Genomic DNA, 72089 nt, shown 5'->3' on the forward strand with positions numbered 1-72089 from the left:
ATCTTCGCTTGTTTTACACGTTCGTATATCTCTTTAGTTTCTTTGCGATATTTTGCTTCTATTGCTGCCTCTTCTTCTACTCTTTTCCTTCTAAGTATCTCTTCTTCCATTGCGGAAAGTGACTTGGTGGTTTGCTCCTTCCTTCTAAGTTTTTCTAATATCATGGGAATTGAGTTGGTGGTGGATGATGATTGATTCCCTATCGGAGTGGATAATTTTTCTTCATATAAAAATTCTCTGAAATCGGTAGTTGGTGATTGATTTGCCATCAGAGAAATGTGTTGAAGTTCACCTATTTTTTTTTATTGAGGTATCAACTGCAATAGGTGTATCCACTTTAAATAGATGAATACACAACGGCTCTTTTCCACTTTATCATACCGGCATTGTCAGTAACTTAGATCCCACGCCGGTAATGGTCTTTACTGGTTTATGGTTTAAAAAAATAGTCGTTATGCATTGAATGTTCAATGCCGACAGTGAACTAAGATGTTCCGTTATGCCGGTAGGGAGTACCGGCGCAGTAATTTGTATAAATTAAAAGCCGGAACATGGTTTATTGCACACAGAAGTTTGACACTTAATACCGGCATTGAATAATATACAGTTTCTATGCCGGAGATATAACAGTATTGAATTATACGATGTAAGCCGGAACTATAATTTATTTCAAATGTAATCCTTGTTGCGGGAAGCACGAATGCACTTAGCACGTGCATCAAGCCTTTAAACCAATTGGTGACCCAAGTGGACGAGTTATAGTCTCATGAGGGTTTACATAGAGATGTATCCACAAAACCTTACAAAAAACTACCCTAAAAACCTAACCAAATACCACTAAACCTATCAATCTTCTTACGAAGAATCCGTCTCTGATTCACCCAGCTGGTGGTACTCCGTGACTTTGCTTACAATGTGGTTCACGTTGGCATCAAACATGAATGCTTCTCCCTTTTCATGTAAGTAACGCGTTTTCACGGCTTCATGCTACAAAAACAACACAAAAACTTAGTTTGTTACATAAAATTTGAAAAATAGTGGTTTGTGTCGAATTAATCATAAAGATACTTACAAGTTGTTGAGGGGACAATCTATTGCGGGTAGCGTGCTCGATCCGGTGTTTCATTTTTAGATACTCAACCACCGCATTTAAGATGATGTCGTGTCGTTGCTCGATTTGTTGAGCAGTTCTCCCTTTCGGGTTACCGTAATCGTGAATAAATTTGTTAAAAATTTTCAACCACATGGAATCCTGCTTGCTGTTATTTATAGTTGAAGGACGAGTTTCAATGTACCATGCTTGGGTGATTGCTAAATCTTCCTCGGAGTCGAACGATGCCATTTGTTGTATGTGGGATTAGCTACTATATATACTAAGCTATTTATAGATGATTATTCTAGGGTTTAGGGTTACTAAGTTAGGAGGCTCAAGCAGATATTTAAGAACACACGAGTTTTGGGATTTTGGGTCCAAGTATTAGCTCTCCTTATATAGAGAAAAACCTCAACGACTAGTATTTTTGAAATCACCCAAACACCGGCATACAAATAAATGTGACATAGAATGCCAGCACCCAGTTCCGGTAGGTTTTACCGTTAGATGTCCATGCCGGTACAAAGGAATTTCTTCACAGTGAAATATGCAACTATTACCGGAATGGTTTAACAACAAGGTTCAACGCCGGTACTTGATGCCGGCATTAAATATATAATTGTGACCATGCCGGTATTTGTGAATTAAAAAAAAGACGGCTATTTTTTTGAAAAATAAGACTGTTGGAGATTCATTTCTATATAATACCCCCATTCCTTTGGAAAAATCTACACAAAGCACCCACCAAATAACAAAAAACCTTCACTCAAGAAAGCAAGCACCAAAAAATAGATCAATCAAGCACGATTAAAGTTCACAAGCGATGGGAGATTCATCATCAAGCTCTATTTGCAAAGTAAGTATATTGAACATAACTAACAATATATGGACAGTTAAAATCTTCACTACTATGACGCATAACTAATACAATGTTCTCTTACAGAATCATGATTGTCGGTGTCAAATTTGCAAGTCACCTTCTCATCTAGCCATGGACTGTCATTTTATTTATTCAAAGTGTAGAAGCTGTGATGGGACACGCCGGTTTTGGATTGCAAAAACTGATGATGCTGAAAATGGAAGAATGTTTCTAAGGTGTTTGAATTACCCAAACAATGATTTGACAAAGCTGTTGAACTAGCAGAATCAAGAGAAAACCACAAGGGCCAATGCAAGCCTATTGATGGGTGTGATGAGTTTTATATGAAGGGAAAGGAATATGTTGAAAGGGAAGATGAACCAATGAAGATTGTCCTTGACACCCCCATTCCAGACGATGTCTTCGAAGATATTTGCGAAAGGCTCAAAGGATCCGCAATTGTTGAAAAAGGATGGAAACGGATTATGAGATCATCTTTAACCAAAGTTACTCCATTACCATGTTTTAATTTAAAGTTTGAAATATAATGTAATAGTTTATCTAGGAATGAAATAAATAGACCTATTTATAACAAATACCGGCATACTATATTTATCAAAATCCAATGCCGGAATTATGCAAAACTATGCAAGAGTAAGAAAATCAGGTTTCCGGCGTAGATCCAATACTTTTTCTGATGCCGGAACTACCTGTAATCTACACAGAAACTTGTTCATTTTTATCCATTGTGTCCGGAATGGTTTTGGAGTAAACAGTTCCATGCCGGTATACATGTCGGCATTGAAATTAAATTGCTTTGAATGCCGGAACCAAACAACTTACAGAGATCTAAACATGTTTAACATAAACCAAACAACTGAATCGTGCTTAAATGTTCTTCATCGAAGTATCATAAACCAAATGTAAACCAAACAAATAAAGAGTTCAACTATAGAGTTCAACAAAGTTAGAAAATTTTCAAAACATAACAACCACCATCCAAATAACGAAACACAACTATAAAGTCATCACTTGGTCTTTTGCTTCTTGGAAATGGGCACCTTCCTTGTTTCCCCAAACAAAGTTCTTTCACTTGGTTCTTCAATTTTATCAAGTTTTTCCACGACTTCCTTCATTTCTTCAAGGGATAGCACCTCTCATTCCTCGTACTTGCAACCTAACATCTTCTTCAACTTGCCAAGCTGACGCCGCTAGTTTCATACATACAACACATAATTAGTATATATATGCCAATATAAAATTATGTGTACATTAAACGAGTAAGCAATTAACAATACTTACTAGAAATCCGACGGTGTTATTAAGTTGGGTCATCGTAGGTGGTGCCTCTATAGGAGTTGGAACGGGAGGGTTTTTCTGGGGTGGAACTTCGAAGTCTTTCGGGCGCACCACAAAAGGATGTGACCATTCCAAGTAATTATCAATGTAGGTTGGGTCGGCTTCACCACCGTTGTTTACAAGCTCCCAATTAGTAGCATCTACCGAACGACATGGTTCCCTCCAATGTGTTGGTTCTGGAGTTGGATCATACTCTACCCTCAACCTTGTGGAACTTTTCATGGACACATAAAGGTCAAGATGATACCTTTCTGTAGAGGATGTCATGTAGCAGGGTAATTGCTTGTATCCAAGTTGCCGCATCACACGCCGAGGATCAGCCATAACGTATCCCTTTGGGTGGAACAAAGGCCCGTTGTAAAATGCAACGTTATGAGACCTCAAATATTGACGGTTTTTTATAGCCTCCTTGTAAGGGTCGAACACAACATCTTTGGTAGTCATCGCGTCCAGATCCAATCTCATATCTGTCAGTCGATGATCGTTACCGGGCTTCGGATGGCTGTTGAACTGGTATTTCTTGGCTCTAGGCTCCTCGGGGTCATCAACGGGAATAATCTTCAAGAAGGGGTTGTCCTTGAAAAATGTTGGGAAATGTTCATAAGCCCACACCTATACCAATATGAAATGATACATATAAAAATCAGTAAATTTTGTGAAAAGGGTACATTGAACAATACAAATAAGAACATAAGTTTAAAAACAAAATTACCTGGAGTAGAGTGAAATTCCCGAAAAATTGGTTTGTAACCGCCAAAGAGGCCCTTCTCATATCCGTCATCAAATGTGCCATTACCACGGTGCCCCAAGAATAGCTAAAGACATCTTCCAACGGATCCAAGTATTGAAGGTAGTTTGCACTAACCCTGTTGCCACTAGTGTCAGGGAATACCCTAGTGCCCAAGATGAATAACAGGTACGCAACAGCTGTATAACGAATCTGTGCGGGTCCCATCCATCCTTCAAACTTCTTTCCTTTGAGCTTTGAAACTTCTCCTTAAGAAGGGTCAGCTTGAGGGTCTTTGTCCTACTAAGCTTAGATACATAAAAGCTTTCCACAGAAGTTTTGTAGTCCCAACCAAACAACTTTTTAGTAAGCTCGTGCAACTTCGTCCATTCTAGCTCAAAAGAATGATTATATCCTTCTGCAATTGATTTGCCGGTAACACTCAAGCCTAGGATGTTCTGAGCATCATCAGGGATCAAGGTCATCTCACCAAACGGGAAGTGCATGGTATCTGATTCACCATGATACCTTTCGACGAAGCAATTGTCTGTCACAATATCTGGTTTCACATAATTTTCAACCAAAGGATATAGACCAGAATCCTTAACTATTGCTTGAACATCTTCATGCCCCTTAGACAAATCCCAATGAGCCGCGGCTTGGTTTCGGCAAACACGCACAACCTTCGCGTAATCCTACAATTAAGAGATAATATGATTAAGAGATTATGCATAAATAAAAAACAATACATATGCACGAGATAGAAATTATTACATATGTTTGATATATAGTACGAGCCCACGAGTGCTTGTAGCCAAATAGATACCCCGGATCATAAGAAGCTGCGCCCCAAATTCTACCACGATCAAGGTCGGGCATCATGTCATAAACATGAGGAAGGTGCTAACCCTTAACTTTTACTTTTCCTTTGCCTTTACATTTCCCCTTGCCTTGTATGGGTTGTTGACTTGGACCACCTTGTTCCACTACTCCTTGGCTTTGGATTGCTAATTGAGTTGGTTCAATCTCATTATCTTCCTCCTCACTTTCCTCTTGCTCCTCTTGCTCATCTTTCTCATCTTCCTCCTCAACAACTCCGGTTTTACTACGATCATGACCACTCTCCCAAATTTCCCCTCTTGTATTAGCACCCAAACGCTTTTTGTTTTTCCCTCGAGGAGGCAGAGATTGAGGAGTATCAAGACCATCCTTCCTTCTTTTCTTAGTGACAACATCTTTATATTTTCCTTTGTTAGCCTCCTTTGCTTTAGCTTCCTTTGCTTTAGATCTATTTCAAAATAAGCACGAAATAAATATAAGAAAACTAACTTTAATTTCTAATACTGTCATAGATAAACCACATTACGGCATAGAATCATAAATACCAGCATACTGAAAAAAAGTATCGAACATGCCGGGATACAATACCGACATAGTATATCAAAACGATTACATGCCGGGAGCAGCTTCCGTCATTGATAAGTAAGTTTCTAGGATGTCGGCTTACTAGAGGAAATTCCTGGATAAGAAAACTCAAGTACCGGCAGCTACGTAAAATAAAAATAAATGCCGGAACGGAGTACCGGCATTGAAATAAAATTTTCCAGGATGCCGGTAGTAGTTCTAAAGTTTCTGGATACAAAAACTCTAGTACCTGCGTGGAATCTAACATACAATGTACGCCGGAACAACTAACAAAATCATAGGTTTTTCTGTTGATTAGAAGCTTGCTACCGGCGTACTCGTAAAAGTTTAAGTAAATGTCGGTACTAGGTTCAGAAATGGTGTTCATCCTAAATTCAATGCTGAAACTAAGTTCCGGTGCGGTCTTCAACCTAAATTGAATGCCGGAATGGGATACCGGTGTGGTCTTCATCCTAGATTGACTGCCGGTACTAGTTTCCGGTGTGGTCTTCATGCTAAAATGAGTGCCGGAATTTCTGAAACTCAACTGTTTCACTTAGGGTTTCACGATTTCGACCTAAACCCATTGCTACAAATCGATTGAAACACTAGTTAAACAGTTTTAAATGACTTACCTTCTCACAGAAGCCATATTTCTGAGTAGTTGATCGTCCGATAACTCTTGTTCTTCGTTTTCTTGCTCTTGAGCAATCAAAGCAAGCCTTTTCTTTAATTTCTGTTGAGCAATCGATTTTGATTTCGATTGGGCATCTGATTTGTTTCGTGGAGGAATTCTTATGGGTTGGTTTTAATCGACGAAGAAATTTTTGATTCAATGATTAATCGTAGAGTATATGAAGAATGATGAAGAAGAGGAGAGGAAGATGAAAGAAAAAAATATTCAAAACCTAACCCTAAGGATAGAGTATGCCGGCACAAATCAAATGGAGGATAACTGATTTTGGTTTTTTGGTTTTGATTTTAAGTTTTTAATTTAATGGGGAGGGTATAACAGTCTTTTCATAATGTTTTTTAATTAATCTAAGGGTGTTTTAGTATTTTCGCCCCAAAAAACACCCCTTAGAAGACACCTTTGGTTGGGGGAAGTAATTCATACCCCCAATTAGTTTCCATATCCCCCAATTGCGCGTTCATTAAGAAGTAACTTTTTAACTTAATTAAGTTGAAAAATCAGAAGTTAGATTGGGAATGAAATCTTAAAATGACTTCTGGAAACAAAAAAATAACCTTTCTTCGAAGCGAATATTCTTAATTCTGACTTCTGAAAACTACTTGTGTTTCTAGATACTGCTTTCGGCTGTGAAACATGCTATATATGTAACTACACTGAATGTAGTTTCGTGGAAATCAATTTTATAAGGCATTCGTTGGTAAAGTATCGGTGACGGGTTACTCATTTTATTGGCTAATTGAAATAACTCAAGTTTACTTGCACTATATTTTTCTGAAACACAATTATATCGGAAATTTTATGTGGTTATGATTTGGTTCTTTAAATTATAATCATCGAATTGAAATAAAAATGAATTAGATGAAAGGTCTTTCTTTCTCAACCTTCATTTTATATGTTTTTATTTTTTACCGGTGGAGACTTGGTCAATGATTTAAGCCAAACAATTAATCTTTAATTTTGGGAGAAATCTCTTTAGCGAGTCCAAATTTATGTACCCCTCTAAAACCGGGGTGGACATTCCTGCTTTCCTGATTGGTTGAAAAAATGTTTTAAAACCACCCTCTTTCCATGTAGTGGTTTTCAAATTTTCCTTCTATTTTTTTTTGTTGGGAATTAAAAAATAAACAGTTCCACGACTTCTCTGGTACATCAACTTTCACCGAAGAAAAAAGACAAAAGCTTGTCTTTTCCTAAATGTTTCTTCGCCCCAACAATTAAAATTCCATCTGCTTCAAAAACAAAAAAAAAAAAAAAAACATTCATAAAACTCAATATACAAATACATGTATTAATTGATTTCTCAAAAACCGATCGAAATCTGATAACAAATGGGAAGTAATCTGATTGTTCTGATTGTAAATCTTAGGGTTTCATCTATTTTTGAAGTTTTTGGATTTGGGTTGATTCAATTTTATCTCTGATGAAAAATTCAGTAGTTAGATGTTCAAACCAAAATCTCAACGAATCCACCAAAACATCAGTTATTTGTATGGGTTATGATTAGGGTCCCAATAATCCTTGTTTCGCTCTTTAATTTTTATTGATTTTAAGAATGAAGTAGTGTACCACGATCATACTAGGACTTGGAAATCTTGTCTGACTATCCAATACTGAGGAGATATAAGCTTGAATTATAGTTTGCATATAGATCAGAGGTTGTGAGCTAGAAAAGAGTTTATATTTTAATGATTTCAGAAGTTTAATTTTGGACCTATTTCAGAAAACATCGTCTATTGTTCCTTTTAGTTTGGTGGCTGAATGTAGTATGGATTATCAAATAAGTTTGATTTGTTACGCAGAACGCGAAAAAATGGCAGCACAGAAAAAAAAGATGCTACTGAGAAGATGTAGTCTTTATTTGTATTTCTTTTTTTTTTGACGTAATTTCAAGAAAGGGAAAAGGAAAAAGAGGTGGTTTTGAAGATTTTTTCAGCCAATCAAGAAAGCAGGAATGTGCACCCCGGTTTTAGAGGGGTGCACAAATTTGGACTCTCTCTTTAGCTATCACTAAATAATTTAATTTTTTCTTTAGTTAAATATCATTTGAATCAAAATTAAAAACAAAAATTAAATTAGCATCAAACACTAAACAAAAAATGAAAATAACGAAGAATTTCAATTTATATTTTTTAGCAATATATCAAGAATACATGGCACAATTTGAATAATTTTGTTTATGTAAGTGACGGTCCGGATTTATCCTTTGCAAAGATAAATCTATGGATGTGGTTGATCTATGTATCTAGTTTTTGTATTTTTATCCGCGGAAACTGTTAGGTGCATCAAAGGTCTGGTCCGAGGTGTTTTGTATTTCTTCTCTGAGAAAAGCTATTCAGATCTTCTAGCCTTCTAGGCAATTTTTTTCTGTCTCCTTACCCTAAGTGAAGCAGTCGTGGAGGAGTGATGGGGTTTACATTAATCAAATCTTCTAAGTTGCTGGAGGTAACAATATCTTTAGATATTCATGTTTTTATTTTGTTTATTGGATTTATTTACGGTTTTCTTTCTTTTCTGAGCTCTCTTCGTTTTCTTCAAAATAGAAAGAAGCCATTTTTCGTCCTTCATTTGTAATGATTTTCATTTGATGATCAAAATCTCTTCTGCTTCAATTCAAATCACATTCTTATCGACTTTGGTCTTATCTCACAACAATCATTGTTTGGTCAAGGAATTTGAATGATCTCTCAGAAATCACTGGATAAAATAATACAAAATGGAGAGGTTTGAATCTCCAAATTTGGTTTGATTTTTGTTTGTTGTTTGTCATTGAGAATAGAACCAACTTGGTGTTGATGAGGTTGTTTTCTGTTACATATTTACAATCCTTGGTGAACTCAATCGTTTGCTGATGTCGGCCGTTATTGAATGCAACTTCTCTCAAATCTCCTCCTCCATATCCCGTAGAATTTTTCCGCGTCAACTTATCTCTTAGATGATATTCTTGAAATTTATCCAGCGAAACATGGGTAAAAACGTAGCTTCTAAACTGTGATTTGATGATTCTGATGGACTCTCATATAAGGCTTGCATTCTCAATCCAGATTCTGGCACTTTACTAAGCAAAACAAATTTTAATTTTTGTTTCCTGATTTATTGATTCCTTCAAATCTTTCAATCAAATTTCACCATTCAGGACACTGAATCTCTCCAATGGGTTTTGAATTCACAGTTCATGATGAATTGGTTTATTTACTCATAGTTGCATATCCGGGTTTTGATGTTTTGGTGTTTTCATGAATTTTGGATGATAACAATCTGAATTGTAGCATGAATCAGGTACGTAAAAGCCTATATAATTCACCTAATAAGATATTTTCAAGAGTCAGTTGGGTTTAGGATCTTGAATGACAAGACATAAAAAGAAACAGTTCAAACCTTTTTCCCAACAGAAGTCCTGGATTCATAGCGTTTTTTTTTGCTGACACACAACCCATGGAACCCCTATAGTCAAAAAGATATCTATTACATGCTCTGTGACTGCTAAATTTATGTAGGCCGTGTGGTTGTGTTGTTGTTTTCTCGAAACACCATCCTAAGCACAGTAAGATATCTAGGCCATGCTACGCTTGGGTAGGAGAACTTAGAATAAACGCCTCTTTGTTGTTGGTGAAGAATAAAAGAACACAGAAAGTTTTAGAGATAAGAGATAAAGGAGGTTTCTTCCCGTTATATTTGTGTTTTTAATGATCAACGTCGATGGTTTTTGATCAAAACCTAAATGCTTCTAATATTTTGTTAGATTTCCTTGCATCCCTACACAAACTTGATGGCAATTTGATTTTTGGCTATAAGCTTTCATTTTTGTAGGTTGGATTGCATATCAGCATTTATTTACCTACTCAAATCATCTAAATGAATCTTTTCTATTGGTAATCAATCATAAGTCTTTTAGAATTTCTCAACAATTACCTCTCCTTCCGTTATCTGCAAATATTAATTCACTTCTCATGATTTATGAATGGGTTCTCAGTTTGTATTTTGTAGTGATTGGTTTTCTTTTCTTTCTTCTCGCTTTTCAGTATGTGATCTTTTATTTTTTAATGAACTATAATCATTTTTCTAAAGGGAGGGAATGGACAAAGGGTTGAACCAAATTAAGCTTTCTTTACTTGAGGCACATCGATCTACGAATCGGGTTCATTCGAAGAAGGATGGGAATCAACCAATTCTCTATATTTAGGTACTCATTTTACCTTGATTTTTGGTTATGTCCTTCTTTTCACCTGTTTTCGTTAGTCTTAGGCTTTATAAATGTATCCATCACTGTGAACTTCATATGCGTCATTTACCCCAACTCAAGTTGACTTTGAGTATAACCACTACACTAAATTCCCGGATTAGTTCAGGAATTCGTAATGGCTTTTGGCCCATTACAAAATCCCCCTTACAAATGGCCTTTACGAAATATTTGTAACAGACTTTCCCCGTTACTAATGTTTCAAAATTTCGTAACAGATATCAGCCGTTGCTAAATGTTTTTATAGGCGTGCCAGCCATACGCTTCGTCACACCTGGGTCGTAACACCTGGAATTAGTGCGTGTGCCATTCACATGCGTGATTTTGAGGATATACCCTAGTGAAATCCAGATTCCAGATCGAGTTTTCATTTTTCATTTCTCATTTTTTCTCTTCTGCTCCTGCCTCTCTTCTCTTTCTCTCCTCTTCTCAAAGCCTCCCCTGAAGAGATTGGGGTTTCAGTCATCTGATAAATCCATCAAAGAGATTAGAGATTATAGTTTGACAACAGTTTCGATCGTAAGTTTTTCACTAATCGTCTGTTCTTTTAATTAGGGTTTTGTATTTTATGGTTTTCTTCATCTGATAAATCGAATACGATTTTTATTTATTTTTTAATTTCGTTTTAGGGTTTTATCTATTGAAGAACTGAAGAACTTCGAAGGTATTTGTTTCATCATCTGTTAAATCAAATTTTAGGGTCCAAAAGATATATGGTTTAAATATACTAACTGACCTAATCTGATTTTCTGATTTCATTTTAGGGTTTGAAAGATATCAGTGGTAAAGTGTGTCATATCTGTGAAGAGGGTGGTGATAATAGTAATTTTGTGGTAAGTAAATTCATTTTTTAGGGCTTTTATTTTCACTTTTAATCCAGGGTTTCATTTACTTGTACAATCTAATGATAATTTTTGTTTTGTATTGATTGAAACTACGAATTTGATTGTTAGTTGTTGAATTTGGGTATTCTGTTCTGTTGTTGTTGCAGGTGATAAAGCAGCAGGAACAGCTGAAGATGTAGATCTTGCAGTTGATGTTGCAAGCAAGACTTTATCTAGGAATAAAAGGAAAGATTGGCCAAAGGCTACTGGAGCTTTTCGTGCTAAGTGTTTGAGAGCAATTGCAGCTAAGGTATTTGAGATTAATTCCCTTATTATTCATGTCGATTTTCCATTACTTATGGGGTTTAATAAGTTGAGACTTAGAAAGATGATATCATCTTAGTTATTAGAGTCCACCTAATCTTGTGAAGACAAAAAGAAAAATCTGATGCCCCCAGTCCCAGGTTGGAATCCAGTTATTACTATTAGATTAGTTTTTGAGTGATTGATAGTATAGATTTTGACGGTAAGCGCGTATCGGGAGCAGGTTATTTAGTACAAATTGTTTTAGTTGCTGCAGCAATAGTTTACAGGTGTTTGTGTTGAAAATCTTAACGTCTTTTGGGTGTGCTGAAATTTTTGTTTCACCTCTCTTTTCAGGTACTTGAAAGAAAATCTGAGTTGGCTAGGCTAGAAGCCCTTTATTATGGCAAACCATTGGATGAAGCAGCATGGGACATGGTATGATAACAACACACCTTTTCGAAAGAATTCTAGAGGTTTAATCTATTATGGATATTTGCCTCACCTTTTTTTTTTCAATCCAGGATGATGTTGCTGGATGTTTTGAGTATCATGCAGATCTTGCTGAAGGCTTAGATGCAAAGATAAAGGTTCATGTTAACGTCCCAATGGAGACATTTAAGAGTCATGTTCGCAAAGAACCCATTGGAGTTCTTGGTATGATTAATCCATGGTAATATATGTTTCTTCCTGAATTTTTGTAAAACCATGGTTATCTTGTTGTATTACAAATGTATTTGTGTACATACCCATCGTATCAATCCAATCTATAAGATAAGAGTATCATGTCTGTGAAACTTGTTTTGACGTCAATGCTGGATTATTCTTTATTGAAGGAATTACCCTCTTCTGATGGCTATCTGGAAGGTGGCTCCATCCCTGACTGCTGGGTGTGCAGCTATACTAAAGCCCTCCAAGTTAACATCCATGTAATACTTCTCTTTCCTTCTTATTTATTTTTATGCTTCTTTTCCGTTTTTGTCTGTGTGGATGTTCGTGAAATTTTTTACTTGTCCTGACTAGCTCATCGCATCTTTATTTTTCAGAACTTGTTCAGAGTTGGGTGATATCTGTAGAGAAGTTGGTCTACCTCCTTGTGTACTAAACATTGTAACTGGATTAGGTCCAGAATCTGGTGCTCTTTTAGCAGCTCATCCTTATGTCGACAAGGCACATATATATCTCTTAGTCGTGCAACTTTAAACTGTTTAAATTCTTGAGTAATTCTTCTTTACAACTTTCGCCATTTGTACTGTCTAATTCGTCTGATTTTTTACCAGATTTCATTTACCGGAAGTACTGCAACAGGAAGCAGAATGATGACAGCTGCATCTCAGCTCGTCAAGGTATCGAAATATACTCGTTTTTTCTTTTTTTTTTTCTCAAATTTTCCATGTTCCTGTCCGTCTTATTCCATAGTAAGGACCCTGATTTAGAGACATTGGAGATAAGATAAAACGTAAGCTCCATATGTCAACAGAGAAACTCATCAGTTATTAGTATTTCATTCTTTTGTTATCATTCCTCCCTCTCACTGATGTATTTGATTGATCTACAGCCTGTCACTTTGGAACTCGGTGGTAAAAGTCCTATAGTTATATTTGAGGATACAAACCTTGACAAAGGTAAATATCTAATTTACAACTTTATTTTGCTTGAATAGTATCTGAATATCTGCACAATAGTTACCGACACATAAAATTGTATGGAATAGCTTGTGGTGTCTTGAGTTATGTCATAACACTTGAAGTTGAATCATAAGACTGCAGTGTTCCCTTTTGTGTGGATATTAATGTTTCTGTTGCTTGTGTTTTTATTCTAAAACAGCTGCCGAGTGGACTATGTTTGGTTGTTTCTGGACAAATGGTCAAATGTGCAGTGCAATATCTCGACTTATTGTACACGTAAGTAGCAATACTGAAACCTTTTCCTATGCTCTGCAAGGCTACTTTCATGCCATGTTGCCTTCCTCCCCCCCCTATTTGGCTTTTTATATTGATCCTGAAATAAGAAAGAAATATTTATTTTACATTTCAGGAAAATATTGCAGAGAAATTTCTTCAGAGACTCGTTAGCTGGGTTAAAAAAGTCAAGGTCTCAGATCCTATGGAAGAAGGTTGCATGCTTGGCCCTGTTGTTAGTGGAGGACAGGTACCAACATTGTCTAACTAGGACTATTTCTCGCAAGGATTTATTTTCTTCAGGCTTGTTCTTCAGGGATTTATTTTCTAATCACAAGGTTCTGTTCCCATACCATCCTAAGTCTTTAATTTTTTTTAACTCTTAAGCTGTTGAGGTGTTAGGCAATTAAAGAGTATGGCTAGAAGTAACTTGTTATGTTTTCTTTGTTTTCACAGGCATCAGTAGAACTTCAAGGCATTAAAGGAATGTGGTCTTTAAGAGTATCTACTGACGATCCTTATATTACCTTTTTGGTTAGCATCAACTTGTGTACCTTCTAGATTACCTGGTAAGTACTTCACTTGTATACTTGATAGATTTCATGTTTCTTACAAATGTACTCAGTTCTCGTAATATAGTCAAATCCATGATGTTATTGAAACCTTGCTCCACGCCTTGGTGAAAGAGAGCAGTCCAACACCTATGTGTAGTATTCAAGATCTGACATTAGTATTTTGTTGTTGGTATAATATTTGGCAGTAAACCCATCATGTGTATTGTGTAACTTAACTAGGATTTAGTCGAAAAGTCTTTAGAAGCAGGTAGGTAGTCAGATTAAATATATTTATTTTTGTGTATAATGGAAGATGCTTGCCACATTTATTTTTGAAAAGTATAACTTAACTGAATTCATTGATGCAGTAGCCCTTGCCATATTTTTATGCTGATGTTTTAGGAAGATCTAAACCAGTTTGAATGTCTCTCTGAATTCTCTCTGTCTCAGATGTCTTACTGTTGTTTTCATATCTCCTCAGCTATGCGATGGCAGATCTCTTTGGAGGGGGTTTCCGTTAGTGTTTATGCAGCAACTTGAGCTGGTGGAAGGACAAGAGGGCTTATACCCCTGAAATCATACACAAGCAAGAGGTTCTACCATTAAATGGCAGCCATTATGTCCCTTAGCAGCTGCAAGTTTTTAGTAAGTTTCTGTTAGTCTGTTATTAATTATTCTGCTAGTCTGTTATTAATTATTAATTTTCTTTCCAGCAAATTCAGTTCTTAATCACCTTTTGTTGGATCTAGCTACTAGAAAGTGATGTGTTCTTCTTTGATTGCAGGGGGGAAGAGTAAAAGAAATTGGATATTCTTTCAAATGATGTATTTGTTAAGGCTCTCGTAAGCAGTGGAAGAACAGTAAGTCTTCGAGAACTATTGAGTTAGATTTGACTATGGTGTTCAATGGATTTGCAATTGGCTAAGTAGTTTATTCAATCATCCTTATCGACAGTCTATTATAGTAAAGGGAAGAGGACGGAGAAGCAACTTTTGTGGATCCAGCGTTGCGTGGAAGGTGACTGTTGATCCTCTCTCATATTGTGCATTCTATGTTAAGTGTTGCATGACCTGCAAGTTGTGGATACTTTCACTTGCAGCAATAACTTCATAACTGCTCCAGTTTATGTGAAAGTTTGAATGCATGATTTGGTTTTGATTAGCATCGGTGAAACAATGTGCTCTTGCATTGACTAAATCATGCAATATTTTGTTGCTGTTTGCTAACTTTTTTGTGATTGTTGGTCTACAAGGATGATGGTTCCTTGGTGTCGATATTTTCACTTACGGGGAGTAATTCTCAAGATGGACATTTATCTGTTGGCCGAAATGGTGTCAAACAACTACGAACGGTAATACATATACACATGTGCTTGGGGAAAATTTATTGTCGCCATTTGTTGGATTCTTCTCTACTAATGCGATCTTATTTGTGGGCTTATTTGTAGGTCATGCATCCAAATATCTTATCATTTCTTCACATCACAAAGGCCGAGATTTTTGATGGTGCTACTCCAAAGCATACTACCTACATTGTTACAGAGCCTGCCATGGCATTCTCTGAGATGATCAAGGAACTAGGCCTTGAAGGTACTCAGAGGTATACCAGGATTTTCTTGCTTCTTCTATAACTCTAGAGTTTTTTTTCCAATTTTCTGGGTATTTAAACTAGCTGCTCGGGGATAGTTCGAGGGGGATACATGTTTCATGTAGTTTAGCATTTCTCCCAGTCAGCATATCTCCTTTCCTCTGTACCGTAGAGTGATGGTTATCTTTGTAGTTTAGAATTTCTCCAACCTGAACTTGAGGAGTTGGAAGGAGCTGAGTTGGAGGAACAACTTCTACAACCTGTAGTCCAAACTCAGGTTCAAATCAAGGTAAACCTTTCAGCGGTTTCATGTAGTTTAGCATTTCTCCTGGTCATCATATTCTCCTTTCCTCTGTAAATTCTTTTTGGATGTTTCAACTGATTCAATGTGGATTACAATTTTCACAGGAGATGCATGGAAGGCATTGCTTGATGCAGCTGGAGTGATTAAATATTAACCAACTGATGAAAACTTAAGGGATTGAATGGTTGGCTCCGTTGGTGTTACTGCAGCAACTTGAGTTGGTGGAAGGACAAGAGGGCTTATACGGTTATACCCCTGAAATCACACTCAAGCAAGAGGTTCTACCATTAAATGGCAGCCATTATGTCCCTTAGCAGCCGCAAGTTTTGAGTAAGTTTCTATGTAGTTTCTGCTTATAGTGATTTAAGTGAGAATGAACTGAACTCAGGAACTTAGTAGGTTTCTATGACTTCCCTCATAATTTGATACTTAACAGATTTATTTTGGTACTTGAAAATAATTTGTATTCTTTTTTGAATTGATTGATTGAATGTTGATATGAATTGATTGATTGAAGGAAGTATTAAATGTGGATTATGGACGGAATGAATGATGTATGCAGGATATTTGGAATTCCCGGTCTATTTCCGGCAGAACTGAACTGCCGGTCATATTGACCTGGTCAAAATTGGTGAGCATTGACCAATTTTGACTAGGTCAATGTTGACTGGCAGTAATTTTTTGCTGTTACGAAAAAATTCGTAAGGGCTTAAGCTGTTTCAAACTACCATGTAGTAACGGCTCCTGCATGTTACTAATGTGCCACGTAGTAAGGGCTGAAGGATGTTACGACCACGTTGTTACAAAACAATTTGTAAAGGCCCTAGTTGTTACCACGTTTCAAATTCATAAAGGCCGTCAGCTGTTACTAGAGCCGTTACAACCAAAATTCGTAATGGCCCTACCGCCGTTACAAAATTTTGTGACACCCACTTTTGCAACAGACAGGAGCCGTTACAACCCGTTTTAGTAACGGCTCATGTCTGTTACTGATCCGAGAATTTGGTGTAGTGAACTGATGCAGTATTAAGGACCCATGAATGGAAGAATTTGAGGTCTCTCTTTCCAGAATTTTGGCGTCATGGTATGAGAATGGAATGGTTCTGCCTTGGATGATGGAGCTAAATTATCTGAATGGTTGTCCAATTATACAGGCAAACCATTTTGTTTAGTTCGTTTTAACACAGGTATAAAAAAAGTTCTCTCTTTAGATTATATCATTGAGCACACGCAATATATGGAATCTTAGTATGCCAACATCAGGTGGCGAAGATGTTGACAGATGAGTTGGCTGCAAAGATAAAACAGTAATTTTGTTTGTTATCATTGAAATTTAAGTTTTTGACATGAAAAAGAAAAAAAATACTATTTTAATTTGACGACATATTATTATTGAAGTTTTGTGAAATGCATAACCACACTACTACTACATTGGAATGAAACATGGACAACGTTGGACTTCTATTCTTACTTCGTTGCAGGAACATATCTCACTTGCATCCAATGGCTCTTTTCTAATTTATTTTTCCATGGTGTTAGAGCATTGCTCGGTCGAACTCGCATGCGTTGCTATCTCAAGCATGTTTGTCAATGTTAGTGATCAAAACTATAAATCTTGATTTCTAGTCTACTATAGCTAAGTCTAGGACTAGGATAGAAAGTGTAGTTGAGCTCAAGGACTTCATGTCAATTCATCATACAAGAAGAAGAACTACTCAAGGAACCGGTGGAACTTCTCGAAAAAAAGGTATGTGAAGACTTGAACTTATCTGTCACTCAAAAGTCTATCTACTCTATCTTCTACTTCTTGAGACAAAAAATCGTACGCTATATATAGACTTAGATTATACACATTTGGTATTTGGAGCCGAGTATACCTCGCCTATCTATATCTCGAAATATGTGTTGGTAAGCGTTTCGCTTCGACCATGTTTATCTTTACCTAGTGACGAAATTCATGATATGTTTCAATCACTTTGAAAATTGCTTTGACGAGAAATGGTGTAACAACTACATAACATCCTCTAAAAATGTTTCAATGGTTGGAATGAGAGTTTAGATTACATAACCAATGATGGACATAAGTATTGTTGTGTAAACACATATGTGCATAAGTCCTATCCCTTGAGCCAAAGTTTGCGAACTTTGTTGATCAAGAGAAACCGGAAGAATGGCTTGTTGCCAAGTCCGCGAACTCAGTCCGCGAACTGCCGAACTTCTCATCCCGATAAAATTCTGATGGAGTTGACAAACTTGTTGCGTGAGTACCAGTCCGCAAACCCAGTCCGCGAACCGGCGGAAAGTCTTTGCCGAGATTTTCTACTGGAGTTTGTAAACTCTGCCCGTTTCTTAAGTCCGTGAACTTAGTATGCGAACTTAAGAAGGTTATATATCTGAAGATGGTTTTTGAACTTAAACTTATAAAGACTAAGGAATGCAGTTTGCAAACCGTGTCTATAGAAGTTTATGAACCGATTCAAGTGAATCAAATCATCTTTGCTTCAATTGTGTCTTGTGTAGTACATAAGATTTCCTTTCAATTGAACAACTCTCTAACTAGTTCATTTGAAGTTATTTGAACTAGTTATGGTGAAGAAGAATATGGTTGGTATGAAATGCTCATATGGCTAACCTTTTGGTTAACTATTGTTGAACCAACAACGTACACGTTTGGGTACGGTTAACAAACCTAGAAGCGTGCAGTTCATTTGTGTAAAGCAAGCTAAGTTTTCGATCTAACGGTTGAGAAATATTAGCTTGAATCTAAATCAGGTTTTCATCTAATGGTGGGTATTGTTTTCTTTGTGACCAAGGCGAAACCCTGATTTGAAAGACTATATAAAGGAGACATCTAGTACTGTGCAAAACTAATCCCCACACTTCACGTGTGATACTAGTTTGCGTGCTAGATTCGATTCTCCTTTAACCTTTGGTTTTCTTCTTCTAAAACCAGGTTAAAGACTTCATTGGGATTGTGAAGCCAGACCGATACTACTTTTATCGTAGTTGTGTGATCTGATCTTGCATCTTCTATCGTACGAGTACAATCAGATTGATTGGCTTGAGATTAATATCTCTGATAGGCAAGATATAAAAAGTAGTCACAAAAATCTTCGTCTCATTGTTTGTGATTCCGCAACATCTTGGTTCGCTACCATACGATTAAGATTGTTGTGAGGTGATTGATTTATCTAGGATGTTCTTCGGGAATATAAGACCGGATTATCAATTGGTTCCTATTCACCTTGATTATTATCAAAAGACGGAACAAAAACTTTAGGGTTTTTCTGTGGGAGACAGATTGATCCTTTGATAGACTTGTTTGTGTGAGACAGATTTGTTTATTGTCAAAGCCTGCGATTTTGGGTCGTAGCAACTCTTAGTTGTGGGTAAGATCAGCTAAGGGAATCAAGTGCGCAGTATCCTGCTGGGATCAAAGGCGTAGGGAGTACAACTGTACCTTGGATCAGTGGGAGACTTATTGGGGTTCAACTACAGTCCAGTCCGAAGTTATTTTGGAGTAGTCTAGTGTCTGTGGCGGCTTAATACAGTGTGTGTTCAATCTGGACTAGGTCCCAGGGTTTTTCTCCATTTGCGGTTTCCTCATTAACAAAATTTCTGGTGTCTTTGTTATTTCAGTTTCCGCATTTTATTGTTTTATCTTTATAATTGAAATAATACAGGTTGTGCGTTAGATCATCAATTAGAGTAACCCAACCTTTGGTTATTGATTGTCATTGATTGATCCTTGGATATTGGTCTTTGGTATCATCCAAGTTATTCCTTGTGTTTGATTAAAGACTCGCTGATTTCTATTAGCTCAAGTAAATCAAAACAAGAGAGAGATATTAACTCCTTGAGATACTTTTACCTAGATTGAGTCTGACTGTCTAGTTGATTCTCTAGAAAGTATTTCGTAGTTAGTCCATACAAATTGCTAAGAAAAATATTGGGTGGTGTTGTTAGACCCCCGCTTTTTCAATTGGTATCAGAGCAGGCAAACACGTACAAGACCTCAAAAGTATGTGTTTGTAGCGATCTGAATCTATGGACAAGAGTACTATCTCTGATAAACGCTTTACCAGAAATAAAAGTTCTATCTCGTCTAACTCTACTAAAGAGAAGGGTTCTACAATATCGAATATACATGAACCTTCTGTACTAACGAGACAGACTAACACTGACATGTGTACTTCCAATTATCCTTCAAATGTGAGCCTCTCCATTAATGAACGGGATTCGGCTGAAGAGAGTGAGTTGATTCTAAATTTTGTCAGAATCCAAGCTGATATATTCAATCGGTTGAAGCACCAATGTCAATGTTCTACTTGGTGTAATAAGAGATTGCAAATCCAAAGGTAATACTGAAGTCCATTCTTCGTGTACGTCTCTTGAAGCTAGCCTTAGAAGAGATGCCTTGGAAATTGAACATCGCCTGAGTAATCTCTCTATTCAAGGATGCTCAAAGCAATCTAACATGCCAAGTACTTATGACACAACTAAATATGGTTCATGCTCAGAAGTAAAACCGAAAGTCCGTTCTAGTAAAACGGATGTGCCTGAAGTCACCATCAGTCAAGGACGTTGCACATCAAATGGAGGGAAGAAATCTTCTAACGATGATATTAAGACTGTATTATCTAATCATTCTGATGATCAGAAAGTATGTCTTGTCTGTGAGACAAAGAGTTCTGTTAAACGAAAGGGAACTTCTAGGTTGAAGAAAAACTCTTTGGTTCAACTTCAACACACCTTAGACTTAATTCTTAAAGGTGTAACTGACATTCGTATGACTAAACCAATCGGTTTTCATACCTACCTTGTGTATGTTACCAGGGAAGTCAGTTCAATGAGTTCCTCGAACACTCAAGAACAAAACATACGTCTTAATAAACATCGTCTAAAAGAAGATCGTGTCGTGGTCTTTGGAAACAACGCTGCTCCTGCTGAGAAAGGAAGTTCAGAAGAAAGAAGAAAAATTGATGAAATGAGAGATAATCTGAAAAAGATAATTGAAGGGTATAAAGAATTTGTCAACAGGTTGTCTTCCTCCTCAAACCAAAAATCTCATGGTAAGAACTCAAACTATGTCTCATATTTTGATGACAGTAAGTTTTATGATAATTTCTCACATAAAAAAGAGTCCCTCTCTAGATTCAGGAGGAAAAAGAGGCTTGACCATAAACACAAATCTCTTGATGAGCTTGTGGCTCATACTTGTGCTAATTACTCACAAGGGTTGAAGAGCTTACTCATAAAAACCTTGTTGAGTAAGATGTGTTAATTTTCAGGTATACTTTTGGCATTTGCATATGTTAAGTTGAGCTATCTTCTTATCGTCCATAGCTAAGCTTTTTAATTGCAAACTTACTATGCTTAAAGTATTGTTTGTGTCTAAAGTGTCTTCTCATTTTCGTTAGGAAGTCGTCTTTTGATTTATTTATTTTTGCTACAACTTTGCTCAAAATTGCTTTCCTGAGTGATGGAATTTTTCGAGGCTTTTGTTGCAAAAATCCCTGTTGGGATTTATTTTTGGGGGTCAGGTTGTACTCGAACGAATATCCGTGTTCTGAGACGAGTCAACTGTTTAAGGAAACTCTTGAATCCCTTCCCTAAGAGACCTTTAAATATAAACCTATTGAGTTGCAAAAGTCACGTACACATACTCTAGGTTGGTTTCTGGGTTGTCAAGAATGTCTTCTTCTTCATCTTGCTATGGTGGTTTTGCAAGAGGATTCATTGATAAAGGTGTTGTTAAGTCCAAGAAGAAAAGAACTCTTGTAGATGAAGATCATCCTAATGCTTCATGTTATTTTGCATATGTTCATGAGGATGCTGAAAAGGATGATATGATTTCTGCTGAAGTTGTTCATGACTTTCTTAAGTACTTTGGGGAAGAAAAAAAATAGCTCATTGCTACTCTGAAAAGTGTTGATGCGCTGAAAACTGAGTTGGAAAAGGTTACCCTTGACCTTGGTCTCATAAAATATCACATCAATGATTTTCGTAAAGAGAATCACCTCTCCGATGATGCAATGGATGCTGTCTATCACAAGCTCAAAGACCAGTTGTCTCATGAGGATTCTGAACCGTCCATATGATCTTAGTTCGTGTTCAGAATAGCACTGGAGTCTGTTTTCCTTTAGCTTGTTTTATTTTTTCCTAGCATGTCTTCTTTTTGGTTTAGTTGGAAGAATAACTAGTGCTTGAATAGCAATGATTGTGACTACACATAGCTATTATTTTTCATCTTCTTGTTCTTTTTTAGGTTTATTGGTTTAAATTCTAAAAATATTTGGAGGATGATGGTTTGCAGTATTTAATCTTTATGATGTGGTATATTGCAATTTGTTATGGGGTATTGGTGTTTACGTCCGTGAACTATGTTGTCCCATATTTTGTCAAAAGTAAAGTCGTTCATGATCGGTATTCATGTATTGATTTAAGGATGAATCGACTTTTGACATATACAAAAGTTAATCCTATATTGTCAATTCTTTGATGGAAGATAGGTTAAAATCTTTTGTGTTCAAGGATTATGTCTATTAAATATCTTTATGCAAATAGTGACGGAAGATAGAATGAATCCTTGTGTATTCCACAGTATTGATCTTCACTGATCCATATTTTATGTAATACCATGAGGCTCCGTAATGTGTCTTATGTTGAGCACGATACAACCAAGTTGATTAATTTTTGATTAGATTTGTTGGTCCGTAAGATACTTTATGTTGAGCATTCTTGAACTAAATTAATCATTTTGTTTGGTTATTTATTTATTTCTCCATAAGTCTTTTTATGTCGAGCAAAACAAATGACAATTAAATTGATTACTTTTGTAATTAGTTTGGTTGTGTATTCCAATTAGATTAATTATGGGTTCTCTTGTAATTAATCTAGTTGAGTATTTTCATACTCTGTAAGATTCCTCTTATGTTGAGTATATGAACGACTATCCTATTCATTTCTAATGGTTATGTTAGTCGTATGCTCCGTAAGTTCTCTTATGTCGAGCATAATCAATTAAGTTGATCACTTTTGTGTTTAATTTGATTGTGTATTCCGATTAAATTAATCATGGGTTTGCTTGTGATTAATTTGATTGAGTTTTTGGATATAGAAAATCATTCTCATGGTTTTTGGTGTCCAATCAAAATCCTTCTTTTCTTTTGAAATTAAGGTCGCTCTTGTTGTTCCCTTGGGAATGACATCTAATGGGGGAGAGTTCTTTTGAACTTGTGCTTAATGGTCCTATCTTGAGGGGTGTGCGGCTTTGGAATTTTAAAAGGGTTATCTTGTATCTTTAAACTCCTTGATGAATGCTATTAGCTTCGGCTACATGATTGCATCTAAATTAGATGGTATGTATTTTCTTTTAGTCATGAAATGTCTCTTACGGAAATTTCATTATGATCCCGTTCTTGTACCTTTGCAAATTTTATTGAAAAAAAGGGGGAGAATTAATATGTAGTTCACACTACAAATACATATGGTTTTCGGATCATTGTGTAAGGGGGAGTGGTTTCCATGTGACATGGAGCATTGACTAAGGGGGAGTGATACATATCACCATAGTATTATTGTTGAAGTTGTGATATAATTAGACTTTGACACTGTGTAATAATACTATGACACTGTATAACAATGATCGAGATCGATGCTTTCTCATTGTTATAGCTACGGATCTTCAACAACGGTGATGCTAAACTTACAACCTTTGGGATCATTGGAGTACTTGGAAGTTACGAAGATTTCGAGGAATGTTGAAGATTAGACATGTGGAATAGGAGCTACTAAAGTTCATTTATCTTTTTTGTATTTCATATGTATTGATAGTTTTGTCACTAAAATTGACAAAGGGGGAGATTGTTAGAGCATTGCTCGGTCGAACTCGCATGCGTTGCTATCTCAAGCATGTTTGTCAATGTTAGTGATCAAAACTATAAGTCTTGATTTCTAGTCTACTATGGCTAAGTATCGGACTAGGATATAAAGTGTAGTTGAGCTCAAGGACTTCATGGTGATTCATCATACAAGAAGAAGAACTACTCAAGGAACCGGTGGAACTTCTCGACGAAAAGGTATGTGAAGACTTGACCTTAACTGTCACTCAAAAGTCTATCTAATCTATCTCCTACTTCTTGAGACAAAAAGTCGTATGCTATATATAGACTTAGATAATACACATTTGGTATTTCGAGCCGAGTATACCTCGCCTATCTATATCTCGAAATATGTGTTGGCAAGCGTTTCGCTTCGACCATGTTTATCTTTACCTAGTGACGAAAGTCATGATATGTTTCAATCACAAAAATTGCTTTGACGAGAAATGGTGTAACAACTATATAACGTCCTCTAAGAATGTTTCAATGGTTGGAATGAGAGTTTAGATTACATAACCGAAGATGGAAATAAGTATTGTTGTGGAAACACGTATGTGCATAAATCCTATCCCTTGAACCAAAGTTTGCGAACTTTGTTGATCAAGAGAAACCGGAAGAATGGCTTGTTCCAAGTCCGCGAACTCAGTCCACGAACTGCCGAACTTCTCATCCCGAGAAATTCTGCTGGAGTTGACAAACTTGTTGCGTGAGTCCGTGAACCCAGTCCGCGAACCGGCGGAAAGTCTTTGCCGAGATTTTCTGCTGGAGTTTGTAAACTCTGCCCGTTGCTTAAGTCCGCGAACCTAGTGTGCGAACTTAAGAAGGTTATATATCTGAAGATGATTTCTGAACTTAAACTTATAAAGACTAAGGAATGCAGTTTGCAAACCGTGGCTATAGAAGTTCATGAACCGATTCAAGTGAATGAAATCATCTTTGCTTCAAATGTGTCTTGTGTAGTACATAAGATTTCGTTGCAATTGAACAAATCTCTAACTAGTTCATTTGAAGTCATTTGAACTAGTTACGATGAAGAATAATATGGTTCGTATGAAATGCTCATATGGCTAACCTTTTGGTTAACTATTGTTGAACCAACAATGTACACGTTTAGGTACGGTTAATGATGTGATTTGTAGATAGTGGTAAAAGTGGTTCGATTCTCAGACTTGTGAAGGATATTAATTAGACTTAAATCCTAATATTAAAATAGAAAACTCACTAAAAATTATAGCAAACTCAATCAAAGAGGATATCAATACTAAAAGAAACACTAAGGCTAAGATTCCACTATTTTCCAAGTTCAAAGTGATTAAACCAATACTTATATTTATGCAATTTTCTTGTTTAATTTGATTCTAAAATATTGCAACAAGTAGATTTTCAAAAGTAATAATTGTAAATACCAAGTATGAAGCATCAAAAGTCTTAAAACTGAGCATACTCCATCAAAATAGATCACAATCACTCAAATAAAAATCATATTCAATAATATTTCAAGGTAAATAATCAAATAATTATTGAAAATAAAAAGATAAAATAGAATATACCACTTTTTGTTGGAAAAATAGCTTCCTCTATCGCCTCAGCAATGGGGTTTAGCTCCTCATATGAATCATGATCTCAAAATATGTGTTTGTTGCCAAAAAGATGATTAAAAGAGTGAAAAATAATAACACAGACTGTTTGCAACAGTGTATTGGTGTTGCAAAACAGCTGTTACAATGGAACTGTTACAGAAAAACTGTTGCTTTGTCGCTGATTTAAGACTGCCATGAACAACTTAATGTCTTCATCTGTTAAACAACGACACTTTTCTGCGACTGTCTACCGAGGGTCAATGTTCTTCAGCTGTTCTTCTTCTTTAGCAGCAGTAGCAGCAGAAACAGAGTTTGGTAAAGCTATGATTTCTTCTTCTCTGGCTCTCCTTAAGTTCCCAAACTCTCGACACCCCTTCTATATGACCCAAGACATCTATTTATATCAAAAACACCGATTGAATCTCTCCCAAATCTTCCAAAATCTCTTTCCTTCTCTTCAAGGCCAAGTTGCGACAATTTCTTGTTTTAGGATTTCTACGCGTTTTTGAGCTTTCCTTTTTATTCCAAACTCTTCCTTATATAGATACAAATCTTTGGGAAGGTTTACAGGCAGCGTTTTAATCACTCTAAAATTCCCTAAAACAGGTCACACACGTGACTTTCCATATTTTCTTGTTGTGAGAAAAATCCGTCGTTTGAGCCCATTCTAATCGATTTAAACACCCATATCAGATTCCTAGACCCATAAGGAATCTATCCTATGAAAATCAGAGGTTTAATCGACCTCAAACTCCTCCAAATCACGATCACCAAAACTGTTCTTTAACTGCACTATTTTCCCGCCAATTTTCTGGTTTTTGAATGTTGAAGATGGTTGCCCCTTATCCAGAGTAGGGGTGCGATTAGCAGATGCCTGGAAATAGGATGCCCCTTAGTAATTAGGTTACCCCTTATCCAAAGTGAGAGTCCGAATAGAAAATTTCCTCCTGGTGCTTTCCGACAACTTTTCGAGCCAATTTTTTCCAAAAATGTTTATTAGCCAAAAATACCTACAAATAAATAAAACACCATAATACGTACAAAAATGAACCCTAACAATATATAGAATCGAGACAAATCGGACACAAAAATGTGTCTATCAAATACCCCCAAACCTATTATTTGCTAGTCCTCGAGCAAAAATAAAATAGAAATAAAATCCTAACTCACTGTCGCAGGCATCGTCGATTGCATTTAGCGTATGCAATAAGCCTTTAAACCCCTAGGTGTCCCTAATGGCGGAGTGTTGTCTCCAGAGGGCTTACCAGAGGTATACCCACAAAACCTTTTTACTCCAGACCCTAGATATCTACACAAAACCTTGGAAGGCACTAAAGAATCACCTTGGTCGGCATACTTATTGACTACAGGAGGAAGTACCCTGATGCGAAATTCCAATTGTTGTACACGAGTTTGCACTCAAGCATACTAAAATTTATATGAAGTGACAGAGCTCTACTCAGATAGTTGCACTATGGACATCAATATCCGGAGTCGAAACTAATCACATGGATAGATCATGAAGATGGATATAGAAAAACATAGATGGTTTTGATGTTTACTAAGTGAACGGCGTTTCCCATATTTTTCTGAAGGCCTCCGCCAAAATGAACCTATCTTAATGGATTAAGATACTAGTCTGACTAATATCAACACACTGGCATATACAAGGGAACCAGTGGTCGACTTTATTGAATTTATTACAGTTGGTCAGATGGTCTGGTCTTTTCTTCTTTTTTTTCCTTTTTTTTGGTATCTCAATCACTCTAATTCACCCTAGCATTGGTAACAACTTGAATCGTGAGCCCCACCTAATCACTTAGAGAAACATAGTTTAAAAACAAAACAAAACAAAAACAGAAGTGAAAAGGACTCAACGAGATATGGTGAAACTATCATGTTATTTTTAACACCTGAGCTCTGTGCTTTTATGAATAGACTCTTTAGATGTTGCCATCTAGTCAGATTGGTTCCTCAACTCCTACAACCAAAATGCTTCCATCCACTTAGATTGGTTAGTGCCATCCTTAATAGGGATAAATTTCTAGGCTCTGGAGTTTAATTATTGCAACGAAAAGGTAACAAAAAGTTCTACCCCAACCCCAAACTTAAATCTAACATTGTCCTCAATGTTTCTAAATCAAAGAACAGTACCAAAAATATAAGTAACATGAGGAAATAGTAAAGAAAGAAGTCGGAAAGATAGTACCTGGGTGAAGTGTAACCAAAAACCTACAAAAATATTATACAACATAAAAAATCGCCTCGATGGTCAATCAAGGTAAAAAGGGTCCTCCAGAGGGACCTCCTCAACATCACCTGTAGGAAAAGGCTCTAAAAAGGGCTTCAATCGCTGACCGTTAACCTTCGAAGAACTACTACCATCTGGTGTCTCAATCTCAACAACACCATGAGGAAAAACAGTACAGACCACAAAAGGACCGGTCCACCGAGAGCGCAACTTCCCGGGGAATAGATGCAAACGAGTGTCATACAGAAGAACTTTTTGACCTGGAGAAAATGACTTTCGTAAAATATTCCTATCATGTACAAGTTTCATTTTGTTCTTATACTCCTTAGCACTATCGTATGCATCTCTACGAATCTCGTCCAACTCATTGAGCTGGAGCTTTCTTTGATCTCCTGCCTTGTCAAGTGAAAAGTTTAAGTTCTTAATAGCCCAATAGGCTCGATGCTCTAACTCAACAGGCAGGTGACATGCCTTTCCAAACACTAAACGATAAGGTGAAATTCCATTGGGTGTCTTAAACGTAGTACGGTAAGTCCATAAGGCATCAGTAAGCCTCGACGACCAGTCTTTCCTATTTGGATTAACTGTTTTCTCTAGAATACGTTTAATTTCCCTATTGGAACCTCTACCTGACCACTAGTCTGAGGGTGATATGGGGTTGCTACTTTATGGGTAATACCTTAAAAGAGAAAACGGTATATTATAAAAGTGTGAACCTCCATCACTAATTATAGCCCGCGGCGTACCAAAACGTGTAAGTATATTCTCTTTCAAAAACTGGACTACGACCATGTGGTCATTCGTTCTACACGGAACCTCCTCAACCCACTTAGACACATAGTCTACAACGACAAGTATGTAAAGATAACCAAACGAATTAGGAAATGGACCTATAAAATAAATGCCCCACACATCAAAGACCTCAATCACTAAAATAGGGTTCAAAGGCATCATATTTCTGCGGGAAATGGTTCCTAACTTCTGGCAACGCTCACAAGAAACACAATGACTATGGGAATCTTTAAACAACGAAGGCCAGTAAAATCCACACTGCAAAATATTAGCAGCATTCTTCTTAGCACTAAAATGACCCCCACATGCATGTTCATGACAAAAGGAGATAATACTAGACTGGTCACTCTCAGATACACATCTCCTAATAATCTGGTCCGGACAATACCAAAAGAAATGCTTAACCTCGGCTAAAAACCTAGAACGATCTTTCTTACCCCAATGTTGAGGGGTTCGACCAGTAACAAGATAATTCACTATATTTGCATACCAAGGTGATTGGGAAACAGAGAACAATTGTTCATCAGGAAAGTTATCCCTTATAGGAAGGGAATCACTAGGGGAACTAACAACTAGCCTAGAAAAGTGATCTGCTACTACATTTTCTGCACCCTTTTTGTCTCTAATGTCTGGGGAAAATTCCTGTAACAATAGGATCCATCTAATCAAACTAGGTTTGGTATCCTTCTTAGATAAAAGGTATTTCAAAGAAGCATGATCTGTATAGATTATGATCTTATAACCTAATAGGTAAGACCTAAACTTATCCAAGGCAAACAAGATGGCTAAAAGTTCCTTCTCGGTAGTTGTGTAGCTCATTTGGGCATCATTCAGAGTTTTGCTAGCATAATAAATCACATGAAGTAATTTGTTTTCTCATTTTCCTAAAACGACGCCTATAGCATAATCTGAAGAATCACACATAATCTCAAAGGGTAGGTTCCAGTTAGGTGCCTGGACTATCGGGGCAGTAGTGAGTAAAGTTTTAAGCTTCTCAAAAGCCTCTAAACAAGCATCATCAAAGACAAACTTAACATCTTTTGCAAGCAAATTGCAAAGAGGTCTAGAAATCAAGCTAAAATCCTTAATGAATCGACGGTAAAAACCTGCATGCCCTAGGAATGACCTAATATCTTTTACGGTTTTTGGGACCTGTAAAGTCTTAATAAGGTCAACTTTGGCTTTGTCTATCTCTATACCCTTTGAAGAGACGATGTGCCCTAATACAATTCCTGATTTAACCATGAAATGGCATTTTTCCCAATTAAGCACTAATTTTTTTTCCTTACACCTAGTCAACACTAATGTCAAATTATGCAAGAACTCATCGAAAGATGAACCAAACACTGAAAAATCATCCATAAAGACCTCTAAGAACCGTTCTACCATATCAGAAAATATGCTCATCATACAACGCTGAAAAGTTGCAGGGGCATTACATAGCCCGAAAGGCATGCGTCTATACGCAAAGGTACCAAAGGGACATGTAAAGGTGGTTTTCTCATGGTCTTCTGGGGCAATAACGATCTGATTATAACCGGAGTAGCCATCTAAGAAGCAATAGTGACTATGTCCAGCTAATCGCTCTAGGATTTGGTCGATAAAAGGAAGGGGAAAGTGATCCTTCCTTGTGACCTTGTTCAATTTCCTATATTCAATACACACACGCCATCCCGTGGTCACTCGGGTTGGGATTAATTCATGTAGGAATTACCAATAGGTACCATTATAGTGTTCTTAGTTAGTGGTAGGTCCACCCATTAAAGCCCACTAATCAGAGGTCCATAATCAAAAGAAAACATGAAAATGGACCAATTTTTTTAAGCCCAGGTCCTGCACACGTGTGGAACATATGAGGACGTATTTTTAAATACCGAAAACACCCTTAAGTATATAAAGCAGTAACCAAATCCATATCTTCTTCATTCTCGATATATTCTTCTTCTTCTTCTTCTTCATTTTCTCATTTGTGGTTCAGTGAAAAGCTCCGGCTATGAAGATCTTCTGAGGTGTTGATCAATTCGTGAATTCAAAATAAGATTAATCGGTAGGTTCACTTCCTTACTGTTGGTATAGTTTAGGTTTTCATTTTTCCTTTCTTCTTCAAAAGCTAATTTTAATTTAGGTTTTTTTTCTTCTCGGATTAGAGAAATTTTTATGTTTATAGCAAAATCTAATGTTTAGGTATTAGATCTGATGTTGATTCAGTTATATTCAAAGTTTTGTCATTGTTTTTGGATTCTATCAGCGTTTTTTAATTGATTTTTGGGTTCGATCCATGAGTACGTATATGTAATACTGAAATATTTGTTTTGATTCTGAGGTATTTCGTAAGTTGATTTACCTATACTGATCTTTATTTTAAGTTTTTTATTGACTCTATCTTAATCTGAGATCCAAATCTCTTGATTTCATGGGAAAAAGAATTCAAAATTCAGATTTTAAGGTTCCGAAAAGAGAAATTAAATTCAGTTTTTTTGTGTTTATGATCTTCATGCTTGATTCGTTAATTTTTTACTTCAATTTTGGTAAAAATACTTTAGATCTAGATAGATAGTGATGTTTTATATTCATTTCATTATTAGATCTGATGTTTTAACTCGGTTTTGTTGGTCTTTGGTTTGTTTTTAGTTTGCTTTTGTGTATTAATCATCAGTACATATATGATGTACTGAAGGTTTTTGATGAAAATAGTCCAGATCTAGTTATAAAATCATGTTTTACGTTTGTTTCGTTTGTAGATCTAGAATTTTAGTTTCATTTTGTTGGCTTTTGGTTTGGTTTCAGTTTAGTTTTATGTATTAACCATCAGTACGTATATGACGTACTGATTTTTCTGTGTTTACTATGCTTCTATATGTTTGGTTTTAGTTTTTGCTTGTGTATTAAACATCAGTACGTATATGACGCAATGTTTTTATGAATCTTGATCGTAATTATTCGATTTTTTGGTTAGATTTTGATGGTTTTAGCTTATTTGAACTCTCAATTTGATTTTCTAGTTATTTTCTTTCTTTATTTTCTCAAAATCATACTAATCATACTTGTTAAGAGTACTAAGAAGCTCTGTGCTGTAAGTTTTGTTGATTTGAATTGGATTGTTTTAGGAATTGTCATGATCTTCGTTGTTGTTGCAGTTTTTGAATCGTTTTTTTGGAATTGCTATTATGTATTATAGAATGAAAATTGATAATAAATGTGCATATCTGGTGGTTCACTTGTTTCAGGTCATGCTAGATACAATAGGCCCTGAATTGCAAGTTCTTAATAAAAGTGAAAAATCGATTGCACTGAAGGCTGAATCATCGGTTGTTTTGACTCCGGATCAAGATAAAGAAGCAATTTCAGATGTATTGCCAATCAATTATGATGGATTAGCAAAGGTGTGCTGAAATTTTGGTTAAATCATAGTGTAATTTCAGTTTGGGCTTGGAAATTGTTGTCACATAATTCGAATATGTTTGCGTTCTGTTGATGTATATCGTAAAATTGGAAAACAATGATTAGGAAGAAGGATGACAGTGTAGATGTTCCCTTGAACCTTCCAATTGTTGTCTTTGCGATACCTGTGTGACTATGTTATCCTAAGCTATATGATTCTGTGCAGGCAGTAAAGAAAGGAGACACCATCTTTCTAGGTCAATACCTGTTCACAGGAAGTGAAACTACATCAGTTTGGCTTGAGGTAAGGCACTGAACTCTGACATTTGGAGGATTCATCAATTCTTTTTTACAGGCAGTTGATTTTTATTTCATGAATACGCAGTACGTATAAGGCGTACTGATAGAAACTTCTTTCGATTCTGTTTTATTCAGAGTTTTTGTCACTTTTTTTTGTTTGATCCATGAGTACGTATGCGCAATACTGAAATATGTGCTAATTTATTTATAATTGATTCTAACAGATATGTACTTTACCTGGAAGCGGTGCAGCAGATATGTACTCGAATTGTAAGCAGCGAATATATACTCGAATTTGTAAGCAGTGCGACAGATATGTACTCACATTTGTAAGCAGTGCGGCATATATGTACTCAAATTTGTTAGCATATATGTACTCGAATTTGTGAGCAGTGTGCCAGATATATACTCAAATTTGTAAGCAGTGTAGACACACACGTTTGGTAGTAGGGGGTATTATGGTCATTTCTATTTTTTTATTAATTTTGGACCTCCGGATAAAAAAAAATCTGGTTGGACCTTACTATAAATAACTATATGGGATTTGGACCAATCAACAAATTTTCCTTAATTCATTATTATCATTCTGGACTACAATGATACCTGATTTCTTGGGGACAACCTGAACAGGGCTTCAGTCGAACTTAAGCACCTCTTTTCGAACTACCTCTTTTATGTTAGGGTTCAGTCGACGTTGCATCTCCCTAGAAGGTTTGGAGTCTTCCTATAAATGAATCTGATGCATACACACAGTAGGACTTATACCCTTAATGTCTGCTATAGTCCACCCTAAAGCTTCCTTATTGTCTTGAAGTACATTTACTAGCCTAATTTCCTGATCACTATCCAAATTGGAAGCTACAATCACAGGTAAAGTCTCAGATGGGCCTAAAAACACATACTTTAGAGTATCGGGTAGTGGTTTAAGGTCCAACTTTGGGGGCTCTTCTAAAGAAGGAATTAGGGTAGTCTCAGAAACTGGTAACGGTTCGAACCTAGATTTCCATCTATCAGTGTCTAACACAGGGGTAGAATCTAATAGAGCATTCACCTGTTCAATAGTTCTATCGTCGTCAAAATCTAAACCAAACTGGGATAGACAACTTTCTAATGGATCTTCAGACAAGATGTTTGGTAATGACTCCTGAAGTAAGGCTTCTATCATGTTCACCTCCTCAACACATGTGTCATCTAGATCACGAGGTTGCTTACTGACATTAAAAATGTCCATCTCCATAGTCATATTACTAAAAGATAAACTCATCACACCATTTCGACAGTTAATGATCGCATTAGACGTAGCTAAAAATGGGCGACCTAAAATCACAGGTATCTGGTTCTCTGGGTCAGGGACAGGTTGGGTATCTAGGACCACGAAATCCACTAGATAAATAAACTTGTCGACCTCAATAAGAACATCCTCGATAAAACCTCGAGGGATTTAACAGACCTATCAGCTAACTGCAGTGTCATCTGAGTAGGTTTCATTTCACCAAGTCCTAGCTGTAAGTATACATGGAATGGCAGTAAGTTCACACTGGCTCTTAAGTCAAGTAAAGATTTTTCTACCCGGAAGTTACCTATTGTGCAAACAATGGTAGGAGAACCTGGGTCTTTGTACTTTGGAGTTGTGGTGTTCTGAATGATTGAACTTACGTGACTAGCTAAAAAGGCTTTCTTATGGACGCTAAGTTTGCGCTTTCGCATACACATATCCTTAAGGAACTTGGCATAAGCAGGAATTTGCCTAATTGCATCTAATAAGGGAAGGTTTATGGCAACTTGCTTAAAAACCTCCACTATGTCATTAAAGTTCGATTCCTTCTTTGTTGGTACTAATAGCTGAGGAAATAGGGCTCTAGGCCTAAAATCAGACCTTTCAGGAACCGAATTCACATCGTTAGAAACTTTATCAGTCTCTTCAGCTACTGGTCCTGAGAGGTGAGATCCTGAGGGGTGAACTACAGTATGTTCACTATCGGGCATGGTTACCTTATTGTCTACAACTCTACCACTTCTAAGGGTCCTAACAACATTCAATTAATTCGATGGTTTTGCACCTAATTCATGAACTCCTCTAGGGTTGGGTTGTGTTTGACTAGGAAACTTACCTTATTCTCTCAAAAAATCACTTACCAGACCAACCTGGGTTTTTAACTCGGAAATAGCCTGACTATTTTCTTGTTCTATCCTGTTACCAGCTTGTAGACTCTGTTCTACGGATAACTGGAATTTTGCAGTTTGCTGAGTTAACAAGGCGAGAGATTCCTCTAAACTTAGGATTTTCTTATCTGACTGATTCTGAAACTGAGCTAGTCTTGAAGGATTCTTAGTATAACCGAAACCTGGGGGAGCATTAGAATTACTAAACTGACCTTGACTTTGGCCCTTAGACCACGAAAGGTTCGGATGGTTTCTCCAACCAGGATTATATGTTTCTGAATATGGGTCAATCTTTTGACGGTTATAAAATCTAGTTTTATTATAAAGAGCATTGGCCTGCTCTTCAATATTCTGGCCTTCCCAAAAAGGCTCCACTCTACCACTAGTCTGGCCCACTTCTAAGGCTTCTAACCTTTTTGCCATAGCACCAATTTTGGCATCTGATTCATAGCCTCCTTCTACCCTATTAACGTTTCCTCTACTTAAAAGAATTGTTTTCTGGGGTGCCCTACTATTTTCCCATTGCTGGGTTATTTCGGCGATTTCATTACAAAATTCCATCGTCACATCAACAGTTTGGTTTTCAAATCCACCAGTGCATACAGACTCAACCATGGTCGTTGTGGAATAATCTAAACCCTCATAAAGGATCTGAACTAGCCTAACCTTTTCTAAACCATGATGAGGACACTGGGATAATAAATCATTGAACCTTTCCAAATACCTATATAAAGATTCTCCCTCTTGTTGTGAAAATGTGCATATTTGCGTCCTAATAGACGATGTTTTGTGCCTAGGGAAAAACTTATTGAAAAAGGCAGATGTAAGTTGTTCATATGTCTCAATCGACTCGGAGTCCAACCTATACAACCACGACTTGGCCTTATCTTTCAGGGAAAATGGGAATAACCTAAGTTTCAAAGCATCATCATCTAAGCCTCTAATTCTTAGGGTACTACAAATTTCCTCAAAATCCCTAACATGGTAATAAGGGTTTTCATTTTCTTTCCCTAAAAAGATTAGGAGCATCTGTAAGGTCCCAGGTTTCAGTTCATAGGGTGCCTCCGTTTCAGCTATCTTAATACACGAAGGACAGGTAGTCCTAGTTGGATTCAACAAAGATTTCAAAGTTGCCATTTCTGGCGCTATCGGAGCAACAGGGATTCTCTCCTCAGTCAAAGAACGTTCAAAAATAGACTCTTCAAAAGCCGGACTTTCTAGATTAAGGTAATCGAGACGCTTCGAACTACTAGGTCTCTCTTTAACAAATCTACCTAGTGCGTCTCTTTTACGTTCAGGAATACAATAGAATTTTCTAAATTGGAAGGGTAAGCAAATGCAGATCAAGGACGACTCAACCAAATCAAACCTATTGATTTCTAGCAAACAAAAAGCATGATGGCTCCACTTAGATTGTTTCTAGACCAGCTTCTAATCCTTCGAACGGGAATTCGTTACAATTTAAGCAAACCCCTCTGGAATCAATCCGAGTTAACGTAAGTTGAATAGAGGCGAGGGAAGCTCGGTGGATCTTTGATACCCAAGGCCTCACCGGTATTACAATGCGGCGCAGTCACGTATTCAACTTACAGAAACCGTCACGAACTTCGAAGTATGCTTAAAAGAGTAACCAATATTTTTCTAATGACTTTCCTGTTAAGCTCGTTACCTATCGGTCTCATTCTAGTCAAAATTTTAGGCTTAGGTTCGCGTAGGTTACGTGTTCCTAAAGCGGGCAAGAAGAGAACGGTGATGAAATCCGAAACCTTATCTTGTATGGCCAGGCCTTGCCCTTTACTAGAAAAATAAATGTCCGTATTCAGTCCTCAACATATATGCATACGAAGGAGTCCAGTAACTCGCTGACAGGGGATTCGCGAGTGTTTTTAGAATCTTACCTCCCGTTCCAGACGGAGGATGAATCGGTTGTAGTCGACTCGGACCACTGACTCCGATGTCTAGTGTACGAACCCAAGGTGCAGAGACAATATCGTAATTTTCCTCCTTCTCTGCAAACACTTTATATTTAAAGTACCCTTCCGTAGGGTAATAAAAAAAATAATGTCCCAAAGTCCAAAAGTAAAAAATAAATAAAGAAAAATTACAAAAATAATAAACACTAATACAATTTTTTTTTAAAAAAAAATAAATAAAATAAACAAACCCTAAACTAAAATTGTCTAAAAAAAATAAAAAAATACAATTGTCTTCTTTTCTGTTCTTTTTGCTTTAATCTTTATCTCCAAGTCTTTATGAAATCACCAAACTCCTTGGCTCAATTTTCCTTATGATCCAGAACCTGTAGACACAAGATAAATACCCAAAAACATAAAAAAAAAAAGACAAAAATAATAAAAACAAAAATAAAATAATAAGAAAATAAAATAAATCTAAAACCCTAAAAACAAGTCCCCGGCAGCGGCGCCAAAAATTGATGTGATTTGTAGATAGTGGTAAAAGTGGTTCGATTCTCAGACTTGTGAAGGATATTAATTAGACTTAAATCCTAATATTAAAATAAAAAAAACTCACTAAAAATTATAGGAAACTCAATCAAAGATGATATCAATACTAAAAGAAACACTGAGGCTAAGATTCCACTATTTTCCAAGTTCAAAGTGATTAAACCAATACTTATATTTATGCAATTTTCTTGTTTAATTTGATTCTAAAATATTGCAACAAGTAGATTTTCAAAAGTAATAATTGTAAAATACCAAGTATGAAGCATCAAAAGTCTTAAAACTAAGCATACTCCATCAAAATAGATCACAATCACTCAAATAAAAATCATATTCAATAATATTTCAAGGCAAATAATCATATCATTATTGCAAATAAAAAGATAAAATAGAATATACCACTTTTTGTTGGAAAAATAGCTTCCTCTATCGCCTCAGCAATGGGGTTTAGCTCCTCATATTAATCATGATCTCAAAATATGTGTTTGTTGCTCAAAAGATGATTAAAAGAGTGAAAAGTAATAACACAGACTGTTTGCAACAGTGTATTGGTGTTGCAAAACAACTGTTACAGAAAAACTGTTGCTTTGTCGCTGATTTAAGACTGCCCTGAACAACTTAATGTCTTCAGCTGTTAAACAGCGACACTTTTCTACGACTGTCTACCGAGGGTCATTGTTCTTCTTCTTCAACAGCAGCAGCAGCAGAAACAGAGTTTTGTAAAGCTCTGAATTCTTCTTCTCTGGCTCTCCTTAGGTTCCCAAACTCTCGACACCCCTTCTATATGACCCAAGACATCTATTTATATCAAAAATGCCGATTAAATCTCTCCCAAATCTTCCAAAATCTCTTTCCTTCTCTTCAAGGCCAAGTTGCGACAATTTCTTTTTTTAGGATTTCTACGCGTTTCTGAGCTTTCCTTTTTATTCTAAACTCTTCCTTAGATAGATACAAATCTTTGGGAAGGTTTACATCGTTTTAATCACTCTAAAATTCCCTAAAACAGGTCATACACGTGACTTTCCATATTTTCTTGTTGTGAAAAAAATCCGTCGTTTGAGCCCATTCTAATCGATTTAAACACCCATATCAGATTCCTAGACCCATAAGGAGTCTATCCTATGAAAATCAGAGGTTTAATCGACCTCAAACTCCTCCAAATCACGATCACCAAAACTGTTCTTTAACTGCACTATTTTCCCGCCAATTTTCTGGTTTTTGAATGTTGAAGATGGTTGCCCCTTATCCAGAGTAGGGGTGCGATTAGCAGATGCCTGGAAATAGGATTCCCCTTAGTAATTAGGTTACCCCTTATCCAAAGTGAGAGTCCGAATAGCAAATGTCCTCCGGGTGCTTTCCAACAACTTTTCGAGCCAATTTTTTCCAAAAATGTTTATTAGCCAAAAATACCTAAAAATAAATAAAACACCATAATAAGTACAAAAATGAACCCTAACAATATATAGAATCGAGACAAATCGGACACAAAAATGTGTCTATCAGTTAACAAACCTAGAAGCGTGCAGTTCATTTGTGTAAAACTAGCTAAGTTTTAGATCTAACGGTTGAGAAATATTAGCTTGAATCTAAATCACGTTTTCATCTAATGGTGGATATTGTTTGCTTTGTGACCAAGGCGAAACCATGATTTAAAAGACTATATAAAGGAGACATCTAGTATTGTGAAAAACTAAACCCCACACTTCACGTGTGATACTAGTTTGCGTGCTAGAGTCGATTCTCCTTTAACCTTTGGTTTTCTTCTTCTAAAACCAGTTTAATGACTTAAAGACTTCATTGGGATTGTGAAGCCAGACCGATACTACTTTTATCGTAGTTGTGTGATCTGATCTTGCATCTTCTATCGTACGAGTACAATCAGATTGATTGGCGAGATTAATATCTCCGATAGGCAAGATATAAAAAGTAGTCACAAACATCTTCGTCTCATTGTTTGTGATTCCGCAACATCTTGTTTCGCTACCATACGATTAAGATTGTTGTGAGGTGATTGATTTATCTAGGCTATTCTTCGGGAATATAATACCGGATTGTCAATTGGTTCCTCTTCACCTTGATTATTATCAAAAGACGGAACAAAAACTTTAGGGTTTTTCTGTGGGAGACAGATTGATCCTTTGATAGACTTTTTTGTGTGAGACAGATTTGTTTATTGTCAAATCCTGCGATTTTTGGTCGTAGCAACTCTTATTTATGGGTGAGATCATCTAAGGGAATCAAGTGTGACGTATCCTACTGGGATCAGAGGCGTCGGGAGTACAACTGTACCTTGGATCAGTGGGAGAGTTATTGAGGTTCAACTAAAGTCCATTCCGAAGTTATTTTGAAGTAGGCTAGTGTCTTTAGCAGCTTAATACAGTGTGTGTTCAATCTGGACTAGGTCCCAGGGTTTTTCTGCATTTGCGGTTTCCTCGTTAACAAAATTTCAGGTGTCTGTGTTATTTCAGTTTCCGCATTATGTTGTTTTATCTTTATAATTGAAATAATATAGGTTGTACGTTAGATCATCAATTAGAGTAATCCAACCTTTGGTTGTTGATTGTCATTGATTGATCCTTGGATATTGGTCTTTGGTACCACCCAAGTTATTCCTTGTGTTTGATTAAAGACTCGCTGATTTCTATTAGCTCGAGTAAATCAAAACAAGAGAGAGATATTAACTCCTTGAGATACTTTTACCTATATTGAGTCTGACTGTGTAGTTGATTCTCTAGAAAGTATTTCGGAGTTAGTCCATACAGATTGCTAAGCGAAATATTGGGTGATGTTGTTAGATCCCCGATTTTTTACATGGTAAGAAAGATATTTGGCTTCTTATAATGCTCCATATATTATAGGTTCTATTCATGAGTTTTGAATCCATTTCAAAATCACATTAAGAGTTCCCATCCATCTCTGTGTACATGGACAAGATCTTAGAGACAAGTTTTTTATGATTGGTGGTAAGGGATTCAATATAAAGTGATTAGTATGTTGCTTCAAAAGGTCATCTATTTGGTGAGTTTTTCTCCAAGAATTTCTATTATTTAGAGCAAGTCCCTTTGTATAGTTTAATTTGAGAAACTCAAGTAAAAGTTCACCATTTTATTGTATTTATTGTTCATCATAACCATTTTTTCATCCCGCACAATGTAACAACCAAATGTGAGGAAAGTCTCAACAACTCAACTTTTTGCTTTATTTCCTTTGAATATTTGTTGTTTGAAATAGTTTTGTTGGATTATTATGTAATTGTGATATCTGTAAGTACAGTTTGTGGGTAGGTGTAATAGGAATTTCACAGAATACTTCATTCGACCAGATGAAAAAAAAATCTATATTGAGCTGCCAGTTTTACTATCCGCAGTGTTTATTAGCAAATGTATTCAAGCTTGATAAAACCTATTTTTACTTTTCTTTTCATCTGGCTCAGTTGACATTCTTATTTACTTGGATTTTGGTACTAAATAAGTATATTTGTGTAGCACGACTGTGCCTGTGTCTTGGGGTTGTAGTACGATATAGAGACAAATGTGTCTAGGAAGCATTATTGGATGACTTATCAGGCTGACTAATGGGTCGTAGGGTTGCAGTAGATGGAAATGATTACGGTCGCCTTTGATGGATTATGCTGCTTTTTACTGAATTGCAGCAGAATTAGATAACTTGCTGCACAAAACACTAAATGAGAGTTGGTTTGGTTTTAAAATTTTAATGAATGTTGGTTGTCCATTAGTGGATTCAAGCTGTTGATGATTGTAAGGCTGCGAATTTGGATTAAACTAATTGCTTCCACACGAGAGCAGTGAGCTAAGCTCCATCATGATTTTTTTTTCTTTTTTTGAAGTAGCTTCTTAAAACATCCTCCTCACATGGAGGTACCAACGGATCCTTTTTTGGGCACTACAATTAAAAGTCACATGAGAGTGTTGTTTTTGTGTTATCCAAAATATCGTATGTCTAGAATTTTCCCTGTTATTTTTAGCGACTTTTATATTCGTGCCAGAGACATTCATGGTGATTTTCCACTACAAGCATGAAATGGACAAGGTGCATCGATTGCTTGCTACCAACAAACTGATCATGCCCTTGCCGTTACGGCACGGTTAAGTCCTAGTGTAACATATGTGAAAAGGAGAGGGTACCAAGTACACCACTAACTTTTTCATTTGGCAACTAGGATCCAAAAGTGCCATGGGTTAAGAAATCTTGTTGCAAGCGTCTCCTTAGTTATAGATTTTCAAGGTTCTAGGTAAATTTAAATTCAAGTTAAGATAATTTGAGATTGAAGAAAAAAAATTCTTAGTTTAGATGAAATTCTTACTAGGAATTCATGTAAGCATGTGCGAATACCGCCTTGGAATTACTCAGAATAATATGCACTAAAGTCCAAGGTTCTGGAACTGTGTACGTGAGAGCGCGCTCGGTTGAACCCGCCAAGAGTTGGTATGTCAAGGTTGGTTGTCATATTTTAGTATCAGAACTCATAAGTCGCTTTATTAGATTATTAGAGTCAACTCCGTTAGGTTAGACTAGGAAGTCTAGAAATGTTGAGACATACAAGTATTACTCTGAATACCTGAAAAATCCAAATACGTATCGACATCAACGAAGACATCATCTTTCCACTTGAGGTTAGTATTACATGACTTGACTTTTTTCCATTTATATATCGTTGCTTTCAAGTTATTTTGATTGAAAACATAATATGCGAAGTTATATACATAAAACTCTAGTATTAGAGACTTGATCATCTTATTATTATCAAAGTGTCAACGAAGAATATAACAATAGTTATGAATGCTTTATATTGGTATTATATTACGAAGTATAATGCATATCTTATAAAATTTGTACTTGCGACATCGATATTGAAAAAACGGGGGTACCAAAATACACCATCACTTTTTTCTTAGGCAATCTGTATGGACAAATTCAATACAACTCCAAGAGTTAAACTCAATCAAGGAATAATGTCCTAGAGTTATATCTCTATCTATTGCGATTAGAACGTTCACAGAATTGAATCTGTGAACCTAATCACAAAGAGATAACTTGGACGGTGCCAAAGACCAATGTCCAAGAATCAATCAAGTCGTATCCAAAAAACTAAGTCGGGCGATACCAAAGACCGATGTCATTATCTTGTTGACAAATAGATAAAAGAGAAGTTTATGAATAACCTTTTGCATCTCCGGTTGATATCTTCTTTTGGTTCCTTGATGATTTGATTCCTTCACAAAGGTGGACGTTGACAGCTTCCATTGTATCTTTTTTGGTGATACCTCTTGTTACAAGATCCATGAAACCAAGTTTTACTTAAGAGAACAAGAGTATGTAGTTAACCCTAATAAAGAAAATGATTTTCTCTACCACGCTCCGTAAACCAGTGGACATATCATAGACAATGCAGTCCGTGAGCCCAAATGATAATACACAAAATTTGACTGATTTTTGTAAGTATACATCTCGTGGTTACTCGTTCTCATGGATTTAATCATAGTTTATCACATAAGATTGGAACATCATCTTAGCTCGAATAAACAGAGGTTAGAGCACAAGATACCGTTTCGAAAATACTTAAGGGTCATTGATTGGTTATGGAACACAGTTATATATTCTGGATCTTGGGGTTAGCTCGACAAAAACACTCATACCAATAATTTTATAAGATTATTATGAGATGAGTCACACAATAATGATAAAATACAAACAATAGTCAAATCATACTTGAGCATCCTTGTCATCACACGGGTAATGTGATGAGTTTTTGAGCAACCTCAATTTCTCAAGCTAAAATATTGAGGCTGCACACATTACTATAACTAAGTAGTGATGGGGTGAGTAGAGCATTCACCGCCTGCGTCACTAGGTAACTTTTCAAGTCTCTTTGTGCATTCAGGAATCTTACCTTTTCTGGTTCTTTTACTCCGTTGTGTCCTCGGTTTTGAAGTTCTCGGGTTACTCTTCAAAAGTTGACTCATTTTATACATGTCATTCTGAAGCTTAACTATTCTTTAGTTATTCTTCTTGAATTTCCGATATTTTTCTTGAACATGTCCCTTGCATCCACAAAAAAAAAACAATGCACAGAGAGCTCAACTTTATAAGGTTCGGCTACCTGTTTGTCACGACCAATTGTTTTCTCTTTGAATGAGCCGGCAGAAATAAAACAGTTGTTGGTGATAGAGGTTTTGCTGGAGAACCCAATACCATTAGTGTTACCAAAGGACTTTTTCCCAAACAACATAGCTGAGATCTTGTCTGAACTACCCGAGAGCCTTTGTAGATCACACTTGAGAGTATCAATCTCATTTTCTTTGACAGACAAGGTTTCAATGAATTTCTCATTAAGTTTCTGTAACTCAAGATTTTTCACTTTAAGAGATGATTCGATTTTTTCCACAGTTTTCTTCAAACTTGGATTTTATCGATGAATTTCTTCACTTTTATTCAAGAATTCTAAAAACTCCTTTTCTGACTCAGAATCTGAGGCTGAATCAGAATCAACAGGTATTTATACACGTGGGGCAGGCTGAATCAGAATCTGAGCCTAGAAGAACAGTTGGATGAACTTTCTGATGAAGGTGATTCAGATATTGATAGAGATGTTGATGAGGAAGTCTCAGAGTATGTGAAGGTTTTGAATTCGTTGGAAAAGAATAAGATGACAACTTCCCATGTCACACCTCTTCTGACTCCTCTCTGTCGAGAAAACAAGTTGAGAAGATTTTACGCAGGTGTTTATTTTCGAATCGTTCTAACGAATCGATCCTCGAGGATTCTGAAGAAAACCTACGAATTAAGTCACTTGAGTGTGATAATCTTTATCAAAATTACTTTTCGTTGGAAGAGAAACTTGTAGAATCTGAAGCAAGGATTAACTCTCAACAAATTAGTTTTGATGACAGATTTCTCGCTCGAGAAAAACGCCTTGAGGCTGATTTAGCTGTTGCTCTTGATAAAATCAAGATGTTGGAAGATGACTTGAAAAAGTTCAACACTAGTTTAAGCAAATTAACCACTATGCTAGGAGCAAGTAAAAATCATCGTGATACACGAGGATTGGGCTATAAGGGAATAGATGCTCCATGTATTAGCAAAGAGGTAAAATTTGTCAAGGCTAGTGAATCTTCTCAACAAAAGGTTTCCACTGATGGAAAAAGTGACATACCCTCACCAGAAATTAAGGTTCAAAAGAGCAAAGTATATCAACCTCCAAAGTCATCACACACGGATCGAGGTAAGAACATTCCTTATGTTTACCACTATTGTGGAAATAAAGGTCACATGGAAAGGAGATGTCATTTCCGTATAAGGAATGAGAAACTTCATGATGTTCTTGTTTGAGCATCACAAGAGGTTGTGAAACCAAGATCATATGTTAAGACTAATCCCCTTAACGTTACAGGTCGTAACTGTCCAACCTTTAGGCAAGGGAATCAGTGCTGTGATAAACCTATATTTGCCTATAAACGTCATATGAATCCTTTTCACAATCGTAATGGTTATCAAAATGATAACTTCGTAAAGACGAAGACAAGATCCGATGCTCCCAAATGGATAAAAACTAACTTGTAAAAGAATAGTCAATCCAATTCTCTTTCGAGAAATGTAGAAGAGAGTAATGAGAAGAAGTTTCATATTGTTCCTAAACACACTCAAAAGTGGGTACCAAAGAAAGCCTATGATACTTTGAGTGTGAAAAAGAATGATCTCCCAGAAAATTCCATGACTGTGGAGAAGGAAGTATCCATGATGTTGGAACTTACAAAGTTCTTTGGAAAGATAGGTTTGGATGTGAAAGGTTCTAAAAGCGATTTCTTTCATGATAATCTAAAAATGAAACAGATTAAGCCAAAAACTATATATGGTGAAAATTCCATAGTTATGGAAAAGTCTGTTTCGGTCACTTGTGGTGAGAAAGACATTGTTCACCTCAACACAACTTTATTGTGTTGTAAGTGCATCCTCACCAAGGAATGCTTTGCTATGTATACGGTGAGGGAAGCATGAGAATTGGGAAGCACAAATTATGTTTGTTGTAGAACTCATTTGGATTCATCTAAAAAGGTATGCCTATAAACTTGAGCAAGATTTGTGCTTTTATTTATTTTCTTAGAGTACTTATAATGATCCATGTACCTTGCTTATCGTTCATTTCTACCTAACTTGATCTGCGTTTAAGGTTCTTAAATGTTTAGGTATGAAAATAGTAGTTCGGGATGTTTGGCCTTCATGGTACACATACCAGGTATGCATACCATCATTTAAAATCAAAATCCAGGGATTTTAGTACGCAAACCTGTTTGCATACTGCTCCAGGTTACGAAATTTCGTTTGCAAACCGGTATGCATACTGGCCTGTAGACGTCGTTTTTCGGTAAACTTGTTTTGGCCGTAACTTCTTTGTCCGAACTCGGAATTACCTCATTCTTTTTACATTCTATTCCTATTTGAATTATCTTCAAAATGGAAATGAGAATTCCTGAATTTGGATGAGTTAAAATTGGTATTTGTCCCAACTCTTGTTTTTGAGTGTTTTGCTCTGTTTCATTGCACTTGTTCCACTTCTCTTGGACTTGGGCACTTGGATTCTTGGAGTACTTCTCTTATAAACTCATTTGTAGTTTTTGGAATATGATTTTGCAGTATTACATTTATGGTTTCATATATTGCAATTTGTTATGGGATATGTGTGTTTACGTCCGTGAACTATGGTTGTCCCATATATGTCGAAAGTTAAGTCTTTCTTATGTCATTATGCAAATATTGATAAAAGATTGAATTAAATTTTGACAAACAAAAGTTAAGCCTATTATGTCACTATGCAAATATTCATGGAAGATAGGATGAACTTTTGTTTACAAATATTAAGTCTATTATATGTCTCTATGCAAATATTGATGAAAAATAGAATGAATCTTTGAATATTCCGCAATATTGGTTTTCATGGTCCACATCTTTGTGTAAATACTGTGCGGCTCCGTAAGTTTTCTTATGTTGAGCATTTCCGATTAAATTAATCATGGGTTCTCTTGTGGTTAATTTAATTGAGTATTTTGGATACAAATTCATATTTCATGTGATTTGTTAATGTCCAAAGAAATCCTTCTTTTCTTGTGAAAGTAAGGTCGCTCTTGTTGTTCTTTCGGGAATGACATTTTGTGAGGGAGAGTTCTTATTTGAACTTGTGCTTAGTTGCCATATCTTTGTAGGGAGTGCGGTTGTGGAATATTATAGGGGTTATCTTGTATCTTTATAAACTCCTTGACGAATGAATTTAGCTTCGGCTATATGATTTCATCTAAACAAAGTTGACATGTGGTTCTCTTATAGGATCCCACTAGTTTTCGTACTAGTTTTCGTACGAAAACTATCTCTATGGAAATTTCATTAGGATCCCACTAGTTTTCGTACCTTTGTAAATTTATATTGACAAAAAGGGGGAGAATTAATGTGTACTTCACACTAAAAATACATATGGTTTACGGATCATTATGTAAGGGGGAGTGGTTTTCATGTGAGATGAAGTATTGACTAAGGAGGAGTGATACATATCACCATAGTATTGTTGTCAAAGTTGTGATACAATTGAACTTTGATGCTGTGTAATAACATTGTATAATGATGTGATTTGTAGATAGTGGTAAAAGTGGTTCGATTCTCAGACTTTTGAAGGATATTAATTAGACTTAAATTCTAATACTAAAATAGAAAACTCACTAAAAATTATAGCAAACTCAATCAAAGATGATATCAATACTAAAAGAAACACTGAGGCTAAGATTCCACCATTTTCCAAATTCAAAGTGATTAAATCAATACTTATATTTGTGCAATTTTCTTGTTTAATTTGATTCTAAAATATTGCACCAAGTAGATTTTCAAAAGTAATAATTGTAAATACCAAGTATGAAGCATCAAAAGTCTTAAAACTAACAATACTCCATCAAAATAAATCACAATCACTCAAATAAAAATCATATTCAATAATAGTTCAAGGCAAATAATCATATAATTATTGCAAATAAAAAGATAAAATAGAATATACCACTTTTTGTTGGAAAAATAGCCTCCTCTATCGCCTCAGCAATGGGGTTTAGCTCCTCATATTAATCATGATCTCAAAATATGTGTTTGTTGCTCAAAAGATGATTAAAAGAGTGAAAAGTAATAACACAGACTGTTTGCAACAGTGTATTGGTGTTGCAAAACAGCTGTTACAATGGAACTGTTACAGAAAAACTATTGCTTTGTCGCTGATTTTAAGACCCTAGAATAAGACTGTCCTGAACAGCTTAATGTTCTCCAGCTGTTAAACAACGACACTTTTCTGCGACTGTCTACCGAGCGTCCATGTTCTTCGCGTTCTTCTTCTTCTTTAGCAGCAGTAGCAGCAGAAACAGAGTTTGGTAAAGCTATGATTTCTTCTTCTCTGGCTCTCCTTAGGTTCCCAAACTCTCGACACCTCTTCTATATGACCCAAGACATCTATTTATATCAAAAATACCGATTAAATCTCTCCCAAATCTTCCAAAATCTCTTTCCTTCTCTTCACGGCCAAGTTGCGACAATTTCTTGTTTTAGGATTTCTACGCGTTTCTGAGCTTTCCTTTTTATTCTAAAATCTTCCTTAGATATATACAAATCTTTGGGAAGGTTTACAACGCTTTAATCTCTCTACAATTCCCTAAAACAGGTCACACACGCGACTTTCCATATTTTCTTGTTGTGAGAAAAATCCGTCGATTGAGCCCATTCTAATCGAATTAAACACCCATATCAGATTCCTAGACCCATAAGGAGTCTAGCGTATGAAAATCAGAGGTTTAATCGACCTCAAACTCCTTCAAATCACGATTGCCAAAACTGCTCTTTAACTGCACTTTTTTCCCGCCAAAAACCTGATTTTTGAATGTTGAAGATGGTTGCCCCTTATCCAGAGTAGGGGTGCGATTAGCAGATGCCTGGAAATAGGATGCCCCTTAGTAATTAGGTTACCCCTTATCCAAAGTGAGAGCCCGAATAGCAAATGTCCTCCGGGTGCTTTCCGACAACTTTTCGAGCCAATTTTTTCCAAAAATGTTTATTGGCAAAAAATACCTACAAATAAATAAAGCACCATAATAAGTACAAAAATGAGCCCTACAACATATAGAATCGAGACAAATAGGACACAAAAATGTGTCTATCATATAACAATGATTGAGAGCTATTGTTTTCTCATTGTTATAGCTACGGATCTTCAACAACTATGATGCTGAGTTGAACACATTTAGAATCATTGGAATACTTGGAAGTGACGAAGATTTCGAGTAATGTTGAAGAACCAAGGAGATCAAGCATTTGGATGAGAATCTACAAACTTTATTTATTTTGTAATCCATATGTATTGATAGTTTTGTCACTAAAATTGACAAAGGTGAGATTGTTAGAGCACTGCTCGGTCGAACTCGCAAGCGTTGCTATCTCAAGATTGTTTGTCAAGTTTAGTTGTCAAAACTATAAGGCTTGATTTCTAGTCTACTTATAGCTAAGTCTCGGATTAGGATAGTAAGTGTAGTTGAGGTTTAGACTTCACGGCGTTCATCGAATGAAGACGAAGAACTACTCAAGGGAACTTGTGGAACTTCATCAACAAAAGGTATGTGGAGACTTGAACTCATCTATCACTCAAAATTCTATCTACTGTATCTCCTATTTGAGACAAAAAGTCGTATTGCTATATAGACTTCAATCATACACATTTGGTATTTCGAGAGTTTATCTCGTTTATCTATTTCTCGAAATATGTGTTTGTAAGCTTTCGCTTCAACCAAGTTCATCTTTTATTCTTGACGAAAGTCAAAAGATGATCATGTGAAAATCGCCTGGTAACATCTTACATGATTTGTGTGAGATAGTCATTTGATGTAGACTCGGAATGTTTCGTATTGATCATTAGATCACTTAAAAATTTCTCTGAAGCTAATAGTTTATGTGAGACACCTATTGTCGTGTTCCAAGAATGTTTCAATGATTGAAATGAGGGTTTAGAACATGTAACCATGATTGGACATAAACATAGTGTGTATTCACATTTGTGTAAAGTCCAAAACCGGGAACCATGGTATGCGTACCCGTACGCGTACTGGTTGGTTGTTGGAAGTCCGGAAACTAAGTATGCGTACCCGTACGCGTACTGGCGGAAGTTCAAGTTCCGTGAATTTCTGGTGGAGTTTGGAAGTGTAAATAGTATGCGTACCCGTACAAGTACTGGCGTAACCAAACTTAGTCCGGCTACTTAGGTATGCTTACACTTTTGCATACTGAAGTAGGTCATGTTCTAAAATCGGTTTGTTCATGAACTAATACATTTATATAATAAGGAATGCAATGTTTTGGAAACTGTGGCTATAATGTTCATGAAATGATTCGAGTGAATCAAAATCGATTTTGCTTCAATTGTGTCTTATATACTTCTATGAGAATATAAACAATTGAACAACTCTCTAACTAGTTTCATTTGAGTCATTTGGTTATTAAAAGGATTCATATGACGTTTATAGGAAAATCTAGGTTTATCACATCACTGATTCCCTTGCCTAAAGGTTGGACAGTTACAACCTGTAACGTTAAGGGGATTAGTTTTAACATATGATCTTGGTTTCACAACTTCTTGTGTTTCCCAAACAAGAACATCATGAAGTTTCTCATTCCTTATACGGAAACGACATCTCCTTTCCATGTGACCTTTATTTCCGCAATACTGGAAAACATAATGAATGTTCTTACCTCGATCCGTGTGTGCTGACTTTGGAGGTTGATATACTTTGTTCTTTTGAACCTTAACTGCCGGTGAAAGTATTTCACTTTTGCTATCAGTGGAAACCTTTTGTTGAGAAGAATCGCTAGCCTTGACAAATTTTACCTCTTTGCTAATACTTGGAGCATCTATTCCCTTATAGGACAATCCTCGTGTATCACGATGATTTTTACTTGCTCCTAGCATAGTGGTTAATTTGCTTGAAATAGTGTTGAACTTTTTAAAGTCATCTTCCAACATCTTGATTTTATCAAGAGCAACATCTAAATTAGCCTCAAGGCGTTTTTCTCGAGCGAGATAAGCGTTTTCTCTGTCATCAAAACTAATATGTTGAGATTCAATCCTTGCTTCAGATTCTGCAAGTTTCTCTTCCAACGAAAAGTACTTTTGATAAAGGTTATTACATTCAAGTGACTTCATACATAGGTTTTCTTCAGAATCCTTGAGGATCGATTCGTTAGAACGATTCGAAAAATAAACACCTGCATAACATCTTCTCAATTTCTTGTTTTCTCGACAGAGAAGAGTCACAAGAGGTGTGACATGAGAAGTTGTCATCTTCTTCTTTTCCAACGAATTCATAACCTTTACATACTATGAGACTTCCTCTTCAACATCTCTATCAATATCTGAATCACCTTCATCAGAAAGTTCATCCAAATGTTCTTCTAGGCGTGTTTCCCATATATCAACAGTTTCTACATCAAGAGAATGTTTACATATTGAATTAGATGTGACAGTTTTACAATGAAGAGATGTCAACATACTTTGAACATGTACAATAACTCTTATCATTTATTGTTCAAATATATTTCTTAGTACTCAAGGAGATCTTGTGCAGAGATAAATTAAGAATCTTTTAATTATGGTTATTGGTTTTATATGCTTTAATTACCAGCAATTAAATGCATATCTCTAGAGAATAAAAATTAGTAATGTGCATTTACTAATTGGAGATTTTCTATTAAGAGATTTCGAAAATTTTGGACAAGTATTTATTGGAATTAGGAAAACCGAATTTTGCATTCATTGCATATCTTGAGAATATTTTCAGTTTTGGAAATTTCTTGGTGTCCAAACATCCTTGGTCTATAAATACCTAAGTTTGCTTTTCTAGCAAACCATCCTAAGAGCCAGGCAAACTTCATTCTTGTTGCTTATGGTGGAGTCGTCTATTAAGAGAGGAAAGTATCCTAATTAGGTGAAATCTCCTACGAGCGCTCGTTTAAAGACTTTTGTGGGATCAAGAAGCTCTACGAGTACCGTTGGTGAGAAACTACATAATTGCAGTGTTATTAGTTTTCGATTGATTTGATTGACTAACGGTTGTTGAAACTTTGATTGCACCTAGTTTGTTTATTCTTGAGAATTTTCTCTTCTGATATAAGATTCAGTCAAACTAGTTCGAAGTATCGACGGGATCTTTAGAAATGTTGTTAGATCTAAAGACATCTTGTGATAATCCATTGTTAACAGACTCCGTTCTGTGTATGATTGATCACAAGAGATTCAAGTGGTGTTGTGTGCAGGTTATTATTGAAGATTAAAGAAGATTTGAAGACGAAGAAGATTTCTTATTGGTTTTCATATCTTATTATGTGCGCAAACCTTGATCGGTTGGGATCCAACTAGAATCGAATTTATTTGATTGATTAGTTACGTGAGATCGGCATCGCTTTATAGTTTCTCTTTGATATCTATACTGATTGATTCAACTAGGACACACCATAAAGTAGTGTCGGTATTCAAAGATCCAAGTTGCTTAAGGTTCCCCTTTTATAAACATTCAAAGCATATGTTGCTTTAGGTTTAAGCTAAGAAAGATTTGGAACCAAGCAAACAATATCCACTGTTATATGAATCTTTACATAAGAAAGATATACACTCTGGTTAGGTGAGACCGTAACTGAACCGTGTACAAAGACTATGTTCAACATGGTTAGCCGAAATTAGCAGGTTTGAACATAAAAGATTAATCTTCATTTTCGTGAACTCATAAGACATTATCTCTGAGTCACAAACATGTGATCAAATAAGTATAGTATTTTTAGATAATTAATCAAATGCTAATTATCTCGTATAAATAATTTTAACACACTTGAAAATATAATTGACATGGATAGTAGGTGTACAAGGTACAATACCATTATCGTTCGTGAGTCGGTTCAGTCACAGTATGCATACTGGTTTGGAAACTTTAAACCAAAACCAAGTTCCGGAGTTCACAAAACTTTTAAGGTTTGCGTACCAGTTTGCAAAATTTCCACCAAACCTAAGTTATGGAGTTCACAGAACTCTTAAGATTTGCATACCGGTTTGGAAACTTTACAACTGTTGCTGGATCCAGAGTTCACAGAACTAAATCTGTTTGCTTACCGGTTTGGAAACGCTACCGATTTCAGGAACACATAACTATTTAAGTTTGCGTACCGGTTTGAATAATCACCCCGGTTTCGTAGCCCTAGTTCAAGAATGGTTTGCATACAAGTATGCATACTGATCCGGTTCACGAGTCACACAGATTTTCTTTTAATATGCATAAGAATACGTGTATCACTAATTTGTAAGTCGATATGTATAGATACTCCACTACGTGTACGAGTACATGTAGTACGGGTTCAAACATATAACAGTTTTCCCAGTAAAACTGATACCACTGTCTTGTATCTGAATCAATAGTAGTTCTATATTTCTCTAAATCGATTCAAAACATTCTTGATTAACATCAATGACACGTATCACCGTTTCAGGCTATTTCCGAATGATAAACTTGAATCATGATTTTGATTCCAAACAATAAATTGTTCTTAGCCGAAATTCATCAAGTATGAACAAATGTTCATTAAGCTTAGCCATTATATTTCGAGAAATTATCAAGATCAACTTGACTCGAAATTCTTGTCTATGCATACTAGTCTAATTAGTTATACGACATTGTCTCAGATGATAGAAAGTGAATATAACTTGAGGTATAGGTGGTTCAGTCTTCACTTACCATTTGTTGATGAAGTTCTCCAAAAGCTTCGGTTGATCTTCCCCTTCAAACGGTAGAATACGGTGATGACTGTCGTGATCCTCTGTTTCTCAACTACATTTTTATCCTAGTCCGAGACTTAGCTAATTGTAGACTAGAAATCAAGATATAGTTTTGACAACTAAATCTGACAACAAGCTTGAGATAGCAACACTTATGAGTTCGACCGAGAAATGCTCTAACAGATATAATCTTTGTAACTTGTTACTAGATTTTGTAGTGAACATAGATTTGATTTCATGCCTAGAAAACTATGGTTAATTATTATTAGAGTATAGCTCGGTTGAACTCACCAAGTGTTGGTATGTCAAGTTTAGTTGTCATATTTTAGTATCGAAACTCATCTAGAGTCGCTTGATTAAATACTAGAGTCAACTTCGTTTAGGTTAGACTAGAAAGTCTGGGAATGTTGAAACATACAAGTATTACTCCGAAGAATTGAAGAATGTGAAGAAGTAGTGAACTACAACGACGACATCATCCTTCCACTTGAGGTTAGTAATATTGACTTGAATTGTTTCACTCCTAACGTATCTTTCAAGTCGTGCTATATTGAAAACATAACTACTAAGCTGTATATCTGTACATATTGTTTGATACTCTAGTGATGTGACATGATCATAATTGTATGATCATAGTATTAGGTATTAGACTACGAAGTATAACGCTTATCTTTTGAACTTCGTAGATACGACATTGACATAATCTTGTTTATATTGTTATGATTATGTAAATGGGTTATGGTGAAGATTTCTTCCTAGAAAACAATGTTTTACATTTGTTTAAAGGAAGTACATTCATGAACTTGTTTCGTGATCGAAAGGTAAATCATTAGGCTTATTGGTCTGGCTATTCACTGCAAATCTTTGGATGACCAATATGTGTGTGTTTGTGGGTGAAAACTGTTTCTGCTGGTTTTGGTAAATTTGGGTGTGTGAATGAGAAACGAATTTAAACCCTAAACAATGCACTGCACGGGAGTACTTTTGATTCGAGTGATCAATCTGTACAATCCTGGCCTAAACAAATAAATGGCCGTTCCAGGATTGCTTCAGTCACAAAGTGAAAGAGAAGGTTTGGTCTTAGGGAGGGAAGCGAAGAAAGTGTTGAGACCAGAATCGTTGATTCTGAAGGTGTGGTTGTTTATGACTTGTATCTGAAAGTAGAACTGGATAGCAGAAAGGAAAGCTACCAGGTGATTTCTAGATACTGTATTGTTTCCGACCAAAACTTGTTGTTTGGTGAAAATAGGTGAAGCCTATTTATACAAGTCATATTGAAAAGTACCCTGATCTCGTAGGAAGTGGAAACGATTGAGTGGTGGAAGAATAGAGTAACGTGTAACCGTCAGACATTATGCTTCCATGATGAAGGAAATGAATTCGTTTACACCGTTACTTTTCACCACCACTAATTGTCCCGCTTCATGACACTTTCTTGTAACGGGCGCATTGCACACCGCAAGCTGTAAACCGCCAGACCAATACTCTGATGAGCATCCCCCAGTTTGTGACATGTTTTGATGTCTCGAGTGTTTTCATGGAAAACATGTAGCACTTTTCTACATGTGGCAAGTCTAAGTCAAGGAACTTATCGCAGGAAAATAGCATGTGATGCTATTAGGCTTGTTTTGGCTGGCCGCCTAAAACTTGCTACAGGCCTGTTAGTTCGGTAGCGAACTCGGACGGCCGAGATTACATCTTATGAGGAAGGGAAGTCGTCGATTATGGCTACCTTCTGTTGGCGCCTGATGATGGCGCAGTGGTGTTTTGATGTACGCCAGTGGAAATGTGGCATGGCTGGCGTGGCTTGTGCATGCCAGTGGCACGGTGGTGCAAGTGGCGCCTGGGCTAGCCATGGCCACTAGATTTAGGCAGCTGGTCGCCTGAAACTTGCCACAAGCCTATCAGTTCGGTGACGAACTTGGATGTCTGATATTGCATCTCATGAGGAAGGATGGCCATTGATTATGGCCATATCTCGTTGTATAGTAAAGTGGCGCCATTGGCGTAGTGGCGCCTGGCGTAGCCATGGAATAGCGGCATGCCAGTGGCGTAGCCGTGGCATTGTGGCATGGACACGCCTGTGGTGTTATATCATGGCCAAAACTAGGATTTTGCTATGTGACCAAAGTTAGGGCTTGGTGGCATGGCCAAGGCTAGGGTTTCGCGCCGTGGCCAAAGTTAAGGCTTGGCGGCGTGGCCAAGGCTAGGATTTGGCGCCGTGGCCAAAGTTTGGGCTTGGCGGCGTGGCCAAGGCTAGGATTTGGCGTCGTGGCCAAAGTTAGGGCTTGGAGGCGTGGCCAAGGCTAGGATTTGGCACGTGGCCAAAGTTAGGGCTTGGCGACGTGGCCAAGGCTAGGTTTTGGCATCGTGGCCAAAGTTAGGGCTTGGCGGCGTGGCCTAGGCTAGGATTTGGCATCGTGGCCAAATTTAGGGCTTGGCGTCGCGTCCAAGGCTAGGTTTTGGCGTCGTGGCAAAAGTTACGGATTGACGGCATGGCCAAGGCTAGGATTTGGCACCGTGGCCAAAATTAGGGCTTGGCGGCATGGCCAAGTCTAAATTGGCTCGTGGCATGTTACTACGGCAGAATGGAATATTGGGATGTTACTACGGTAGAGTGGCATGTTGTTGTGGAAGGGCGCGTTTGGCTTACCAGTTAGTATGGTGGCGCGGCAGGGTGCGTTTGGCCTTTAATGCATCGCGGCAAGTTTAGGACGACTTGATTGGTCGAGAAAAGGGGCCGGCCAAACATAAGATGCAGCCACACCTCTAGTAATTGTGGCGCATTTAAAGTGACCCGATTGGTAGGTAGAAAGGAGAGGGGTCGGCCAAGCATGGGTGTGGCTACACTTCTGGTGTAAGTGTGGCGGCTTTAGAGCAACCTGATTGGTCGATGGGAAATGGGGCCGACAAGTATGGGTCCAGCCACAACTTATGTGCGTGTGGCGAGTTTAAAGCGACCTGATTGGTCGAGGAAAATAGGGACGGTTTAGGATGGGGCCTGGCCAATGGCAAGTAGCGCCAGCTGGCCTAAGGCATGGCCACGCCTCCCTTTGCTGATGCGACTCCTTGTTTTTCTGATTCTGGGAAAATTTTTGCACCTACTAATTCATGGCGTATTAATTTCCTAGTTTTCCTAGGCTTACTTTCGAAAAGCAAGGTCTGGTATATTGCGCAAGGCACAAAAGTAATTGATTGAATCCTATGTGTTGACACAGAGTTCTTTAACTTCATTGCCAGAGAGAAGCATGCTTTCTAATTGAATACCTTATGCAAAGACCTTATCCTTGATATTTGGAAATTCGTGCTACTGTGATGCGAGTGAACACAAATTTTCATGCCATATCAACATTAAGGGTTCAGCCGGGGAGCATAGCATAGAAAGCATTCAAAGAAACTTATATTAAGCGAATATAGGTAAGGCGCCGAAATTTACAGAACATCTGGGATGGTTGCTACATGCGCCAGTCTGGATAAATTTCATGTAAATATATTGAATGGCTCAATAAATATTCCAGTGGAGAGGTTGACACTCATGGCTCCATTTTCTTACATAGTGACGTCACATCAGATGCAAGGTATTACAATTTTAACCCTAAGTTAAAAACCACCATCAACATTAAGTCCCCTGCTTAGCTCGGAACAGTGGCATTGTTACGGGGTAAGTATGAGATGGTGACAGACAAGGATAAAATCGAAACGGCAAGTCATGAAGGGATTTCCAGGAAGATTTGGCTAACCTTTGTCAGGAGGCATGAAGAATCTGTGATCCTTGCAATGACGGATTTTTATAAATTCGGCTTGGCCATAGGGTGTTGGCGTCAGCGTTGTAATTTTGGCTACAGATCGCCAGCAGTGGCAGTGCGATTTGGTCCGCGGAACGGGTGCTGGACGGCTACAGAAAGGTGGATGGCGCTGCTTCGGCTGACTAGGTTAATGGCGTTGCTAGATATGGAAAGGTGAATGGTGCTGTCTAGGACGCAGACTTTTGGCGCTGGGGGTAGCCTGTTGGCGCTGGTTGTGGAGCGGATTGTTGGTGCTGGCTGTGGAGCGGAGAAGATGGCGTTGCTTTGAACGGCTAAGATGAGTGTTGAGGTGGTGGAACCGTCAGCACTATAATGTATTGAGGCAGTATGCCTGACAACAGATTAGTGAGTGTTGAGGATTTTACACGTATCAACACTAAGAAGATGGATGTGTTAAGGCAGTATGCCTTGCAACACAGTAGTTACTGTTGAGGAATTTACACGTCTCAAGACTAAGAGAAAGGATGTGTTGAGGCACCATGCCTGGCAACACAATAGTGGTGTTGGGGAATTTGAACGTCTCAACACCAAGAGGAAGGATGTGTTGAGGAAGCATGCCTAGCAACACAGTAGTGGTGTTGAGTAATTTGCACGTCTCAAAACCAAGAGGAAAATGTGTTAAGGAAGCGTGCCTAGCAACACAGTATTGGTGTTGAGTAATTTGCACGTCTCAACACCAAGAGGAAGAATGTGTTGAGGAAGCATGCCTAGCAACACAGTATTGAGTGTTGAGGAATTTACACGTCTCAACACAGTAGTGATGTTGAAGAATTTGCATGTCTCAACACTAAGAGGAAGATGTGTTGAGGAAGCATGCCCAGCAACACAGTAGTGGTGTTGAGTAACTTGCACATCTCAACACCAAGAGGAAGAATGCATTGAGGAAGCATGCCTAGCAACACAATAGTGAGTGTTGAGGAATTTACACGTCTCAACACAGTAGTGGCGTTGAGGAATTTGCACGTCTCAACACCAAAAGGAAGAATGTGTTGAGGAAGCATGCCTAGAAACACAGTAGTGGTGTTGAGGAACTTGCACGTCTCAACACCAAGAGGAAGAATGTGTTGACGAAGCATGCCTATAAACACAGTAGTGGTGTTGAGGAATTTGCACGTCTCAACACCAAGAGGAAGAATGTGTTGAAGAAGCATGCCTAGCAACACAGTAGTGGTGTTGAGGAATTTGCACGTCTCAACACCAAGAGGAAGAATGTGTTGAGGAAGCATGCCTAGCAACACCGTAGTGGTTTTGAGGAATTTTTAAGTCTCAACACCAAGACGAAGAATGTGTTGAGGAAGCATGCCTAGCAACACGGTAGTGGTGTTGAGGAATTTGCACGTCTCAACACCAAGAGGAAAATGTGTTGAGGAAGCATGCATAGCAACACAGTAGTGGTGTTGAGGAATTTGCACGTCTCAACACCAAGAGGAAGAATTTGTTGAGGAAGCATGCCTAGAAACACAGTAGTGGTATTTAGGAATTTGCACGTCTCAATACCAAGAGGAAGAATGTGTTGAGGAAGCATGCCTAGCAACACAGTAGTGGTGTTGAGGAATTTGCAAGTCTCAACACCAAGAGGAAGAATGTGTTGAGGAAGCATGCCTAGCAACACAGTAGTGGTGTTGAGGAATTTGCACGTCTGAACACCAAGAGGAAGAATGTGTTGAGGAAGCATGCCTAGCAACACAGTAGTGAGTGTTGAGGAATTTACACGTCTCAACATTAAGAGGAAAAATGTGTTGAGGAATCATGCCTAGCAACACAGTAGTGAGTGTTGAGGAATTTACACGTCTCAACACTAAGAGGAAAAGATATGTTGAGGCAGCATGCCTGGCAACACAATAGTGGTGTTGAGGAATTTGCACGTCTCAACACTAAGATATTTTAAAGTTTATTGAATATTCCTAATAAATATAAAACCTTTAGTTTAAGGATAGTTACTTAGCTCTGTCTCCACTAGGCATGTCCTTCATGCATGATTGGGCTTTGGGTATTATAGCCCCTCCCCTTGAGTAAGCAACATCAGGCGTTAGTGATGACATCAGGACGATGACGGGTTGATAGACGGACAAAAGTCCCCAGGTCTTTGATGGGATGAAAAAGGTGGCCACAACTATGAACCTTGGATGGATGCGATCACGATCCTTGACAGGGACGAGTGTGGTGGCTACGGGCACAAACCTTGGAAGGAAGGAGTGTGGCGGCTACGGCACGATCTTTGGCAGGAAGGATGCCTTAAGCGGCTTCGGCTCTTGGAGAGGACGTTGAAGCTTATGGAGTAAAACGCTGAATCTTCGGATTCGGATCCTGAAGCATCTTATAGAGAGAACGTTGAAGTGGAGCGGCTGCTGGAGCGAACGTTGAAGCGGAGCTGCTGTTTGGAGAACGTTGAAGCGGAGCGACTTCTGGAGAGAACGTCGAAGCGGCTCCTAGAGAGAAACATCGAAGCGGATCCTGGAGAAAACTCCAATGAGGGCGCTTATTAACCCTTGACTTCGAAAAACGACTTGATACGATATGGCATATGGACGGACGACACAAATAGTGCTGGTTGACAAGTCGTGTTTTTTCTCTCATGGGAAAGAATACACTTCTTCTGTTTGATTTTCCCTTGAAACTCTCAGAGCCTTGATGGTTACAATGTTGAAGTCGGAGGCCGCGCCAATCAGCGTGCTGTCAAACTCGACATCCTTCAAGTGAACAGTGGTTAGGAGTCCCCAGTTACATCTATCAATCGTGCTTTCCAGGAGAGGTTGGGGTTTGGGAACCGCTTCCAGGCTGGAAACATCTACATTCCTGATGCAGTGCGGTTGAGGGCTGCAAATATATCTTGACGTTGCACCTTGGAGAAATATAAGATCTCACATAATGTTTCATCATAGACTGCACGATTTTGTGGGAGAAGTCCCCAGAAATCATGCAGCTCCTGACGGGAAGAGGGTCTCTGTGAACTCAGGAGGGTTGCTGATTTTATTTGCCTCGATTTTGGAGAAGTCTTTCCTGATCTTCAAGTGTGATGACATTGGATTGTTGATTCCCTTCTACTGGGCGTTCAAAAGTAACGCGAGCCTCTTCATCTATAAACGCGCGTCCTTCTGAAATGCATGTGCCGGATGTTTAAAAGTATTCCTTGTAAGATCCATCTGGGGTAGACGTGACTTTTGTGGTGGCCACTCCGTTAGTGTCTTGAGGAAAATAGGTATATCTTTATGAGTTTTAGCCATGTATGTCTGAGCCTTACGAGAACCTTTTGTCTTTCCGTCAAATCAACAGTGGTAAGAGGAGGTCGGCTTCTTCTGGCTCCTCCAGTCTCTCGTCTTGATGATGGAGTAGCAGCGGCTCTGGTGACGGTTGGAGCTGTGACACTTGAAGAAACGTTGGGAGTAGCGGCAGCGGCTCTGGTGACGGTTGGAGCTGTGACACTTGAAGAAACGTTGGGAGTAGCGGCAGCAGCTTTGGCTCTGGTGATCGACGACGTAACACCTGAAGGAACATTTTCCGCGCCGTTGGTGTTGGCAGGTGGCGTATTAATGCCACTGGAAGGAGCGTTAGTACCGGGGATGATTTCAGCGCTAGTGTTCTCAGGGTTTGTGGCCGGTTTAGGATAGGGCGTGGCCAATGGCAAGTGGCGCCAGCTGGCCTAAGGCATGGCCACGTCTCCCTTTGCTGCTGCGGCTCCTTGTTTTTCTGATTCTGGGCAAGGTTTTGCACCTACTAATTCATGGAGGATTAATTTCCTAGTTTGCCTAGGCTTACTTTCGAAAATCAAGGTCTGGTATATTGTGCAAGGCGCAAAAGTAATTGATTGAATCCTATGTGTTGACACAGAGTTCTTTAAGTTCATTGCCAGAGAGCAGCATGCTTTCTGATTGAATACCTTATGCAAAGACCTTATCCTTGATATTTGGAAATTCTTGCTACTCTGATGCGAGTGAACATAAATTGTCATGCCATATCAACATTAAGGGTTCAGCCGGGGAATATAGCATAGAAAGAATTCAAATAAACTTATATTAAGCGAATATAGGCAAGGCGCCGAAATTTACAGAACATCTGGGATGGTTGCTACATGCGCCAGTCTGGATAAATTTCATGTAAATATATTGAAGGGCTCAATAAATATTCCAGTGGAGAGGTTGACACTCATGGCTCCGTTTCCTTACAGAGTGACGTCACATCAGATGCAAGGTTTTACAATTTTAACCCTAAGCTAAAAACCACCATCAACAGTGTGATATGGTACAACCGATCTTAACTTATGTTATGTATCTTGGTATAACTAATCACAATGCCTGACTTATGATTTGGTATGACTGGTTTTCATTAATTGGAGTGACCGATCCTAAGTAATCACCATGTGATGGTATGATCGATCCTTGTAATTGGTGTGACCGATCCTAGTAATTGGTGTGACTGATCATGAGTATGTGTAATCGATCCTTGTAATTGGTGTAATTGGTGTGACCGATACATGAAATACCATGTGTATATAGAACCGATCCTTGTAACTGGTGTAACTGATCCTAGTAACTGGTGTGACTGATCACAAATATTTCCATAATTAGGTATAACCGATCCTAGTGATTGGTAGAAGCGATTGAACCCATGTGTGTGATTTGGTATTTGATCAATCACATAGTAGTCTTGGAAAATAGGTGAACCAATTCTAAACTTGTATGGAAGTATGGTATAACCGATTCCAAGAATGCAAATCCATGTAAATATGAAATAAGGATTTGCAGTGAAAATATGTCAACATATTTTGAACATGAGAAGTAACTCTTATCATTTATTTTTCAAAGATATTCCTTAGTACTCAAGGTGATCATGTGCCGAAATAAATTAAGAATCTTTTAATTAAGGTTTTTGGTTTTATATGCGTTAATTACCAACAACTAAATGCATATCTCTAGAGAATAAAAATTAGTAATGTGCATTTACTAAATGGAGATTTTCTATTGAGAGATTTCGGAAATATTGGACAAGCATTTATTGGAATTATGAAAACCGAATTTTTCATTCATTGCATATCTTGAGGATACTTTCAGTTTTGGAAATTCCTTGGTGTCCATACTCCTTTGTCTATAAATAGATAAGTTTGCATTTCTAGCAAACTATCTTAAGAGCCATGCAAACTTCATTTCTTGTTGTTTTTGGTGGAGTCGTCTATTCGGAGAGGAAAGTATCCTAATTAGGTGAAATCTCTTACGACCGCTCGTTTAAATACTTCTGTGGGATCAAGAAGCTCTACGAGTATTGTTGGTGGGAAACTAGATAATTGCAGTGTTATTAGTTTTCGGTTGATTTGAATGACTAACGGTTGTTGAAACTTTGATTGCACCTAGTTTGTTTATTCTTGAGAATCTTCTCTTCTGATATAAGATTCACTCAAACTAGATCTAAGTACCAACGAGATATTTAGAACTGTGGTTAGATATAAATACATCTTGTAATAATCCATTGTTAACAGACTCCGTTCTGTGCGTGATTGATCACAAGAGATTCAAGTGGTGTTGTGCAGGTTATTGAAGATAAAAGAAGATTTGAAAACGAAGAAGATTTCTTATTGGCTTTCGTATCTTGTGAATTGTGTGCACAAACCTTGATCGGTTGGGATCCAACTAGAACCAGATTTATGAGATTTATTAGTTGCGTGAGGTCGGCATTCTCAATATATCTCTTCGAGATTTATTTTGAGTGCGAATCTATACTTGACTATTTCAGTAGTTAAAGTTAGATTGATCTAAACAAACAACAGAGTTTATTATATTAAACGGAAGATCCTTTGTCAACGCCTCATCTATATCTTGTAGCAAAGATTGATTATAATGGTTACCAAACATATTCTTCCTTTGCTGTTGGGAATACGATCCAAAGGACTTGCTATTCACGTGTGTGACTCTAGAAGTCGAAGACGCATGGATAATGAGGGAACTAAGTAGCTAACGGTAGTCTGCTTGGTATCAACTATATGAAGTTGGTTTAGATTTTGTATAGCGTCTTAATTCTGAGAGTATTCAAAACTGGACTAGGTCCCGGAATTTTTCTGCATTTGCGGTTTCCTCGTTAACAAAATCTTGTGTTGTGTTATTTACTTTACTTCCTCATTATAATTTTTTTATACTACAGTAAAGTAAATACACTTGTGCGTTAATCCTAATCACTTGATATAGATCTTATAGTACATCGGTTTCAGACCGTAACTATTATCACGTGAATATCAAGTTGTCATATTGTGTCGACTTTGTCCATATACAATCACACTTGGTATCAGACTTATAGGTTGAAATGAAAAGATTGTGGTGTATTTTGGTACCCTCGTATTTTCAATTACATAAGTATAAGGAAGTAGACTTATGAAATCAATAGATTTCCATCTGTGTATCCAAATTCATCTACCTAAGTATTTTAATCATATAAATCTCCAATACAATAAGTCTTGTTTTAGAATTATTAACTTTTAGACATCTATAAACTCAAAAAAATAATATAGAGCAGGGAGGAGATTGTACAATTCTTCTTTCTTATTGTCCACAAAAAATATGGCGTCACCATGTATATGGTTTACAACAATGCTAGAAAGACAAACGGGAAAACCATTAAAGAGACCCATGATAGCATCTTTGTCCATATATCTATAAAATCCTTCCATAACAATGTTATAAACAAGGGTCGGATAGGGAATCCTTGTCTAACACCCCTATTACTATTAAAATATCCAAAAATAAGAATCATTTAAAAGGACAAAAAAAATTGAGTTAAAATAATTGAATTTCATCCACTTACCCCATTTGTTGTTAAAACTCATTTGGCGAACCACAGATTCTAAATATCCATTTTTTTGCAGATGATGCAGTATGCCCGGATCTGAGTCTTGGGTCTTCAAGTTTATTAGTCATTAAGGTGGGATCAATATGCACATTTCACAGGAGAGATGAGTTTGTACATAACTAGTAGTAAAAAAAGTTTTGTAATATGACACAATGTGCTCTTGTAAACTTGTTCTATTAGAAACTAATTCACCATCAATATAGAGTTCTCTGATGTTGTTATGTTTTTCTTTGGAAGGGCATTTCTTACGAAAAAAAAGTATCTCTATCATCTTCTTATAACCACCTAATACTAGGTTTAATCTTCTAAGAAATTTCTTTCATCTGAGCAATCTTCTCATCTTCAGCTTTCCTTCATATAATTAATGGTTACATTTGCACCTATTAATTTGGTGGAGTTGGCGAATCTGATGATGGAGGTATTATAAAGGAGAAGTGGAAGTGGTGGCGGTCAGAAACAAAGAAGATATTAGAGCTAAGATTTGTACAATTTTAGGTCCATTTTTCAACATGATTTACAAATATAAGTCCATTTTTTGGAAATTTGAAAACATAGGTCTACCTTCCATGTTTTCATCCAGTAGAGTTAATTAAGTTGGTCAGGATTTTACTCCATTTCCCGGTTAGACCCAAGATATATTATATGATAGTTTACTTATTTACCGTTTTAGTAGTTGCAGCGTCTTCAGGTTCGTCACAGTATTTCCAAGTGTCTAAGAGTTTGATTAGTATATAATCGATCTTCTATAATACTTTCCAGGTTCGTCAGGTCCGGTTCAAGATCGTCATAGCCCTTTCTGGATCGTTGAATCATTTACCCTCCCACATCAAGCAGATGTAGGCAACTCGGTCTATCTAATCCAATTAGCAGGATAAAGGCCGACCTGGTTTTAAAAGGCAACTCAACTATTTGAAGGACCGAAACGTATTTTTAGACAAGAAATACGAAAACGCTGAATATAACTTTCCCTCAGCCATTTTTTGTTCAAAAACAGTTGAACCATGCCTATTTTTTACAAATGTCAAAAAAAACAAAAAAGAAAACACAAATATGTGAAGTGAAAAAAAGGGGGCCTATATTTGTAAATGACCCTTGTATTATTTTTTAGTTACACTGAGTTTACACTTCTAGCGGATAAATACTGTAATATTCCATAAATATGATCATTAATTTGGCTCATTAAATTTATGTAGTATAAAATGTATTAAGTTTTATGTTCTTATTTTTCGATATTTACTATAAGTTTAGTCAAATTTCGATATTTACTATAAGTTTAGTCAAATTTATTTCGAATATCAATGAAAATTAATTGATAAGCATTAAACAGGTTAAATCTTTTGTATACGCTCATAATGTGTCGTTATTTTCTTATCACATGTATAGTAAAGAACATATATTGTAACGCTAGAATTTCAAGTTCTCTGATTAAAAAAGAATATTATTTCTATAAATAGAGCATGAACTCTCTTATGTTTAGATATTGTGGAATCTTTCGGATAAGATTTTCTGTTCAATTCTTTCTCTCGTCTTCACAATTTATTTATTTTTGTGCTCAATTTTTTTCCTATTCCAGAATTTCTTCTGGGAAATAACAACTATGAATATAAACATGTTTTTATATCATAAAAATACCAAGTTCAAACAAAAAATAAGTGTTCAACGATATTTTACAATAACCAAGGAGATCATGATACAAATCAAATATGCTAGCAATAGTTCATATTTGACCTTGAGCTCACAGGTTTGATCCCAATTTGTGCTCACAAATATTCTCTTTTTCTCCATGTTTGACTCTTTACTCATTTTCCTTGAAATTTTGATTATTCATCTTTATCCAATAGTGAGCGTTTTCCTTCCTTCTCTGAGTTAGTGGATTTCATTGGTTTGTTCCATGTACGAAATTATCTCTCGGGAAAGAAAAGCAAAGAGGTTCATCTATCCAAGTTGGTGTTGCGAATATATTGATACGAACGAGGATTCAAAATGGCGTTCTCGTACTGAGTGTTGTACACCATAAAATTTACACCCTTCATCTACATCACAATTTGTGATGTAGCAAAAAATCAGTGAGTGAAGGTGCACGATTCGCTAGTTAAATTTGTGGTAGAAACATGGTCAAATTTCGAACCATTTATCGATGTTCGACATTTTGATACAAGAAATTTGTGGTCAACACTAAGTTCGATACAAGATTTTTGTGAAAAATACTAAGTTACACAACAAGTACATGATAAATATAAGATCCATATTCATTTACACTTTAACAACATAATGTAGCCAATGTATAAGGGTTATAATTCACGTATAAGAAAACTCTAATTTTTGCATGATTGGTGAACTTTTACTCTTTCGTGATGTTGTTCGTGCCGTAATGACAAACATATTCTATTTATTGAATCGTACAACTAATGCAAGTATGTACAAAATTCCCGGATTACTCTTTACCGTTTGGTATACTTTGTCGGTGTTACATTTTTTTTTTTATGAACATGATTTTCAAAGTTTCAACTAGAGCTTATAGATTACTCTCTACCGTTTGGTATACTATGTCACTGTTCCCTTTTATTTTCTTTATGAACTTGATTTTCAAAGTTTCAACTAGAGCTTATAAAGAAGTATTAATAATACTATATGGAAATAAATTAGATTCAAACCAATTGAGGAAGGTAAAAGATTTTTGTGAGGATATTTAATTTTCTTCAACCGTCTCGAGTTATTCTTACTAAGCTTAGTGCTGACATTCAGGGTGTTTATTACCCTAAAATGCTCAGGTTTTTTTAGCTTTTGTGTTTTTGCTTCATTGTATCAATTTTTTTGTTTAATTATTCTTCAACAAATCAACACCCAGGTACCCAGATCTTTACAAAGTCTCATTCCGATCTACAAATTTATACATCGGTCCTGAAATCTTACTAATATAAAGAAAATACCCCTTTGTTTGGTGAAGTTTTTTTTTTTTTTGTGAAGTTTTTTCACATGACAAAAATATCCCATCAAATTTAAGTTATCCCACCTCGTCATTCTTACAAAGAATAATCATAAATGTTATATTTGACAAATATGCAAGCGAAGTTTCAAAGGTCGAATCCCGCTGAGGACAAATTTTCGCAAAGATATTTTTGTTTCCCTCTTTATTTCACATCATCTTCGTCTTAATCGATCTCATCATCTTTTTAGTCTCTCTCCCTCGAACAAAATCAGAACACAGAAAAACAATAGAAATGCTATGTTCCCTCTCACAGATAAATTCAATTCCTCTCTCCTTTCTTTCATAGGTAAAATCAATTTTGGCCAACAAACATTTTTTGTTTCGTTTTATTTCCGTCTTTATTGTCTCTCTTCTTCTTTTCCGCTACAAAAAAAGCTAAACTTTTTTATATATAACATGAAATCAATAGACAACACAATTAAAATAAGATAATAAATTGAGATACTTAGTTTGGCATTTACGCTTTCGATTTTGAAACGAACACACAAAAAGACATAGATTTACTGCTACATTGAGACAAAAATACAAATCCAAAACAGAGATGTACACTACTATAATCCCCGAACTCTCATCATTAGTCCACCTTATTCAATAGAAAATTCATATCATTCAACAATTGAAAAAAAAAAACAAAAATTAGAATTATATTATCAACCATTGTTATCCAAATATTTATTCCAAGAAACAATACTATCGTATGTTTGTATGAGCACCATGTATCATACATGCATCAATTAGGCCGAGAGAGATGGCCATATGAAGAGGTAGACAGGTAGTAGGATGATGATGAAGGCCACGGTTGATTGAATGATGAGAAAAGAAGACTGATCTGAAAGACATTTTCACAGAGATCATGTGTTGAACACGTGTTCCCTTTAGTAGAGGGTTGGACTAATGACGTGTTGGGCTACCAGCACACCCATGCGTTTCATTTTTACATAACTGCACACTTTTTTTAATTGGGAAATTAACTGCAACCAGGGATGGGCCCATAAATCTTCCTAGGGTAGGGCTAAAATATCAATGGTTGTCAATGCGGCCGAAGGCCGCGGCAATTTTTTTGGTACGAGTTATATAATTAGTGATTGATCAAAATTTTCCTATAAGATACTAGATAAATAGATAAGTTTAAGATCAACCCGCAAATTTTAATCACGAAAAGTAATCGGGGAAAGAAATTTATGATTTATAGCAGAAAAATGGGAAAGAAAATGGATGTAACAAAGAAAGTTTTATATTTTGAACAAGATCTTGGGATAAAAATTATTTAACCTACAACTACAAGGACTAATTATGAATAAAAGGTGGGCTAGATAATTTTCAAAAATATCCTATATAAAAGTTTTATTTCACCAAAAATAGGGACGGGCTATAGTCCAGGTTAGCCCCTTGCTAGGCCCGTCCCTGACTGCAACTATATCTAATGTATTTTAAATTACTCATATAGGTTTTGGAACTGTATGATAGGAGTATTGTGCGGCGTCCTTGCTAATGGTTGGCATCACCACACAATGTTGTTTAGGCATGTAAAAATATATATCAGATCGTACTTCATACGTAACAAAGATTTGACAAATGGTTTAGTTGCCAATAGATATTTTTGATTGAAAGTGAAAAAATTTTGGGAAAAAAACAAAAATGATTAACTCACCGAGAAAAAAAAACAGCGGAATGCACGTGTGAGAGAGGGTGGTGGAACCCACTTCAACCCATCCATATCCCGATGCTAAAAACGCTCAACTGAGACCGTTCATCCCCTTTCGGTGCATTCCACGGTCTTTTTGTTCGGTGTGTGTAGCAAAGCTGGAAAAAAGATCGTACAGAACCAAAATGCGAATACCTATATAAGATATGAGAAACACTTGAGTTCCGGGGAGATATTTTAGAAGTAGAATGATAAGTTTTGAAAAAAGAAGAAGTTGGAATAGAGCGGCAGGCATATCGCGTGTGTATCTAGATGATATAAGTTATACGATAAAATAATTCCTTATATACACTATAGCTTATATCAAGCTAACCAGTTAAAATTTTATTTTGATTTCAAGCCACTTTTCAGGTTTTGGAAGAAAACGACATTCGCATTGGACGTCTAATTGATTATAAGAGATAGAATTGTGAAACTATAATTTTTATTTTCAAAAACGGATTTTTCCGCCTTAGTGTTTTAGTTGTTGCTCCATATGATTCGGAACGATAAATCGACAGGCGCATCGAACATGCGCGTTATACTAGTCGTTAATAAACCGAACGCAGTTTTAATAAACTAGCCGGTTCTAGTACCAACCGAGCAAAACCAAACTCGTTGTTTGTGGGACCCATAAAAATGAAACAACCCAAATGTTGGTGTAACATCTGTCGGAGATCCTTAACCAGCGGCGGAGCCAGCCAGTGTCAATACCACCGTTCATAAATTGCATTTGTACAGTCAACAATTAGGTTCTACTGGAAAAACAAAATGAAGCAATATTCGGAAGCATAGTTTGGATGAAATACAAATCTGTAAACGTCGACCTTTACAGGAACATCGCTAGTGGTGGTGGTAACAATATTTAAAGTTCCGATACGTGCAGCTGAACATCCCGATCGTCTACGGAATTTAGAGTTACGGCCACATCCGTTGCGCGAAACTCAAGTCGTATCGTTTTCGAGAACAATTGTTTGTACTGGGAATTAATTATGGTCAGGTCAAGATTGTGGGATCAGGATCTGGAATTTTGATGATTATCTGGGGGACAAAACTAAGAAAGGTGGCGAAGATGCTGCACCATTTTATCAGTCGGTACAAACTTCGCCGGTACTATGTCTGGTTGTTGATTCTGGGAATTGATTTTGCAGTGGACATAAAAGATGGTAAAATCACGTCATGGAAAATTGATCAACCTGGATGGTACTCCTTTTAAAGACAAGCATGTTATAGGGGCGGCATGGTTTATTAGAGGGGAGACATTGTAATAGGACAAAAAGGATCATTACATGATAATCAAGTGTCCCTTATTCAAAAAAAAGCTGGAAATGACAAATTAACCTTCATAATTAATAACCTAGTTTAGTGATGATAATCAAGTTTAGTGTTAATGATTAACTTCACTTATATTAACTCAAAATCAGATTTTTTGAGTTAAAAAAAGAAAAGAAAAAAAGTTTAGAGGAGAAGGTCAATCTCAATCAATTGAAGAAATTAACCAACAAAATGAAGAACCAGGACCTGAAAATGACCGGGTATACTTCTAAATTAGTCCCAACTAGTTTTTTGTTGCTCAAAGTTATCTAAACTACGTAAAAAATTCAAATTTTTTTACATTTTCAAAGCTAATTACGGTTGGAATTTTGTTCATAACCAACCGTAAATCGAAGTTATGGTTTGTAAAAGATGAACTACCAACCGTAATTAGTTAAATTTGAAGAAAACTCAATCGTAAAACCAGTTACGGTTGGTAACTAAATGCTCGATACGAAACGTAACTCAATTACGGTTGGTAACCAAATGCTCGATACCAACCTTAACTGAGTTACGGTTCGTAAACTAAAATGGTTACCAACAGTAACTGAAGAAAGTTCTCATATATAAGAACATACGGTTGGTAATTGAACTATTACCAACCGTAACAACATCAAAATCTCCAGTTACGGTTCGTAATTGAGTTAAAATCAACCGTAACTCACATAAACCCAGAAATTTCAATTTCAATTTTCATCTAAAACCCTAATTTTTGATAGAAATTAAACTTAAATCGAACAAAATAAACCAAATCGTAACTGGGTTTTCAAAACATACCTCATATAAGTCATTACACTAAACTTGATTAATTTTCGGATCGTCGATTAATCGAACACGATGAAATTTTGAGTTTTAGTGGAGGTTACGGTTGGGAGGAGGAGAATAGAAGAAGCAAGAAAACAAAATTTTAATTTAGCTTTGATTTAGGTTAAAAAATGGGAAGGATAATCTAGTCAATTTACATCCCTTATAGGATATCCCCTAACCAACTAGAGGGACAATACTATCACACTGCCGCCCCTATAACAGGCTTGTTTAAAGAAGGTTTAACTTGAAATGCTCATACCGGACCTATCTTCATAGGATTCCCCTACTAGGACTCCCTGTTGCCTCTCAAGTCATTTCCAGCCAGTGTAGGTCCAAAATGGTCTTGTGACAAAGATCTTTCCGCAGCAAGCAGTGGCCTTTCCATATTGCTTTGCCCGCTCTGTTGTATAACCATTTTTCTGTGCTACCTTCCCCAAACGTATTACAACAACGAGGGCTGATTTAATCCTCGGATTGCTTGCCAAAATTGACACGTTTTCTTTTCCCTGCTCTAGGTCTAATAGATATACCGAAATGTTTGAGAAAAATATTGAAACTAGGTTTGTAAATTGTACAGAGTTCATACAAGATCGGTAACTTGCCAACTCTTGGTTCTTTTATTGTTGAAACTTTAAATAATACACAGAGAAACTAGTAGATGAAGTTTATATACGAAAAAATCATATGATTAACTCATAAGAATCATTACATACGAAATTGGACGGGAGTCTCGGAAATACCCTTCTATAATCTTTTGGTCTTAATAAATTAGTTTGTCTTTTTTTTTTTTTTTTTTTTTTTGCTAAACAAACAAATTTATTAAAACCAAAAGATTACAGAAGAAGAGAAGTCAGAGACAAATGACAACTCAAATAACACGGAACATCACAAAGTCGGACAGACAAGCCTGACAAAACTAAAACAACTACCACCTTCAAAACCTTCCCATGACATTTTCTTCAGGGATCACTTCCATCACTGCTGTTTAGTTCTCCTAGAATTGCAGCAGTAGTAACAAAAAGGTTTCGTCTCAGTAGGAGAATGTTGCTTCTTAGAAGGCCTTGAATCATCCCCTGCCTGTATCTGCCGAAAAGATCTATGCAGTCGGGAAGTAGCTTTGTCTAACATCCGGTCGACCACAACTCTATCTTTCTCACGTAAATGTAACTAATCATCAGAATGGATTACAGAATATTAGGATTTTGAAAAAGGAATTCAAAAATTAGAATAACAGGAAATGACGATGATACTCACTTTTTGTAAACGGTGATCGATTCTATTTAAGGTCCTAAGACCTTTTACTAATGATTTCAAATCCATCTTGATCTATTTACGGTTTATCATTTGAAGATTGCGGTTGCGGATAATGGTACGTCTCCCTACCAACAATCTTGTAATAGGCCTTGCATCTACTGTAAAATCAAGTTGTGACTTGGGTTTTCCTTGGCTTCCCTCAATATCTTCCTGTTTGAATGAAAATCTAATAAGAATGGTAAAGAACAATGAGGAGGGAAATACCTTCAGGCTTATATATATATATATATATATATATATATATATATATATATATAGGTAGAACTGTAAAGAAACTGAAAGCAACTGCCCAAGGCAGTTGCTCTAGATAAGATTGAGTTTGCATATCCAAGGCAATTGCTCTACCAGAACTAAAAGGCAACAGCAGATGTTGGTCCGCCATTGCTTCTCATCAGACGAGATCTTTTTAAGTGCCATAACAGATTCGCGGTATGTCTGGTCAAAATTTAGGGTCACAAGGAGATTTTGGGTCCCGGGAGAAAATTCTGGATCAGGTGACATACTTCGGGCACAAATTCATGGCATACAGCTTTGGGTCGTTTAAATGACCAGGGTGGTACTATAGATCACCTGGAATCACAAGAGTTGTAAATTTTTAGCTGCAAATGTCAAATCACCTGGTAAATTTTGAGTTTACTACATGACAAAAACATATTTCGAGGCACATTGAACTGGCACATGTTCTATTACCTCCAGAGAAAATCAGAATACAATTCTTGCATCAAAGACTGTTTAAGATCGGAATTGGTCCCTGGATGAACCAGTGAAATTTGTAACTCAGAAACTTGCTCTCAAGGCCTTATTATCCCATGTTCACTCCAATTCAAACCCTATTCATGTTC

The 72089-nt window shown here is 36.8% G+C and overlaps 2 protein-coding genes, 1 long non-coding RNA gene and 1 pseudogene across 3 annotated transcripts in view; 3 read left to right on the top strand and 1 right to left on the bottom strand.

The window, feature by feature from the left end:
- Positions 1-9403: 9403 nt before the first annotated feature.
- Positions 9404-16328, top strand: LOC113272418 (betaine aldehyde dehydrogenase 2, mitochondrial-like). The gene is made up of 18 exons (XM_026522253.1): positions 9404-9412; positions 11138-11210; positions 11365-11507; positions 11858-11938; positions 12025-12173; positions 12337-12429; positions 12547-12670; positions 12781-12846; positions 13059-13125; positions 13328-13404; positions 13538-13651; positions 13858-13970; positions 14437-14600; positions 14740-14815; positions 14910-14972; positions 15208-15306; positions 15403-15831; positions 15951-16328. Exons 1-12 carry the CDS (start codon positions 9404-9406, stop codon positions 13960-13962), a joined length of 1101 nt encoding a protein of 366 aa, XP_026378038.1. The 3' UTR covers positions 13963-13970; positions 14437-14600; positions 14740-14815; positions 14910-14972; positions 15208-15306; positions 15403-15831; positions 15951-16328.
- A 15355-nt stretch (positions 16329-31683) lies between these two features.
- Positions 31684-32315, top strand: LOC113273784. The gene is made up of 3 exons (XR_003322600.1): positions 31684-31735; positions 31960-32037; positions 32258-32315. It is a non-coding gene; the product is annotated as an uncharacterized LOC113273784 (long non-coding RNA).
- A 2554-nt stretch (positions 32316-34869) lies between these two features.
- LOC113276735 lies at positions 34870-34969 on the top strand (annotated as a pseudogene).
- A 36919-nt stretch (positions 34970-71888) lies between these two features.
- The window catches only part of LOC113275273 (monoacylglycerol lipase-like), a 4271-nt gene continuing 4070 nt past the window's right edge, over positions 71889-72089 (bottom strand). The window contains exon 7 of the mRNA XM_026524748.1: positions 71889-72089. This exon is cut by the window's right edge and continues 630 nt beyond it. The gene's annotated coding sequence lies outside the window, so the exon portion shown is untranslated.

Source organism: Papaver somniferum, chromosome 4, assembly GCF_003573695.1.
Source record: "Papaver somniferum cultivar HN1 chromosome 4, ASM357369v1, whole genome shotgun sequence".
NCBI lineage: Eukaryota > Viridiplantae > Streptophyta > Magnoliopsida > Ranunculales > Papaveraceae > Papaver > Papaver somniferum.

Coding starts and splice junctions, on each gene's coding strand:
- LOC113272418 (XM_026522253.1), top strand. Junction 11,939..12,024: donor ATGAAGCAGCATGGGACATG/GTATGATAACAA, acceptor TTTTCAATCCAG/GATGATGTTGCTGGATGTTT. Junction 12,430..12,546: donor CCCTCCAAGTTAACATCCAT/GTAATACTTCTC, acceptor TTTATTTTTCAG/AACTTGTTCAGAGTTGGGTG.